General features: G+C 40.9%; 2 protein-coding genes across 2 annotated transcripts in view; both read right to left on the bottom strand.

Moving 5' to 3' along the window:
• The window catches only part of oc90 (otoconin 90), a gene marked incomplete at its 3' end in the record, with an annotated part of 8,936 nt that extends 1,279 nt beyond the window's left edge, over nt 1-7,657 (bottom strand). Inside the window, exons 1-5 of the mRNA XM_084006871.1 lie at nt 7,554-7,657; nt 6,703-6,948; nt 3,698-3,796; nt 1,459-1,630; nt 380-486 (exon numbers count right to left, since the gene is read on the bottom strand). Coding sequence (XP_083862997.1) covers nt 380-486; nt 1,459-1,630; nt 3,698-3,796; nt 6,703-6,919 — 595 coding nt within the window. The 5' untranslated portion in view covers nt 6,920-6,948; nt 7,554-7,657. The remainder of the gene's footprint in view (nt 1-379; nt 487-1,458; nt 1,631-3,697; nt 3,797-6,702; nt 6,949-7,553) is intronic.
• A 21,758-nt stretch (nt 7,658-29,415) lies between these two features.
• Nucleotides 29,416-55,361, bottom strand: hhla1 (HHLA1 neighbor of OC90). The gene is made up of 19 exons (XM_084006872.1): nt 55,216-55,361; nt 53,979-54,087; nt 53,575-53,634; nt 52,317-52,397; nt 50,436-50,519; nt 46,370-46,453; nt 46,198-46,281; nt 46,037-46,097; nt 45,088-45,164; nt 43,263-43,295; nt 43,076-43,165; nt 41,761-42,395; nt 41,659-41,675; nt 41,117-41,612; nt 40,864-41,032; nt 40,185-40,703; nt 35,174-35,330; nt 33,700-33,782; nt 29,416-29,919 (listed from the first exon to the last, which is right to left on the bottom strand). The coding sequence occupies exons 2-19, from the start codon at nt 54,067-54,069 to the stop codon at nt 29,876-29,878; spliced, it is 2,865 nt and encodes a 954-aa protein (XP_083862998.1). The 5' UTR covers nt 54,070-54,087; nt 55,216-55,361; the 3' UTR covers nt 29,416-29,875.
• Between the last annotated feature and the right edge of the window lie 16,728 nt (nt 55,362-72,089).

Raw genomic sequence — 72,089 nt, forward strand, 5'->3', positions numbered from 1 at the left:
ATGTTTATAAAAGAACACAGAAATACCTCACATTTATGTATCTTACAGGTATTTCCACCTCATCCACATCAGAATGTTGGTTTCTCATGAAAAGGCCAAATCATGAATGATTCAGAGCTAAATCACCAGTATTTCCTTATTGATAAATCCGATTACAAAGTACAATTTCCTTTTTGTACATTTACATTCTTTTTCTCTTTTTTTCTTCTTAAATCTCAGAAACGATCAGTTTTTTTTCTCTTAAATCTACAACTTTTTTTCCCCAGAAAACAGTAACATGGGACCCAGATCAGGTTCGATGTCAGACTCGGGTAAAGGTACTGTCGTTGCTCTGTGATCATTCATGTCCCCGGGTTCCCAGCAGAGCGGCCGTACTCACATCGCGGTTTCCCGTTCTCACAGGAGATCTGAGCGTTGAGCTTCCTCTCGGACCTGCAGCCCATGGTGCTGATCTGCTTCAGGCAGCAGTGATGGAAGAAGCAACACCTGACCAAGATATTCAACACCACCTTGTTAGCTTCATACAGCTTGGACACATCAGTTTAAACGGTAATCCGTGGAGGTTTTGTCCATTGACAGTTTCCTCGTTTTGGTTTGTTCCTGTGCTCTACTTGCACATGTGTTTGTCAGACCTCAAAGATGTCCACCTTACAAAGACTCAATACACTTCTCGATACACTACATAATAAAAAGCACAACCTTTCAAGGCCAAATTTGCTCTTTGTCAAATACAGAAGAAATTTAAAAAAGGAGCATTCAGCAGTGTTACGAGTACTTGAATATGTGGAAATCACAGCTGGTTAAAGACTAGATAAGGTAAGTTGTGTTGACAATATATCCAGCAGTTAGATATTGGTGCATGCAGCCACATTTCGACTTGCAGCTAAAATATTTATTCATGATTAAAGTGGTGATGATTATTTTTTGTAATATTCACATCACAGCGTAAGCTTTCAATGTTAACATTAAAGTTTAATTATCCATATTTGGAAGAAACAAATAAAGTATTTGTGGTAAACACAGACTCTTTGGTAAACCAGTGGAAACTCCATCTACTGTAGGTAGTATACTGATGGACCTCATACAACCACACAAAAACGTTTTAACTAGCCGTTCAAGTTCACTATTGCACAGTATGACTTAAGGGAATAACCAACAATGCATAACGTTGTGACGTTAAAATGGCAATTATAAAGTTTTTTTTTTTTTTTTAAATGACCAGAAACCGAGGCCCCCACTTGGTTGGAAAAGCATGATAGTCCACTGTTGGTAATGTAGGAATGTACGTGTGTGTGTTTTCTCTATGGAGTTTCAGACCTGAAGCTTAAACATACAGCACAAAGCTTCACCCATCATATCTATAGATCTGTTCCTCCACAATCTAAACTGCAGCGTTTCCTATCCTCCCTTGTGTTGCTGACACACATGCATCATCTATAACGTCTTCCTGCTGCTGACCTGTCAAGCTGGTCCTGAGGTTGACCCCCGCCCTCCTGTCCGCAGTAGCAGCCGTACATCTCGTACTCATGCGGGCATCGTCCTGTCAGGCAGTGGAGCATCTCCCCCAGAGCCGGCTCCTCCCGCCTGGCTTTCCCATCGCTGCCATACAGGGTGAAGGAGTGACTGCATTCTTCAGTAACCGTAGGAGGAAACACAGGTTAGTACTGTTGGGACCTAACCGTTAGGACTACACAATGCGGCCTACAAAGCCTACACAATGCGGCCAGACAAAGAGACAAAGGAGATTAAAAACTACAACCACCATTTTAGTGTCACCTCCACCTGGTCGCGAGATCTGACGTCACACAACTGGGGCCCTATTGGCTGACAACTGCATGGGACTCCAGGGGGTCCCCCGTACCAGCCGTGAGCTATAAATCCCGGCGCCACCAGATCCCTCTCTCTCTCCAAAGTAACTTGCATTACGCCAAGAGGTGAAGATTACGTCTGCAGCGTTTTCCTTTGTCCTAGGCCGCAGTCTTTCCCCCAAACTCGCTGGACGAGCAACAGACTGTTTTCCCTCTCTTTTTCTCTACTCGTTTTATTTTTCTTTTGTTTATCATTTTGGATCCCGAGGAGACCACCGCGACAGCGCGACTCTCCCGTTCCCCGCGGTAAGAAGAAAAACTTTCTTCGTCCCAGCTGCCAGCAGAACGGATAACTCGACCCGTCTTTGTCTGAAATCAGCTGACTAAATCGCCGAGCCCCGCGATTGTTCATCATTTCCCTGCAGAAGGAAGAATAACTAACGGTTTTCTTCAACCAATTGGATCCGGCGCTGAACGAGCGCCCACGAACTACCGTCCGTTGCCGGCGTCAAGGAACGCCATCACCGCACGGGACGAAACCCTCACATCGACGCATCTCACATCGACAAAAGTAAGAGGCTATTTGTCTGGGCAGAAGCAGAGATTCGATAGTGTAGGACATGCTTGTAATTCTTGTTAGTGTGTTTTAAGTTCTGATCGCGGACCGCCGAGTCCGTTTGTTCATGTGCTGCTGTATGTGAATGCTGATCGTGTACCCACGCAGCTGGGTTGATTTCTGTAACAGTGTTTTCGACTAACCTCCGCCATATTCGCGAGCTCAGAAAGCCTCTACTATCAGTTAAAAGACCGGTCTCGCGGAATAAACGCCAGTTCATTCACGCGCGCCCGTGTGATAGCGGCACACTTTCTGTGCCTCAGAATATCGCTCGCACATTCTCTCTCTCTTTTTTTGTGTCCCGCTAACACACACACACACACACACATACACGCCGCACACACGTGTCCTAAGCCAGCTGTTCCCGGCGGACGCTAGGGACATAGCTACATCTGGTGGCTACATACGGCTATCTCTCTCTCTCTCTCTCTCTCTCTCTCGCTACTCCATCGGACGTCAGTGGCTCCGCCCCTGAACGCTGCGAGGAATAGCTCCACCTCTCTCTCTCTCTCTCTCTACCCCATCGACATCAGTGGCTCCGCCCCTGAACGCTGCGAGGAATAGCTCCATCTGGTGGCCGCACATAGCCATCTCTCCCTCTCTCTCTCTCTCTACACGCACGCACGCACACACACGCACACGCACACGCACATGCACACACACGCACGCACACACATACGCACACACACACTCCACGTGTGTCTCTCCCTTTGTTTAGCTTAGTCTTGTGTGTTAGGTAGTTAGGTAATAAGGCTTTGTTAATTGCAGTGTTATTGATTGTGATCATTATTACTGATTTTAATAAATCTTATTATATTATAACTAGCGGTCTCTTGTGCTTGTTGTGTATATGTCACTGGATAACAGCAGGTTGTGAAGGCTAGTGCTTGAATTTCACGCCCTTCTTAATTGTTAGATTGTTTTTGTGCTTCCATGCCAATGATCACGATGATTGGCATGTGAGTATAAAACCTTGAGACTGAATACAGTTTTAGGTTATCTTTTCCCTGATCCCAGGTTGGTGCCCCGTTTATTCATGATTATATCATGATAATATATTAAATATAATTATTAATACCGATAATCATATTGATATTGATAGTTAACTGTTGATAACCAAATCTGCTCCTGCTACAACCCCAACAGTACAATTGTACTACTGAACGTATCCCAAAGAGATGCTGACAGTGTAAAAATGTGGTTTAGAGAGAGAAGAGAAACTTTTACTCCAACAGTGATATGCAGTTAAAGAAATTGAGTCATTCTGATTTACCTTTGCTGTCTGGCTGCAGCTGTATGTCAGTCAACCCAACAGACTCCAGCAGGGACCAGGCGAAGAACGGGACCGTCCTCTTCTGAGCCACATCCCAGTCTGCAACACACAGCTATACATTTAGGACAGTTAGAGCCACAGCAGTTTGAGAAAACTTGAGTTTATATTGAGTAAAAAGAGATATTTTGACAGATGTACACAGCAAAGACACTTTTATGTGACTTCCTTGTCCAAAGTCTCAATGCCCACAAGGTTACAGCTCCCATGAGTCATCTCTGCTTTTCACAAGTGATGCAGTTCTGATGGTTTTTTCAGACTGTGACCTCCCGGTTTGCAGCCGACTGTGAAGAAGCTGAGATCAGAGTCGGCACCCTGAGGTCCCACGCAGGTCACAGTTGGGTGCTGAAACCTGAATGGGCACTTCAGAAAATGGAGAATGGAGTCCCTTCAGTTTGAGGGCAAGCTTCTGCCTGAAGTAGGATTCATATTGTTCGATGTTAAAGTGAAGCATGAAATAGGTCCATTCCTGCTAAGTCCCACTTTAAAATACCAAAGTGTTTGAGCCCCGTTTGAATTAACGTTCGGAGAAACAGGAGTACCAGCACGGGAGCAAAGCTATGTTTCTATTAGTGTAAAATTACATTTAGTTGTTGGGTTTTCTTAGGTGAGAATGAGTCGTCATGTATATAGGGAGCAGGTTTTCTTCATGGAGTCTGCAATGTTGCATCGCTATGTTTCTACCTCTGAGCCACAGCCGCCAATATTATGCTTGGTGACTTCCTGATATGTTTGACCCTTTTGGACCCATATGGATTATGCTTGTTCGACAGTGGGTTGTGTCGACCTAAACTTACCCATACTCAGCAGTATAGTATAATACAGGGCCAGTATATGTTCATAGAAGGTGCGTCGACGGAATAATGGATGAAGCATCCGCTACATCAACTCTTTAAATATGAGACATCAGGTTGGCACTTTTAATGGAACAGGGTAACATTTATAGTGAACTTTGTATTGATATTATTAATTAAGCTGTCCTTGCTTTGCGTTGTGGGAGTTATTTTTCTTAAATAGGTGGTTTTAAATATTAGGATTGCTTCTTTTGTTTCGTTTTACGTTGAGTGTCTTGTTGAACATGTCTCTGCATGTATTTATTATGAGTTAATTGAATATCTCAAGGTTTAAGTCTCTTGGTCCAAATGGACATTTTGGACTATTTTGTAGATCAATGAAACTTGCACATAGTTTTAGCCCTCATTATGATTGTTTATCGTGTTCCCTCGTTAATTGGACAGTTTGGGAATTTGCCGTCTTTCAGGAGAATGATGCCATATGCTGTGTGTCAAAGTATGTTTACTAACCTGGACCCACCTCCAACCACTGGGAGCACACAAGGAAACTGATTTGATTGGCTTGACGCAGGGCAGGAAGTGATTGTAGCCTCCAACAAACCAGGGGCCCGTTTCAGAAAGCAGGTTTAGTGAAAACCTTGAGTTCGTTAACCCTGAGATGAGGGAAACTCTGGTTTTTCGGTTTCACAAAGCAAGTTCAGCATAAATCTGAGCCACTTACGCTGGCAACACACTCCGTGAACCTAACCTGCTCACTGGCAGGTTTGCTTCAACAAACCCTAAATTGCTCCGCCTTTTTCCGTAATCTGAACCAACTCTGAAAAAATGTTTCCTCGTCAACCTAATCGATATTAAAGTGATTCTAGCAGCTTTACGTCGGGAGAGAATTTTGATTACCGATCACTTATCTAAACAATTTTCTCCGACATTTTCAACATTTCATATCGCGCACATAATCCGCGACCAGATTCTTTGCAGAGCTCTTTAGATTTTTTTGTGAACGGGAGATTTACGAAATGTTTAAGGACATTTCTGTGTTGCTCCGCTGTCTCAGGATGAGCTCGTTTTCTACATAAACACTCAGTAATATCTAATGATGCTCTCCCCGTTGCCATGGTGAATCGTAGTATCGGAGCTCCATTGATGATGGCTTTGTAGAGTCGGCAGGCACGCACGTAACTCAGAGTTTACATACTCAGAGTTGATTGAACTAATTCAAAACTGCTGTTCTGGAACCTTAAACTCAGAGTTGCCCATCTCAGAGTTGGTCAACCTAGAGTTCAAGTTTTGACTCAGAGTTTGTTAAACTTGCTTCATGAAACGGGCCCCAGGAAGACTCTAAAAGCTCTGGTTTTGGCCACAGTTTGGACGCTGTGTGAACCCTTTTGGCATCGGTTAGAGGAGGTGAAGCTGTGACTGGTGATGGTCTGTAAATGCTGTAGGTCTGTTTTTTAAACCACAATGTTGCGTGTAGATGATGATGTGACATGTTGTTTAAAGGCTCCTTTAGAGCTGGACTGAGTGACAAAAGGAATGTAATCACTTCACGTTCCTTGCACTTGTTATATGTCATCTCTTCTCTCTCGCTTGGTCATTATTGTCTTTCTGCTGAATGATGGAGAAAAAGGAAAAAGGTCAGAACCAGTCACTGTGTTTACCAGGCAACTCGCTGAATTTATGGCTCTCAAAAAGTACTTTTTAGACCTGAACTCCGTGCTGGAGGGAGAACAAAACCTCCTCACTCATTGGTCATGAGGGAAAAACTAGTGCCAAGCCACTTTTAACCTCCAAAAACAAAAAGCCTCAAGCCAAGAAAGACCTCAACCTGGTGGCGCATTAGCTCCATTCTGCTCTAATTATCCACTTTACTTCTCTATAATGGGAACATGTGAATTTATTGTTAATGACCATCATGGGCTGATGTGTCATTAAAGGTCAAGGATTACTTATTTTAACTATGTATGCTGTTTAAATATAATTAACTTTATTGAACCCATGAGAGAAACCTTATTGTATTATTTTCTCCAGATTTCCTTGAACCTGGTGCTGTCAGTGACCAAAGAGGCCAGACGGAGCAGCTTCTTGATGGGGAGTCAGAAGAATGAAAAACTGCATTCTGCTTGTATTATATATACATACAGATATTTTAACTACCATCTGTGTCTTTCTCCTGCGAGCTGTCCACCAGCTCTTCTTCCACACTTGGTGCTTCCTCTGCCGTTTCAGACTTTTCCTGCCGCTTCTCTTCAGATTCAGCCTCGGCCGACGCGTGCAACGTCACTGTTGTGGTTCGGGTGGAGGCGTTTATCTCTGATCGTGGTTTGACGGAGGTGACTCGGCTTCCGCGTGTCGTCTGCGAGGTGCTTCTCATTGAAGTTGTGGATTGTGGAGTGGTCAGTCCTGTGGATGGAAATGCACATTCATTTGTTTTTTCCTGTTTCCAGTGTTGGGTTTGTTCTGGGCTACAGTAGAAACATAGCATATGTTAAAAAATAAAGATAAAATAAAAATCATAGTATAGTGTGTCAAAAATTAACGAAATAGTCAGTTGACAAGATTCATAAATGGTTGGAAAAAGCAAAGTCCGACTGGTGAGTCCAACATAGTCATAAAAAGTGTATGGTCTATGTTGTGTCCTCGAGTTGAATCCTCCAGTAACATTCATAGTACATAGTCAAGTATGTGTATAATTCTGTTTCGAGTTAAAAAGCATCTCATCATATGTCACACTTGCAGGCACTAAGTCTTAAAGTGCTAAAAAGTAGGAGGAGTTCTACCAAGAAAAGGTGTTTGTTTTTAATTAGCATTCAAGCTACCCAACTGGTTGTATGAACCCATGCAAATGTGCAGATTTAAGTGATTCTGACACTTTCTCCAACAGATGCAAATTTCCAAGATGGTGCTAACGTTTAATTAATTCCACTCACCCAATGTGTTAATGACATGCTAATTCATTTCCAAACTGTTGTCTTAGTGAATTACTGTGGTGCCTGGAGCTGCCTCACCTTGGCTCAGGGGACTGAGAGGACCAGTAGCAGTAGTGTGCAGCGTCACGTCTTTCTCCCATGAATCAGCAGTAATGAGTGAGACGGCAACGGTTGTCAATTGGTTGCTTTCTGCAAGTGGGTCCCTTGTTGAGGATCCTTTTGTGACCTTGGTAATCGTAGTTGGGCCTATGGAAGGGGCTGTGATGACAAACAGAATACAGAATGAGGGAAGTAGTCCTACAAAAACAGTCATTTCAGAGATCTTATAATATTATAATGATAATACTTATAATATTACTCACTGAAGTTTTAACTGCATTTTAGTGACTTTATGTAAATGTACAGGTTGAATAAAGTCATAGTTACTCTGAGCAAAGACACATGTGGACCTAAAACATATGTCATAAATGTCATAGTTTATGATCTTTAAGACATCTTTTTCGACAGACTCAACTTTCTTCGACATACTATTAATTTTTCATGACTTTTGTCCACAAACTACAGTTACATTTCCGAAAAGACTATACTATGACTTTTGTCCACAGACTACACTATAATTAGGGCCACGGGGCAATCGCACCGAGCACTGGCCTCTACAGCTATGAAATAGCTGAGGGGACCAGTACTCGGGGCACTACTGTTTAACAGTACATAGTACCTAGTAGTTCTCAGTACTTGAGTCTCAGTAGTACTCGGTAGTACTGAGTACTTGAGTGACAGCTGAGCTCGGTGACATGTATCAAACTTAAACTCATCAAATACACAATCCAACAACTCCAAAACGCTTTTGTGGACAAGTTGTGACCTGCACATTCACCACGCTATGTGATAATAATGTAACGTTACGAGACGCAGCCATTTTAGAGGTAAATTCATGCAAAACTGCTGATGCGCGTTCCTTTCAGGGACAGTTTTTCAGCAAGCAGTCTCTGTATTTGCCTCTAAAACAACTCCGTCTCCTTTGAAATCTCGAAGAATCTCATCATAATGTATATACACTCCGGCAGTAGCCCCCGTGGCCCTTTCAAAATTTCCTGCGGGGGAATTTTCTAGTTAACAACATACAATACTCTGACTTTCTTGACAAACAATCAAACACAATGCTTTTTTCATGACTTGTTTCAATAGAGTATATCCTACTATAATTTTACTCAACACACAATACTCTTTTTTTGAGGGACTAGTATGACTTATTGGAGTTATTTTGCACACTATAATGTCCCTCTACAGTTTAGTCTGACATTTGACTTTTTTCAGCATACATAACTATGACTTTCTTCTAACTTTTTTCAACAAACCATACTGTGACTTTTTGGACATACTATAGCATTACATTTTTATGTGACTGAGGTTTTAGAGTGTATAACTGCTCCAGTATCCATCCATCCATCCATTTTCTACCGCTTATCCTGTATTTTAGGGACACGGGGGGCTGGAGCCGATCCCAGCTGTCATTGGGCGAGGGCAGGGTACACCCTGGACAGGACGCCCGCTCCAGTATTAAGGGATAATATTTGATGTCATCTAGACAAAAATAAACTTGAAGACACATCATTCAGTTTTTATGCATAATTTATCTATATTCTATAACTCCCAGAAAACAGCCAATCTGCTGTAAATTGCAGTCCTTTCAAAGCAAGGCTGGATACTTTTTTGTTTGCCACTGCATTATATTAAATTAAATGGTTTGTCTAACATTGCACTGTAACTTTCATTCTTGTATATATTTCTTCTTCAGCTTGTTTTTTTTTGTATACTCTTATTGAACCGAAATGTAATTTCATGATCTGTTTCTTTGGCACTTTGACTTGATGCTTTTGATGATTTATATGAAGCTATTTGATTTGCTCTGTTGCTGAAATGTGATGTATCAATGAAGCTGCTTTTTGTTGTATTTGTCATACTGTAGTCAAAAAATGAAATAATGTTGTAAAGAATTATTAAAAAGTCAAAAATCCCAAGTATCTTATGCCAAGCAAAGTCTGAGTATGGTGAGTCCAAAACAGTAATAAAAACCATAGCCAAATTTTTCCGGAAAACGTCATAGTGTAGTATGTTTAAAATTCACGAAAAAGACAGTTGAAATAAATTCAAAAATTGTTGTACAAAATGACTAAAAAGTCATAATAGTCCCTTGTACCGTATATCAAGCAGTGAGTCCAAAACAGTCATAAAAAGACAGTCAAATTATTAAAAAAAAGAAGTCATGGTACAGTATGTCGAAAATGCACGAAAGTCAGTCGAAATAAATTCATAAATTGTTGTAAAAAAGTCATAAAAATCCCTCGTATATTATGTCAAGCAAAGTCCTACTGTAGTGAGTCCAAAACAATCGAAAAAAATCATTAAGAAAGTCATAGTATAGTATGTTTTAAAAAGTCATAGTGTAGTATGTCAATAAAAGTCAAGATAGTATGTCAAAAAAACCTCAGGGGAGGAAAAGAAGGAGAGAACAATGTCAGCGGCTTCATAGATGGTGAAGGGGCGAGTACCTGTAAAGGTGAGCCAGTTGGTATAACACCCATCCTATTTTGCATAATGCCATAAATAAATTTGACGAAAATGTCATAGCTGCACTATGTTTGAAAAAAGTAAATCTCATAGTGCCAAAAATGTCATACAAACTAATTTAAATTCCATAAATGTCATAGTAGAATGTCATGAAGAAAATGTCATCGTTTAATATATGAACAAAAAAAGGTTGTAAGAAAAAGTCATGTTAAAGTATATCATAAAAATTCATATTATAGCATGTTGAAAAATATAGTATACATCAACATATATGCTGAAAAGGTAAAATAGTCAGTGATGCTGTTGACTACTATCTTAGTTAATGAAAAGTCATTTAAACTGCCTATAAAGTCATGGTTCGGTATGTCCTTTAAAAACGTCATGAAGAAAATGTCATATACTATATGAGCGAAAAAAAAGCATGTTAAAAAGTCACTTAAACAGTCATAGTATGGAATGTCAATACGATTAAATAAAAAAATGATAGTGCCATATGTCATAAAATATTTGACTTTAAAAGTCATGGTATGGTAAAGTCTGCTATTGAAATCAAACCGCTGACTTTTTATGGAAACAGTAACATTTCTGCAGTGAGCTGACCTTCAGTTGCTCTCAGAAAACGTGTGTCCTCCTTTTGCTCTCGACCCTCTGAAGCCGAAGGTGTTGCTGGTGTTAATGTAAAGGTTACACCTCCTCCACCTGTAAAGGGCATAACAAAAAGACCTTCAGAAGTTAGAAATGAATACATTCAACGTAATTATACAAACACATATTTTCTTCCTTACTGGAATAAAACATGGTAATTTATGTGTGCAGTGAGAGTCCTGCCCTCAGGCCTCAGACTCCTGTCAAAGCCTCAGTGTGTAATTACTTTCAGAAGAAAACAAGCACTTTAAATACTTCCATGTTTTTTCACTTGACAGCTAGGATGTGACACTTTAATCAAATAAGTCAGCTGTGTGTATGTGTGTGTGTGGCCATGTTTTATCTGTCTTCTGGGGACATAAATGTGATTAAACACTCAAAGGACTTACCTTCGTTTTGGGGACAAAATGAAGGCGAGTAAATCATAATGTAAACCATTCGTGGGTTTAAGGTTAGGGTAAGGTTGGGTTAGGGTAGGATTATTATAATAATAATACTAATAATACTAATAATACTAATAATAATAATAATAATAATTATTATTATTATTATTATTATTATAGCAGTTGTAGTTAGGGCTCGTCTCCAGGAAATTAATGGAAAAAATCATGAAAACATAGCTGTGTTTCAAGGTTGAATTATTGTCATTGTGTTATAGGGTTGCACAATGAAATGCAGTCTGTTACATAATATTTATGAAATTACTTTTTTTACGGGTTAGAATCCAGCCAGTATTGTGCTATGCATTGCTGGTTTTGATTTTATTTTATTTGTTGAAAAATATATAATATTGCCATATTTATTTTACTGTACACGATCCAATGGTTAATTAACCTGAGGTGTTTCATATGTTCGCTCTAATCTTGACAAGATTCAGGTCTACAGCTCCAAAGATGGATTTTTCATCCCTTTTGGATGTTTTATCATGTCACTAAAGAAAAGAAAAGCAAATCTACACATGGTTTTGTCCACGTCACATGTAACAAACTGACCTGTTTGAGAGGCTGATGTTTTCTTTGAGGATGGCGTCGAGCTTCCTCTAACCTCGTGGGACTCCTCTGCAGGTACAGTCTGAGTTACTGCTGCTTTGACAGTTGTAGTTGTTGACGTAGTTGTGAGCAGATCCTTGACTGAGGAAGACCAACCATAAAAAGATTCTGAACTGTCAAGACGATGAGCAAATTACCTTTAAAATGCTTGTTTTCTGAATTGAGTTCAGATTGATCAGAGTTGGCTATGCTAACATTGTAGCTGCTCCATCAACGCTTAAAATAATGTCATCGGCATAAATATGACCTTTTCATAAATATGTTGTTTGTACTATAGACAGTCTCTGTTTTCCACACATTTGGTTTGGTGTGTGTACTAATTTGAGATTCTATCGTAGACCTCTGGGAGACCACAGACCGCTACGATACGCTTTGTCTCCATTTCTGATTCTATGAAGACAGGAGGAGAATCTAAATGCTGATAGGTTTTAACTTTACAGCGTCACGGAAACATTTTGCACTTGTTGAAATATGTAATCTCGGGCAAATAAAAAATGTGCGTCATTCGCATCACGCAATTTCTATGCAATGGCACCACAATTTTGGTGTGAACCAACATTCACACCCAACATTGGATGACAAGCAACAGCAAAGTAGAAGCAAGAGTGTGAGTGTGACAGCACACTGTTGTACTGATGGGATTCATCAAGTAAACATGGGAGGGAGTGTTGGATTACATTAACAGCTGCGAGGCTTCTTCCACACATAGGATAAGATCTACTTCTAATAGATAACGCTAAAAGACTGTTACAAATACATTTTTTATCACTCAAGTCTGACTCAAGTGTACAGCTTCATCTAAAGGAGGTAAGCTTAGTTTGCTTAAACTCACCATGCTCATCTGAAGCGTCTTGCTCCCCTTCGTCATCACCATCATCGTCATCATCACCATCACCATCATCATCTTCTTCAGATGACCTGATTGTCTCAAATGGACTGATTTGGGGTTTTGCTGATGTCGATGAAGTTATTATGACGACTGAGCCTGTAGAGATTTAGAGAATGTAGAGAATTAGATATAATTAAAAATGAATCACAATAATTGAAAATATTTTCAACAATGTTTACCATTAAAACATATCTGCAGATACATTTTAGATGTGAATTGCAACTTTTTGGGGAATTGTATACACACACACACATTCAAAACATGAATACAATTAAAAATGTGTATAATTAAAAGAAAAAGCCAATATTACAAAAGAAAGACCACCCTCATTTTTTAACCACCTTCCTCAGATGACTCCTCCAGATCTATTGGTGTCATCCCTCTGGGAGTCGTGGTCCTCAGAAAAGTTGTAGTCATATTTGAGGTAGTGATGTCAGCATGTGAAGGCGCTGGTGTTGAAAATATCTCCATGTGTTCCTGCCCGAAGCTCAGCGGAGTGAGTTTAGCCGGCTTTGATTCTGCTTTGCTGAGAGTTTCTCTGCTGTGGACGAACAGAAGTGAATCTGCAACAGAGAAATGTATATAATCTGTTGTCTGTGTTGGTTGTTTTGTGTGTGATGAAATTAATTTTGGAATTGTAAATGTGCAGCGTAACTTCCTGCTGAATATACTTGATACTTTTATTTTTATTATTGATTTCTTCCTCTTTGAGCAGAGATCTTCAGCAATCGTTTTCTTTCAAAAATGTAAATATGTCCAAAAATACACCTTAACATGATACAACCAATATTAAGCAAATGTAAATCTTACTGTTTGTTTATTATGTTGTGAAACTATAGGCTGCACTACACAGTATTATTGACCCAGTTCAATAAGGAACACAATTTATACAATATTTAATAGGGGTCCCTCATACTGAATGTCTTATTTCCAAGAAACTTGTGAGCATATCTCTGGGAAACACAACATTTAAAGCGGTGCTTTTGTGAGATTCTTTGTAGAGAAGGTTTTACAGATCAAACGAAACAAAATGCATCACTTCCTGTGTGGCAGCTCAGATCAATCATAGAGGCAGCATTTAGAAAACATGTTGATGAATTGGAAATTGGGTGAATCACTGCTTAGTTAGGAGTCATGTGAATTTATCACGTCATGGAAATAAGAAAAAAACATCCCCAACTGTTCTTTTATATAAAAAAAAACCTAGGATAGGATTCCTGTTATCCGTAGTGACCAACACAGACCGTATTATTTGCTCACCACGGCTGGATGTGGGAGGATTCTGGGTCGTCTGATCCTTATTTATCTTTTCCTGCTCGTGTGCTTCTTCTGCCACAGCCGCGTTCAAATCTGTAAAAGCGGCGACACATTACAACGGTGACGGGAAACGTCTGAGCCAAGTGAGTCACCGAGCAGCAGGAGACAGACTGCGGGGAAATTATTCCTGGTGTTTTGGAAGCTGTAGGACGACCAGGTTGGGCCAAATGTAATTATGAGCAGCAAACACAAGTTTGCCAGAAAACTCGTCCAGGGAGGATCACAGGAAGTAGTACAGACGGAAACCAGAGTAAAATGGTTTTACCTTTCGAGATAAAACTGCTGTGCGTCGTTTCTTCCTCTTCTACCTCCTCTGCACCTTCACCTTCCTCAAACTCCTCTGAAATGACAAGCAACGCAAACATCACAATTAACGCACATGGATGGACTAACCGATTAGTAAAAATGACTATTAAATGACACTGAAAAAATACGGCTGTGACTTTGGCACAGCTGTGTTTAGCTAAATGCTAACGTTTGTTCACAATCAGACTTTGCAAAGTAGAGATCAGCAATACCAGCTGGTCTATTAAAAAATGAATTCCCATACAATGAAATTGCATCTATAATTAAGTTTAAGAAATTAAGGAATGTATTTACTCAGTTTTTTTTTTTTTTTTTTTTTACATTTCTGAAATATGTTTTAAATCAACGTCTCTGGGAGGACAAGGTCCAGCTGGATGGATGGTTTTAAACATGGGACTTTCACCAAGGAGCCCATTGTTTGTTTCCTGTGTGAAACCAAAAGTAAAATGCATTATTTTAAGATCTAAATCTGAACTAGTTTTGTTGCCTTAACCTAAATGTAATTGAGATATACATGCGTATAGAAATGTTGATATGAAAAATATCTGGGTTCAGAAATGTCAAGATTCCAGGTATCTGTGGTTTGGGGAAACATACGACGGCAACATTTTGTTTAGCAATAGAGTTGATCAACACCTTCTAAGCTAAAGTAGTGGACACAAAGAAGATTGAAGTCAGAGGATCACCATTAGAACTCCTCCTGAGGGAGGTATGATTATCTTTGCCATGAAAAATAATCTCATAAGACCACAACATTTGAACCTCATGGTGGCACCAGAGGAAAAGTCAGAGGATTTATTATCTGGCAACTATGACAAAATTTGGTGCCAATCCATCAAGTAGATTTTGTAATCTTTCTAAGGATACATGATAACTTTGACCTGCTGGTGGCGCTAGAGAAACAGGAAATCACAAAGTTATTCGGGCTTTAGAAAATTAATGTTTGTACTAAATTACAGGGAAATCTATTTAATAGTTTGTGAAATATTTCACTAAAAGCCCAAACTGTCAACCTCATGGTGGTGCTAGAGGAAAGATCAGGGGATCACCAAAGTCAGTCTGATTCTTCCTCTGGGGAACATGAATGCCTGAATCTCACTCCCAAAATTAACAATTTCAAATCAAATTTGATTTTTTAAATGTTTTTGTCAGTTAAATGAATACATTTTGATAATTGTTCAACAATGGCAGTCATTTATTTCTGCTTAAATGACCAACATGCCGCAGAAAGATTAATAGTATGTCTTCTTTACCATCACACATGACACCTGCGTGGCATGGGCCACATACAGAGGAGAGAGGTGTGTGTGTGTGTGTGTGTGTGTGTGTGTGTGTGTGTGTGTGTGTGTGTGTGTGTGGAAGACCCTTCTATCTTTAACTCGTCAACTCGTCCCCATGTGACCCGTGGGCCAATTAGAGAGCCTACCTGCAGGCGTCTGCCGGGAGAGCAGGCCCGGCGGCGGGGTGCCGTGTTCGCCGTCCAACCCCGCGGTGTCACTCCGGTTATCCACCCTGCTGGTCATTAGCGGGTCCATCTCTGCTGATACAATACACAATACCAGCTCAGGCCGAGTCAAAACCAAGACACACTTATCATCCGACTGCCCGAGTTACAGCTTTCAGCAGACGCATGCGGTGATGGAAGATTGAAAATAGTCTAAAATAGCAGAATTTGTTATAAATGCATCAATCCATCTTGTTTATTTTCTCTCTTTCCAAACCATGACTGGGAACACATGTTAATCAGCTTTGATGGAGTCTTTGTATGAAGAAATAAATCTAATTATCAATTAAATGTCACTCTAAAGAGGATGCTAACAATAAAATCCCCGATATAAAATTAAATGTTTTTTTAATTTCTCGATGTGCTCTCAATATATTAGCAGAGTGGGGAATAAAATTGTCAATTTTTTCTTCAATCTGTTATTTTTTCCTGGACTGTTTCACCTCTCCAACCTTCCCAGAAACGTATATTGTAACAATTAAAAAACTCATCCTTTAAAACAGATTAAATGCTTAATTGTTCTGTCCTGCACCACACCAATATAATTATATTGTGCTTTAGTTTCATTTTTCTTAACTTTGAACTTGATTTTTTTTATTTTATTTGTTGTGTAATTTCCAGGAAAGTGCTCTTATAAATAAAATAATAAACCTTCGCTGTATTAACACCTATTATTTTTGCATTACAAATTTACTCAACTTCCATTTCCTTTGTTCTTCCCAGATTATTCTGTGAAGTGTGCTGGAGCCTCGGTACCTACTAGTAACATTTTACTCCACTAAATAACAATGCCCAACTCCCTGAGTTGTCCAAAGTCCAACATTTAAGTTTTTTTTCGCTCAAACAACTTCCTGATATGTGTTGTTATAGTAAAAATAAAACGAAATCTGGTAATATGGAAAATTTACCTCTCCAGCTTTCACCATTAAAAATTGTTTGATAAAAAATAGCTTAAACTCATGAACACATATTTTTTTTGTGTGTGTGCGATGTGCTGAGAAGGAACAGAGAGTTTTAACCTGCCGACAGGAAGGAGGAGTTGGAGAGCAGGTGGCTCACAGAGTCGTTTACTGCTGAGAGAAGGAGGACAAAGGAAAGGAAGATAAATTAATTTCCTGTATCTAGTCTAGTCACTTTGCAGATTCAGATTTGCATGACAACATATCAACAAATAAATTATTTATAATTATAGGTTAAGGTAGGACGTTACTGATCCACTGGTGCCACCCAGCAGTTTATGAATCAATTCAATGAAAAAAAATAATATACCATTATTTTGAAATGGGCCATTTTCATAAGGAGTACAGTTCTTCTACTACTTTTATACTTCAGTATTGAATGCAAGACTTTTACTTGTCTAGTACAAGTACAAGTACAGATACTTGTGTAGTATTGATTCAACTTCTTTACTCGAGTACAAGTGAGAAAGTACAGGCTCTGAAATGTACTCAAAGCAGAAAGTAAAAAGTATCTCTATGAAGGACATTTCTACCTCACGTCACATTAATGAGAAAAGAAAGAAGCGATAATTCCCCTCAAATGTTTTCCTGTTGGCGTATTAGGCACTGCAGCGCCCAGTGAACCTCATGCGAAGTGCATTGTGGGTAGAGAACAGACGTAGTATAAATAGCGAGCTAGTCCAGGGAGGGAGTGGAGGGAGCCGGGTCAAACAAACAGGATTTTTCACGGTTTTGTCACTTCAGTTGTTTAGTGAAGTGAAGCCACACTCTTTTCCTAAATCTAAGGGCTTTTGTTGTCTAGAAACCCTTTGCCCCCTTCAATCCTTGATTGGTTCACCAAGCGAACTTTTTAGCATCCATCAAGTTCTAGGATTATTTGGCCTATAGAACATATGAGACACGTCACATCATGACATCATCAAGAAAAGCCTATTTAAAGTTCATCTCATGTTCAAACTGTATTCTGTTTATTCAAATGGAAAAACTCCACATGAACTGTGCGACGGTCTTCCAACTGGCTTAACACAACTCTTCCTTTGAAGTTGGCATAAATGAATAAAATGAATAAAGTCCTCTACCTCCACTCTTCCTGGTTCTGAGAGACGGATCAAAGGAACCCGTACAATCCTGTGCGTGGGCAGGAAGCTGCAGGATTAAGCGCCAAGAAGTCATCGTTTTAATTGGCCGAGAGCCACGGCGGTGTGACTCACCCATCTGCCTTCCTACCCAATCAATTGCCCCCTTTTGATCTGACATGGCCGACCCGGTCGGACTGACGCACGGTCGGACTGACGCATTGTCTGGAGAAAGCTGATGTGGACATTTTGGCGGTGGTGCCCTCTATAAGCTCCCTGACTCGGCGTCATTGGATCAGCTGAAGTGTGCTGCTGTCACTGGCGCTCACCTGCTCCTCTGAAGGCTTCGCCGGTCTCCCCGGTGCTGCTGAGCACATCTGAAACACAGAATCAAACTAATGAGAGACCCACGCTGCTGTTGGGTCTATGCTATGTGTTCATCCTTCATATGCTTCCACGAGATCAAAAAACACAAGGCTCACCTTCACTTTTGATGTACATGTAGAGCTGAGGGATTTATTGATGATTCAGGTCATGATTTTATTTTAGCATAAGATTAGAAAGTGTCTTGTTTATTTGTAATATTCGGACATAAAACAGCCTACATCAAATATGTATGTTTAACCATCATATTCTCCTTCTAATAATCTCTAATGTCACATTTGATTGTGTTTAAATGCATATTAAACAAATCGTTTCTGGAAGCAGGAGTCAAAATGATGAATTTGAAAAGTGCTTATGCTGCACATTACTGTTGAATGTCCACAGAAAGTGGTGTGTTAGCTTCTACTCTGCAGGTCTATCAGACTGCTGCCCTCGTTTCTCCTGTGATGGAGTTACCTGATTGATTTGTAGCAGAGCAGGACGACTCGGCGAGGCCCCTCAGTGTTGAGTTGTATGTGCTCAGAGTCATGCAGTCGATGGCAGCCTGGTCACATTCACAGAACATCTGCTGACACCGGTCACCAGCGTCTCCGAGATAAAGGAAAGATTGTGAATTAATGGAAAAAATGAAAAGGAAAGAGGAAGATGAGAAGACTGACTCACTCTCATGTCTGTTCAGCAGCTGTTAGCTTAGCACAACGTCACAGCTAGCCTGGCTCTGTCTGAATGAAACACAATCCTCCCAGCACCACTGAAGCTCTCTAGTTAACATGTTAGATCCAAGTGGCGACCTCCAGAGCTCAAAGGTTATGCCAATGAAGCACCAAAAGGAAGTTGATCCCCATCGACCCCCATGTTGAAATAAATGCTCATCTTTATAGCAGAAATAAACATATTTACATATTTATATATATTGGTCTCTATAGCTAATCTCCCTGTTCATGACAACTGTATGCTGGGTAAATTCTTATATAACTGATCTGCTTTAAATGATGCTGGCTACCGTGTGTTGGTGAAATGTTGGTATTATTTGATTTCTATAACGTTAATGTATTCATTAGCAGGTATTGTGTCTGAGTTCACCAAACCAGGCTTGTTAAGGTAGCTTGTTGTACTAACAGACACTCTAAAGACTTGGCTGTTCATTTATTCTGGTAATTTCACCAGCTCAAAATAAGCTAGTTGTAGCTGGTAACTTAGCATCTACTAAAAGTACCCGGCCCCACCGGGCCTTGCTCCTCTCTAACTCCACTCCCTTGTTCCAATATGGTAATTTCTGGCTAAAAAATCCAAGATGGCGACGACCAAAATGCTAAACCTGATGCTTGAAAATGGCAGTTCACCAAACAATGGGTGACACCACAGCAGTTTGTTCTTTTTTGTTTGAACCATATAAAAACCAAAATGTAAAACCCACAATGTGTGGTTTTATGTAAAGGACTATTTCTTCGCCGGATGCAGTTACTTCCTGTAGTCTTGGTGCCAACGTGAGGTTGCCAGACTTAATGAACAAGAGTTAAAAAAAAAAATAATAATCTAACTCTTGGCAAGAAAGCAATTTAGCTAATTTCACAAAATCTCCTTTAGATAGTTAGTCTTACCACAGCTGGTGTTTGCAGCAGAACAGGTGAAGTTGTTGGGAAGGGGAGGCAGCTCCTGCCTGCAGGGGGCAGCGTTCTGATAACACAGCCTGTGAGTCTCACAGCAGCTACAACAAAGAATAAATTAAATCAATATGTTTGAAATAACACAATTGTTACATTTAAGAATTCTTGTCTGCTGAGTGTGTAGTTTTTATTGTCAGTGACCTGTTAAGTAGAGATCTGGGTACTTCTTCCATTACTTCCACCATCTCAGCGTGGCTGTGCCTGCTGCCACGGACTACTACTTGATACATGCTTCTGTTAATACTACCACTACTGTTAACGCTACTACTACCATACTACCAACACCAAATGCAGTTGGAACCCAAGGGCCTGGGCTGCACGTTATTTCTGCCTAAAAGCCTATTAAGGCAGTTTTTTCTCGCCACTGTCGCTGTAACGCTTGCCCCTGGGTGATGTTGGGACTTTGAAAATGTGTTGACTCTTGAAATTTTGAGCGTATTCTAGTCCTGCTCAATATTAAGTGTCCTGAGATGACTTCTGTTGTTTGACACTATAAAATTGAATTGAATTGAATTTATCACGACCTTGGGTGTTTGAAAGGCACCAACAAATAAAATGTATTATTATTATTATTATTATTATTACTGTGGGTTAAATCATTTTCTTTCAGATTCATGACTCTTTTCTCTCCACTGTGATTTCAATTAAACTAGTTTTCACTGACAGTAAACTGTCTCGGTCACCATCTTCGTTTTTTTCAGAGAAACGTCATAACGTAACATAATATTATGCAACATGATGATGTTTATAAATCATTTATCATCTTGTAAATCCAACTACATAGACTCAGTTGTTGTTCCTGCTGGGAGTCACTCAGCTGACCTTCAGACACACAGTCGCTTCACACACCTGCATTTACTTTGACTTTGTCCAACACTATCGCTCCTTCACACACAATGTGTTTTAAGGTCTGCAAAGCGTTACATTTAAAATTAGATTCGGGGCTACACTTAAGACATTCAGGGTTTAAGTCCCGGTTAAATGACCTGGCGATGCCACTGGTTGTAACAACTCAACCAAAATATTGGTTTTCCTTCCTTTTTCTCCTAAAGTGATCTGGTATTCACAAGAAATACAGATAAGATGGAATCCTGAAAATAATCCTTTATGTAGCAGGAACATCATTTTATTTATCTGGTGACCACATCTTCATCTTCTGGGGTCGTCCACTGAGGACTGCTGGTCCACCAGGACACACTAGACTCTCCTCATTAAATGAATAAAACATCTCATGGGGGATGGGAGGGTTTGTTTATCCGTACCAATGAGTCTCCAATGTTTTGAATCCTCCCTCTCCAGCCAGTAGTCAAAAATCTTTCCGCCCATCTGAGTTTTAAAACTCTTCCGGCCCACTTTGCACATTCCCGCCTCCGGCCCCTGAATTCAATTAAGCCACCATGCTGTATTTCAAACAGCTGCTGTGATCAGAGTCTTACTCACATGTCCAGAGGATCCACAGGGTTCCCGGCGGCCACATATCTGCAGGAGCAGCCGTAATCTTCCAGGTCGCGTGGACAAAGCCCCGTCGCACAGCGGAGCTTCAGGACAAAACTCAGCAGCGAGGGGAAATTATCGACGACCGAGTGGAGCCAGGTGAAGCGCAGGCCGAGGCAATCTGCATGGAGAGAAGGGAAACGAGTAGAGACAAACACACAGAGGCTGTAACAGCAACACTACTGCCTGCATCATGTAGGTGGAGAGCGGAGTGATTCAATCATAGATAATCCTGTCGGCAGGCAACCAGAGAAGCATGCAGGGCATGAATGATGGCCTGATGAATGGCAAAATGATTCAGGCCACAGCTCTCCGCATGCCAGGTGAATCCACAGTGCTGATTAGGACTACAGGCGTCCCTGAAAAGCACAGCTTGTGAATCAGTCAACCTTGATGTCACCAACATCAGAAAATACCACAAAAAGTCAGGCGGCGTTAAAGCTGCTGCTTGTTGGGAAACGAGGATTCAGTCTGAACAATTACCGTCTGACCTGAGTGAGACGCTGCTGTCGAGACACTGACACAACCAAAAAAACACACTGAACACAGTTAAAAACATTTTTATCATTCTTTGGATTTGCAAAATACATGCTCCTAAAGCTAAAACATACATTGTTGCAACTCACATGGCTATGTCATGGAGTACGTTTACGTGTACAGAAGTAATCTGGTTTTGAGTGTTATCCTGCTTTTGATCATATTTGAATATGGCATTTGTGTGGAACATCATAGGTATAGGTGATTATAACAGTGTCTTTATTTGTCACCATCTTAGCCATTGTGTTCTGTACCAACAATCAATTTCTCTACTGATTTAAGAAATTGATACAGATCTGCACTGTTCTTGTTACTAATTCGACTCCTCCTGGGATTACTCCTGGGAGTCTGGCTGTGCTTTTTAGTCCAGCAGAGTCCGCTGAGGTCCGGACCGACGCAGACTGCTAGCTGGTCTGATAATGGAAGCATCGTATTGTGGCTCCACCTGCTGCTGTGATGCTGCTCATCATCACTGACTGCTTTCTGGTCTACAGCGACATGTTGGAGCACATGTTGGAGATCGAACCATCCATGTGTTTTTTTATTATTGTTTTATAGTCTGCTATTATTGTTTTTATGTTTTTATTGTTGTTTTATAGTCTGTTATTATTGTACTGGATTTGTTGTAAAGTGTATTGAGACCATGTACCATGGTGATTTTGCACTTTAAATAATAAATTGATTGATTGATTGATCTAAACATGGCTGTGCCGACCACTGTTAATATTACTACTACTGTTAATACTACTATGACTAATACTAATACAAACACCAAATGCAGATGAAACTCAAGAGCTTGATCTGCTTCATTTGTCTGCTGTAACTCTTGGGTGAAGTTAGGACTTAAAAATGCAATGACTTCATGAGCTTGTTCTAGTCCTGCTCGATGTGTAAAGTGTAACTTTACACATCTTTTGTTGGGATATGGCATTATAAATGAACCTGAATTGGAGTGATGATAGTTAGTCGTACATTATTCCAGAGTGTTCACTGAGCGTTTCTCAAAAAAACAAATGATACTAAGACAAACCTGAGACTTTCTTGACATGCGAAATTATCTTTTAAATGAACAAACATCATGTTTAATTCATGGTACAATTCAAACGGGATCCAATAATTATTTGTCTCTCATGGTTAAATACCGTTTATATTCATACACTTCTATTTTCAACACTTAAGGAAGCTTTATGTGCCTATTTATGGGGGTTCATTTGGTTCATATAGACATGGGCTTACGTCTTCCTTTCTCTAAGCTTATATATCAAACATGATGTACCATAATCTAAATCGGCATGAAATCATTCATGTTTTCATCACTGTCTGAGTTGTTATCTCTCCATGCATGCTATATAAATAGAGTTTGTTTCACTGGTGAAAATATTTTAAAAGAAATGTCAAGAAATGTCTTCCGTAGTTACACCAAACCTCTAATCCCAAACAATAAACCTTCTTTAACTTATCTTCTAGTCAGATAATAGAAATACTGAAAAATGTAATACTCAACTGGCAATAAACTAGAGTATTGATTTTAACATTGAAGAAAGTCAAATAAATATGTAAATATGAGTTGTAGTATATTTTGTTTAGTCAAGTGTTTGCAACATTGAACTCTTCAAACAGAAGCAATTTACTTTCACAGCTTGTGTTTTAAATTGTGGGCGGGGGGGGGGGGGGGGGGGAATTGAGCAATTTACAGGGCAACTATCTGAGATGCATCACCATGTTTTCGAGGGTCATTAGATGATGATTCCATCTGTTTTTAAAGAAAGTGTCTCTGCTCTGTGAAACAGAACTTCTACATACATTCATATTCGTTTTTGTATAACAAATATCCTTGAGATTAGAGTTCTATTAGGATATTTGTTAATAAACTAACTGATGGTTAACCCAGATATACTGTATTTAGCTGCATATGACAGTGAACACACTGAACCCCCATCAGCACGCTGACCTTTCTTTCTCATTTGAAATGCCTCGTGACGGATCGTTTGAACTCAATGAACCAACGAATCGCCGACTTCGATTAGCAGATCCATTAATTAATATGAAGCAGAGCTGTGCGTCTCGTGTGCCACGTTGCTCATTACACAATGTTTCATCCTCACCAGCCATGCCATCTGGGTTTTGGTCGCCGGCCTCTGGGTCCAGACAAAAGATGGAGCTGGCCGAAAGTGCTGAAGACAAAAGATGAGTCATTATTATAATGAGGATTTGATTAACATTTAACACATCAGTAAACCATCATGTTACATCGTGCCACATTAGTGTAATTACTAAAACACATGAAACCATCACAGAAAAGTCTGTTGGACCAGCGTTTGAGAAGGCCTCTTCCACTTTTCTCTGTTAATCTCACAATAAACTCATCCTGGTAGATTTCCAATATAGGGATGATGGATAATGAAAAAGCTGTCTATCTTGCTATCATGGAAGACGTGAAAATTAGAGCCTGATTAAAGCAATATTTTAACTTAAATACATTTTTTTTTAAAGATTTATACTTTATACTTATATTTTTATATTTTACTTATATTTTAATTTTAACAGGGAGACTGCTGTGATATATGATCATCTTATAAACGGTTATTTGAATGTGATTTAAACCCAGGATGGTATGTATGTTTATGGGAACGTGGAAGGGAACACTCACCGTTTGGAACAGCAGATAGCATGAAAATCCATATCAGAAACATGACTTGTACCTGCATTCAGAGAGAGAAGAACAAATCTCAGAAGTCCCATTAAGTCAGAGAGAGACTAATAAATTGTGCTGTGAGCATCATTATTGCAAAGCAAGGCTATAACTTGGAACATCTTCTTGGCTTAAACAAATCAATGAGCACCCACACTGTGAGAACACACACACACACACACACACACACACACACACACACACACACACACACACACACACACACAGTAGTTTATTCAATCCAAAATACACAGTCCAGCTGCCAAATACGCAGAAGCACACCGAATGTTGATTAATCAAAAATAGTCCAGACTAAATGCCCAATTTCCTATGGGTTGTTTGATAAAAACACAGTGTTCAACTGTTTTAAGAGTTTACTGACCCTTTTTAAAATATATAGTTGTGAAGTATTTTTAAACATTCCCTTTGCCATATATTCCCCACCAATTCCCTAACATTGGTTGGATCCTGTTGGAATTGTGCTATGAATTACACTCATGTTTGTAAATGTAATTGATTACTTATGAATAAGCAAGAAGGTCACATTCTTAAAAAGGCTGCTGAAATAAAAGACTAAAAATACTTAATTACAAAGACGACCCAAGAGTCGCATAAGCAAAGTATCTCTGAAGTCTGATGTGGATAAATTACAAACACAAAAAAATATGTGGCAGGTGATTGGATGAACCATCTGTCAATCAAACTTTCACCGGAGTTAGTCAGGAGAAGAGCAGAAACATCTTACCCTCCTTAAAGTGAAGAAATGCATCTACGCTAACCTGTTCAGGAGCCGACATTGCCTCTCCGAGTCATCTCACACACACCTAAGCCATGACCCTAGTACTCAGTAGCTCACTGATTGGTTCGTGCTGTGGCTTAACAGACATGAACGCATTACCTAAAGCTTGATAAGATGTTTTTTGTATGTGTGACACTATAAATCCAGAAGAGATGGAAACAAAAAAAAAACAGTACAGAAGGTTATCATTGTAAAATCTTAGCTCACACTCGCTTACGGCGCCTCCCCAGGTGATGTAGCACCGTTATACCCATTCAAAGAAATTAACATACACGCTCATCACAGGGGACCAGAAACGTCACCATTACATTTATTTTTTCATGGCATAACAGAGACCTGAATTTACCCCGACACCTACCTACCGAGCTCTATGAATTACCCTCGTCATTACCGCGCCAGACGAGACAGACGACCTTCTCCGCTGGCTGGTTCAGTGTCTTAAACGGCTCCAAACAGCTCGGCACACCTGTGGCTCCGCTCTGCTCGGCAAGGTGACGAAGTGTATCATTACTGTTATTCAGTCCGCGAGCACTTTTCATCAAGACCAGAGTTATCAGTACTTCTGGCTTCAATGCAGCGCAAAAGAGGTCAGATGTCTGCAGTTACATATTTTTATGTATTTAATTATCAATGTCATCTCAAAGCTCAAGTGGTCAACTCTGCATCTAAAATACGTCAAAGGGAGCCATTTCTACAAGGTTTATATCAAAGGAGCAACAAGCCCACATTGAAGGAACCTTTCATGCATTTAATTATACTGTGTACCTGTCGACAAGAAGGTGTGCGTCACTGTCTGGCTTAGAGTGGATGGGAGAAATGGAAGGAGCCACCCACTGCTGTGTGGTGGGCTGAATGGGGGCAGTATTCAGGAGAGATGTGGGGAAACCAGCCGGGGTAAGGTGTGTACAAAAAGAAGCTCTCATTTCTTGTTCTGTCTGCTTGTGAAATCTATTTTGATTACTGCATGGGCATTTGAGATAACACACACTTTCTCTGTGGCTTAACAAACTCATTACTCCACCCCTCAATGATTGTGTTTTAATCTAAAAATAAAATATGCTCAGAAAAAGGACAATTAATCTCCAATAAATACTATACTATATGTCAAGACCACAATTTTATAAGGGTCTCATTCATTCTCGCCAAATCACATTTCACGCCTCAGTTTGGTACGTTGAAAGGCAAGAAGACATAAAGTAACACCGCAGCAACAAGATGAACACTGGACTATAATCCCTGACTTTATCCACAAGTAAATTGAATCAGAGTAGAAGGGACATTCCTATTCAAATCAACGTATCAAAATGGTCAGAGTAGTGACTATTCTAGTGGGCTGCTTCCATATAAACTAAACCGAGTGGCAGACTCACTGAGATGAGGTTTTACAGCGACAACTAGCCGTGGAGTCGAACCGCTACAAAGTAAATGGTAAATGGCCTCATTTATATAGCGCTTTTGTCCAAAGCGCTTTACAACAATGACTGACATTCACCCATTCATTCACACATTCACACACCGACGGCGGAGTCAACCACGCAGGGTGACAGCCAGCTCGTCAGGAGCAATTAGGGACTGGTGTCTTGCTCAGGGACACCAGGCACTCAGCTAGGAGGAGCCGGGGATCGAACCGGCAACCTTGCGGTTGCCAGCCAACCCGCTCTACCTCCTGAGCTAAACCCCCGTACAAAGTGAGCCAGACTAAATGAGTAGAATATAACAACTCCATCCACACACCCCGTCACGGTGTAGGAAAGCACATTGCAATCGCCAGATGAGTGATGACTTTTTTATATCTATATTCAGTGCAGCATTAAAGCATCGTGGAATTAGCAAGCTTGCATGGTTGCTTGCTAATCCCACCTGCTATAGCCTAATGCTACATCGGTAGCATGGTGAACAGCAGCAGCGCTGGATCTGAAAGGCCCCTGGCTCACTCTGCGCCACATCTAGCAAGGACAAGATACCTTGCTAGCTCCGGATGTGTATACTCTCTTTTCCTTTAATTTACAGCCATTTTCTTCAAGATCACAGAAAAGAGTTCAAAGTCTCTTCTACTGTTCTTTTTCTATGATGGGCTCCAATTCCGGAATGTGTCCAACAAGTTCTACAATATTTTAAATGTCAAATCAACTTGCCATTAGCATTTGAGCAGCAAACGTTTCTAGACAACACGACTGCTTGCAAACTGACCACTAACACAATAGTTAGCTGGAAAAAGGCTATCTGGCCCTGACTGGGCCTTAATACATACAGCAACTACAATTCTTTCTGCAGTAAATTGTTTTTGGGCCACGATTGGAGACTCTACAACAAGCTACAGCAACGGACACAACGTGGACGCAATATGTGTTGGCAGAAAGATACCCAGTTTCACAACCAGCATACACATAAAATGATCATCTCATTGAGGTTGTGTTCGTTTCCACCTCATGAATGTCCAATATTCACTTTTTTTTAGCTCTGCCTTGGTCTCCAACAGTTCAATCAGTCGAAACTCCATGTTCAGCAGCTGGTGGCTAACTGTGTCTGTTTGCTGCTGGGCAGGAAGTGAATAGTTGGTTTTATGAAAACAGCTGCCTGCTGCTGGAAACACATGCTGAACCAGACAGGAAATGTGCTGCAAAACCAAAACTAGAAGCCAAAAGAGGCCGAAAAATCTCCAACTGCTTTCACTTAAATCATACAGTGGATCATGCAAACGTACAAAGCAATTTCACCACACACTCAACGTGAATTAACAAGCCTCCAAACAAAACAAACTGACAAGTAGTGGAGAAAATCTTACCTTAATATTGTGTTGGCGGCAGCAGAAGTTATGATCTCTTCATTGAATAAAGACAAGTGTTAAACCCTGTCTCATTTTAAGGACCCACACAGCTCTGATGGACATTAGCAGCCAATAGAGAGATGCTGGAAGTCTTATTAGTGCTTTTGTAGCCTTGTTTCCCAAAAGAATCACCTCTGAGCTCCACTAACTGTTCATCAGTCCTACTGAGGAGGCGAGCCCCCTCCAGTTCAGGTCTCATTGGCTATCTGGTGTCACCGGAGCAGGAGCTTATAATGATTCGGTTCCTGTGCAGTTATTAGAAGCTTTAATGTTGGTGGGGTCCTGACAGAGGGGACCCACAGAGTGGTCTTTGTCCCACGTAGGGCTGGATTTGTGACCAAGAGGTCGACCTGGTCTTATCTGATCCTCTCAGGGGTTCAGATCAATGAAAACCTGCAGCGATGGGGGTCAGTGAAGCAGAGGAGCTGTGGGTTTAATAACGGGGGGAAGAGGGACTGATAGTGGGGCATTGTGTGGGACAGGTGCATCTGTGGGGGACGATGGTACACATGTCCATGTCAAATGGCATGTTACATGCAAGAAGTGGATAAAATCACAGTGTTGCAGGATCCTCAGTTTGGTAGAAATGTTAATATTTTAAGCTGTCGCAGGTGTTGATTTGACTGTTTCTCTTTGGCAACCTATAGTTAGCGAGCACGCAAGGATACACATGCATGAAGATGGGTGTAACCTGATTTTATAGTTATAGTTTTCTATACATGATATAAGATAATCTAAGTTTTTGTTTTTATGAGCTTTCATCTGCATTTCACAGCCTTCATTTTTTATTCAGAGAGGTGATTGTTCAGATCTCCTGAGGCGTATTCTCATAAGTTCTAAAACAACACAACAAAATGATGACGCATGAAATGAAAAAAAACCCTGACAGACGTTAAGAAAAAAGCAAAGAATCAACTCTGACACAAGAAAAATTGCGTTCCCATACAATTGAACTGCATTCTACATTATGTTCCGATGGACACTTTTAACAGTAACAGTTGAAACTTGATTCTGAATTTAAACAAAACCGCAACAAATCTACTTCAGAAATACATAGAAAATTTTGAAAGCTACACTGTTAAAATGTTTCTATTCAGTTGCAAATTGAAAACAAGTGGTGGTAATGTGTCCTGCTTCCTCAACCTCAACCTCAACTCTAGATGTATTCAGAGAAAACGGTCATGTCTGATTGAAAAGGAGCATGAGAGAGATGGAGCAGCCGGGAAAATTAACCTGACTTTTATTAAACTGACACAAAAAAAATCCAAATAGTTTATTTAGAAAAAGACACGATTTCCACATTTAAAAAAAGAAGTCCAGTCCGTCTTCCGACCTTAAAAATCTTCAGTGATTTGAAAAACTTGCTTTTAAATGTTATTTTCATAAATAGTCCAGGACGTTTCAGTTTTAGGATTCCAGATTTCGTAGTCCTCCTGGCCCTAAAAACTACAATCACATCACTGCGTAGATTATAGGGATAAATGTCAAATTATGACAAATGTGTAAAAAGTTGGAGGAAAACTTTCAGGGTGAACAATTTCCAAACATCCGGATTTAGAAATCACCAGAATATGTTTCCAAATATTCTCCAGATGTTCCAGAAGCGTACTCAGCTGTAGTTTGAGGTTCCAAACACTTCCTGTGATGATGAACAGCTCTTTGTTTCTCTCTGCTTCCACTCTGGTCACAGTTTATTGCACATCTTTGTCAGGCATCTCTGTTTCAGATCTGTGGAGGGGGAAGTGCGGAGAGGAGGCTTACAAGCAGGTAACTGGAGACAGATTCTCCTGCCACCTGCCATCTTTCTAATACTTAAAAATAAAATAAAAGGGTTTATAGTTTCTGATACGATCAGGTATAATTCAAGATTTAGGGTTATGTTATCTACAGTTTGAATATCAGTAGAATTCTTTAATTTGTCAACGTAAATGATTTAGGTGTTTAAGTTATATGAAACTGAAACTTAACGGAGAGATGAACTAACCTTACCATGACGTTAAACTGACTACAAACATGGATGAGAATTTAAACATACAAAGCCTTTGTTCCTTTGGACAGTGGACACGATAGAAGACAGAAGAGACAATGACCTCCAGTGTGCAGAGCTCCATTGTAAAAAGCCACCAACTCCACTTTGTCCTTTATTTTCTCATGCCAGGACACCCAGCGGTGCATGATTTATTTCTACCAGAATCATGTGGTGCATGTTTTGATTTCACCGAAGACAAAAAAAAGCAAAACTTTTAACAAAATATCTAAAAAGTTGTATGTTTCCAGCAAGAAAATAAATCAAATAAAAAAACATGTCTAAAAATGTGGAGATAATAGCTTCACCTTTGTTTGGATTTTTCTAATAGCTGGTTAACAAATGATTGATGGAATGACACACATTTTAAATGATTGGTAAAACGATGAGTTGTGCTGAAATGATCATCTCCAGAACTCCTTCTACTGAACGCATCACTCCTGCCCTGCAGCAACTCCATTGGCTCCCTACCAACTCCTGCATTGACTTTAAGATCCTTCTCCTCACTTTCAAGATCCTCCACAGCCTGGCACCAGTGTACCTCTCTCAGCTCATTCACATGATCACCATCACACACTCTCCGATCTTGTTCTGCCATCCAGCTCTCAGCTCCATCTGCCAACTTATCCACCATGGGGTCAAGAGCTTTCAGCCGATCAGCCCCCTGCCTGTGGAACTCTCTCCCACCAGACATTCTCACTTCCGACATCTTTAAATCCCACCTGAAAATGCACTTATTCCGAGGGTCATACTCCATCACACACTGACTATTGCCTTATTTAATGCATTGACAATTGCACTAAGTAGCCACATTTCTTTATTCTTACTGTTTGATGTAATTACTATTTGATGTACTGTTGTTTTTATGAAAGTCGTGTATGGTGTCCTTGAGTGCTTTGAAAGGTGCTTTTAAATAATATAATGCATTATTATTATTATTATTACAAATATTCTCAGGTTGGAGAGTCTGTATTTTGTGTATCTTGATGCAACACTTCAGACTAAATCAAAAAAGGATTTGTCCCTCACCATTGATTGTACATACACTGACCAAAATAAAAGTTTGCGCTGCGCTGCTGTGTACGGGGTCTCTGACTGCTTTCAAGACGTTTTAGCTTAATTTAAATCACTGCTACTTCCTCTCTATTTCAAATCAAAGCTTTGTAAAACAGAGTCTAAAAATACACACTGAGGACTTATTGAGGCCGGAGGGAGGAATGATGCGACACCGTGCAAGTCCTTTCTCTGGCCTGGCGGTGGGATCAGCTCTGGATGATCGGTGTGTCAGAAGCTGGGCTCTCCCCGTGACCTCACAGGCCCATTAGCTCAGAGGATTCATGGTTGCAGCTTGTAGGTGTCCTGCAGAGTTGCTGCTCTAATGAGCTCTGATGGGGACTCCCAGTAACATGGCTGACACGTCCCTATCAGTACAGGTGAAGGATGTGTGCTCCCAAATTATTTCGGATTCACACACACTCACAACTCTGTTTGTCAACTGTGTTTTAAAACATGTCTTCCACTTTAAAGACATCACTACAACCTGGGTGTAATCCTCGATGACCAACTGTCCTGCACCCCCAACATCACTGCTGTGGCCCGATCCTGCAGATTTGCCCTCTACAATATCCGCAGGATTCGGACCTTCCTCACAAAGGATGCAACGCAACTCCTGGTCCAAGCACTGGTCATCTCCCGCCTTGACTACTGCAACTCTCTCCTGGCTGGACTCCCGGCCTCTGCGATTAAACCATTGCAGCGTATCCAGAACGCTGCAGCACGCCTTATCTTCAATCTACCCAAATTCTCCCATGTGACCCCCCTCCTCCGTGACCTCCACTGGCTCCCTGTTGCAGCACGCATCCAATTCAAGATGATGGCACTGGCCTTCAGGGCCATCAATGGAACGGCACCCATCTACCTTCAAACACTGGTCAAACCACAAATGTACATATTGTCAGTTGCTTTGGACAAAAGTGTCTGCTAAATGTCCTAAATGTAAAAGTAAATGTACTCCAACAGTCCAAATATGATCACTTCAGTTTCTGGCCAAAATCCATGAAAGAGAAGACCATAGTGTCACACTCGGCTTCAAAACCGTAGTCCACAAACCAATGGGTGGCGTCACAATGACTATGTCCACTTCTTGTATACAGTGTATAGTGAGTAGATGACAACAACCTGCTCCACCTAATAGTAAGTTCAGAAGCTGGTGCTGAATCTACTTAATACATATCAATTACATTTGGTGAAAAGTCAGGACACGTAGAAAGAAGAAGGTGATTTTGGAGTGAATGTCATTTAAAATGGTAAATGGTCCTCATTTACCATTTTACATGACATTCACTCCAAAATCATGTCTGCTTGACTCCATTTATTAAGCTCATCTTGGCTCGACACTGAACTTCAAAGCTATGAGGACTTTTTTTTTCTGTTTTTCCTGTATTACAATCCAATAGTTGTCATTTTGAGAAATTATTTCTTAAAGTGTCACCAGAGTTATAGGCAACAGGTTAACACTCTAGGACAGGCAGGCCTGTTCAACTGGCGGCCTGTGGGCCAACTCTGGCCCACCAATCAAGCTTGACAGGCCTGCTGATCAGTTTTGTTTACAAATATATACAAATTAAAACATGAAGGAAAAAAGATCGGATATTTTGCCAAAATAAATCCCTTATTATCTCACGCAGTGACAAACAAATGCATAACTGATAGTGTGAAAAGAGGTATTTCTACATCTGTGATCAATGCACGGTCACAGATCGGACAGCATGACACGGACAGATGGCGGAGGCGGAGCAGCAGAAAGTCAAAGTGAGAAATGAGAGAAGTGAGAAAGACAAACTATATTGTAATTCATTCCCATGTAGATTAGAGTAATCTCAGCCAGCAACTTTACGTGCTCACTCAAAAACTTTACCTTTCTTGATGCAAACTCAGTTTTCATAGCAGCCTCAATCTAACTGATCAATAGTTGTGCAGGTGGCTGTCTCGTTCAGGAGGTTATTTTTAGGTTATATTGCAGAATATTTGTTTTAAATTACAATATTTTTTCATCATCCTTCATATTTGGTCTCCCATTTTGAAACATAACCAGACTCCCAGGTAAATATGTATAATATCTGGCATGAATGTCAGAAATGGTATCCAATGAACACAAATTAGCAAAAAGAAAAAATGTGTTTAAATACCACAATATAAAGTATATATTACTGTCTTGTTATATTAGTTACAGAAGCAGAACCTTAACTTTGTTATAATTAAGCTCCAATTTCTGTCACTGTTTCCTGTTAAAGTCATGTTGCTTGGCACGCAGAAATGTATAGATAGACGTGTGCCTACAGTAATAAATGTATATTTTCTGACTTGGAGCTCATTAACGTGTGAAGTCTTAATAAAGCTACTGGTGTAAGCGGAGTCTGGCAGATGAGTGCTTTCAGAGCTGATAAGTTCGTCAGCTCGAGCTGCCAGCGAGGATAACTTACTTCTGGAGAAGGAGACTCTCCTGACACGCCGACACACCTCAGACGTGTGTTTTTCATACCAGACGTGGCTGTCGTCACAGTATCTGGGAGAAACAAGAAGATTACAGCTTAGCTTCACATCAAAACAACCCTCAACATTCTTTGAGATGCAATAGAGATATATACAATCAATGGCAGGGGACAAATACTTTTTTTGATTCAGTCTGAAATGTGTCATGAATTACACATTTCTCAATTCAAGAATATCTAATTTTGTTGTAAAACTGTTGCAATACAAGACTGTGGAAAAACTCTGAATTTGAAAGACCTAAATAGCATACGTGTCTCTCTCTGAGGTTACGACACCGTGTGTTCGGTACTAGGAACTTACTCACGCTAACAGGCTCCTTCTTTCTCCTCACGCCTGATAAAAGAGTTGCTGGATAAAACCCATCAGGTAACATAATGTTACATTTGTGATGGAACATAGCTACGTTAGCGACCTAGCTAGCAACACAAGCTAGCGGTGACGTGTATGGCGCGACTTGAGTGTTGTAGTTCATGGGCATTTTCTCACAAAACGAATTGATACTACGACAAAGTGAGACTTTCTTGAGTTGGAAAATGATCTTTGAAATTGAAAAACATCAAATGTGTAATTCATGGTACAAATGAATTGTCTCTTGCTCTTGACTATGATAGGTCTACATTTTTTTTTTACTAAAATAAGCTCTCATGGGGAACACGTAGCTGCTGTATTTTACCACAGCTGATTAGCTAATTAGCGAAGAGTTACATTAAAAGGTCAACATGTCCAAATCGATCAATAAAAATGATTATTATGTTATAAGGAGGCTAAATTTAATGGAAACTGTAGTTATAAATGTAAAATATCTCGGTTAAAAACACATAATTGTTGTTTAACAACCTTTAAATTAATATATTTCAACATTAATATGACAGAATACAAATGTGTTTCAGTCTGAAGTAGATCCTCGTCATGTTAGTTAGACTAAACCAGCATTTTTATTCACATCTAACCATCTTTTTTCTCTCAATGGAAGATATGCTTCCTAAGTGAGCAGATTGACATTTTAATCAGCAGGTTGCAACCTACTACGTAATGTGTGGTTAAATATGTATTGTCTGTTCTTTGTGAACACTTTTTAGTTCGCCTGAATAAAATGACGAAGGTCAGTTTTTTTGGGGGGGGAGGAAAAGGATATTTATATCATTCCAAGTGAGGTATCGTAGAAAGAAAATTGATACAATATCCCTCGAGTTCAGTGAAGGTTTTGCTTCATTTGTTGATTTATTTATTGATTAAAATCGATATCCACCCTCAATTCCAGTGCAGACGTTTCTTTTTACGAAATTTTCTAAAACAGGTGAACCTTCTCTCCATCTCTCAGTAGGCTATTCTCCCTCTTCAACATCCATATCATTAGAACCCTAATGTGCAGCAGTGTCATGTAGGTGTTGATGGTGTGAAAACCTTTTCGTGCGCGTCTTGTGGCCGAATGGTCTGCAGAGGCACTGAGAGAAGAACTTGCAGAGCTCGAGGACGCAGGGCTGCAGCTTGTGAGCGCCGACGGTAGTCATGGTGCCGGACAGCGAGTCGTCGGTCATCTCGGGCCTTCGCCAAGGACAACCTCTCAACAGACAGAGCGAGAGGTCACGTCAGTCACGAGCAAGCTCTGAACAGCTCCCTCCAAACTCATCCAGGCTCATAACGTGCTGCTTAATTACTTTGTCTGCTCTGCCAAACAAAAGCAAATTAAGAAGTTAATCACAGAAATAAAGCATGATCATGCAGGCATGCAAAATAATAAAACAAAGACATTATCATTAACCTCTGAAAGTGGTGATTTGGAGATTTTATGTGCAGAATAAATCAATCTCACACTCATCCTTCAAATTCTCTCATTGTATTCATTTTTGAATAATGCAGTTTCAGTACTTAAATTCCCATTACAGGAATCACTGGTGCTGATGCATTTTTTTTATCATAATTAATGCATTGCAGGTACAAAGACTCCTAATTATCATAAAAATACATATTCAAATGTGAATTTAAATTAGATTCTTCTCCACATTCTGCAGTTATTTGTTCATTTTGCAATCCGGAGCACCGTCCAGAGCAGCAACGTCTTATGAATCAAGCTCAGACAAAAAGATTGCTGATGCTTGTAAACTAAGAACGATCACAGTATTTCTTGCCTTTTCCACAGTCCATTAGTGTCGCCTCAGCTCCTTTACAAATAGCACAAGTACAATTGATTTTGTAACATTTAACAAGTCGAAATTTTGTCCCTGACAAGAAAGCACTCAAGACTCATGTTAGTGAGTGGTTGGTCTTAAACACTTCCCCATTGTGTGGGCTGTGCTGCATCATCGCTACACAACATAAAAGAAGAAGGAGAAAATTCCACACCAGCCATGTTGTGTTGCTTCAAAAGTACATTCCCCTGGAAACTTAATTGAGAGTTTAGTTGTATAGGAACATCTTTATGTCGGAAATAGGTTTGGATTTACACAAATAATGTCAAAAGTCTAATCTGGGCATTTATTTTGGGGGTCTATTTCCACTGTATTTTCCATTTAGAAGTGGAAAGTAACCCATTTGGCACATTTTTTGAGTTTCCGCCTGGTGGTGTCCTTACTAAAACCTTGGTGGAGGCTTTGCCCTTTGCTAAATTCTATCAAATTTGGTTCATTTGTAGTCAAGGAGTTGTTGAAGGTGATCAATGGCATCTTTGTACCTGGAATCATTGTTAGCATGGTGTTATCCTCAGTGGTGTTATGCTCCGTCAAATAGGGGACAACAATAGGCAAGGATAGAAATTTTTCCTTTGATTTATTCCAATTTACTCTGGCATATTCGCAGACACAATGTTTTTTGAAACTGGGAATACATTCTCTGTGGTCTTAAGCCTCCTAGACACCAAGAACATGCATTATTATTGTGGAGCAAATCTTCATTTACTTTGGGTATGTCTTTTAAGTCGTTTTTTTACCCCTGAAAATATGTCTAGGGCTTAAATAGCCTACACAGTTAATAAGTATATTATTGTTTCTATTACTTTTATTATGATCATTATTATTATTAATAATAATAATAATAATAATAATAATAATAATAATAACATTTAATAATAATGTAATTTGTGAGTAATGTAAATAATGTAATTTTCATCAAGCTTTTCATGTGTTGTATCTTTTTCACGTGACATTGAATACCTGCAGCCATTTCCATTCTTATAACACAATAGCAGCAAAGCCTTGCCATGAGATAATCTGCAGTGTGCACACAGTTGACATGGATCAGCCATTTATGGCATGTGAGCCAAAGCATTTTATCACTTATGTGTGTGTGTGTGACACACATGGTCGTCTTCTATGAAACGTCCACACTGAGTGCAGAGATGTGCAGCTGGGCCACAAACTCATCATTTTACTGCACACTAATGACTCGGTGACAAATTGCACAGGACGCTCCCGCCTTCTGTTTGTTGCTAGGCAGAAGTCAGTGGGGGAGCAGCTGCTGCTCCACGGTGAGATGTTACTGCCATCCAGTGGTTCTACTGGGAAATATTAACTGTGGGGTGTCTTCAGTGTTTACCACTGACTGATTAATGTGAATATTCTTAGGAAATAATGAGGAATAATGAGGAAATTAAATACATGATTTAGATGACAATATGTGAATAAAATAAAGACTGTGTTGCAGATTAATTGATTTGGTTTTATTAGTATTAACCAATTTAAGTTGTAAAAAGTAGGGCCGTCTGTGGTGCAAGGTGACAGATTAAAGATGCGTAGTTCACCTTCTGTATTATTTTGATTTATTGGTTTTGTTTGACAGGGACCATGCATAGAATAGCTTCTATATTAAGTATTTTAATAAGATTAGATTTTGATATTTTCAATCAAACCCCCAGAAGACCCAGGTTTTGATTCTGCCACAGATAACTATACTATCCTCTGTCAAATAAAGGTGAAAATCACAAAAAAGAACATCTTTTGAAAAAAAAAAGGAGACAAACTCAAAGCGATACGTAACACAAGCACACAGACTGAAGGACCAGGTCTTCCCAAAACACAAGACTGTATCGTCAATTGTTTATTTCTTATTAGGGAAACTTTTTGTTCTGCATTGAGTTGGCTTTTGACGTATCATAAATTAGTTTCAAAGTGGTGGAACATTAAAAAAGCTAACGGCTTCCACCCAGGAGGCTGCTATTCATGTCCTGTTGGAATCCAGTACTTTTGTTGCTTTTTGTTTGGTTTCAAATTCATATTTATTAGAAGCCACACCATAATGGGTTTTTTTTTTAATAAACCTAATATGTGGTTTTGTTTCCTGTACATAACTGTACATTTTTTGGCTGTTGTTTTCATATATGAATATGATTCTTAGCATGTTGGAAAAAAATCATGTGGTCATTTCTCTGGTAAGTATTTGCATAAAATACATGTGTCTCTTCATGTTTTATTAAGAAATCACTGTCACAATTATTCTACTGGTGTTTTTAAGTTCATTAGGCTGATTTTGCTCTTCAGTGTAACATACACTTTATTGCCAAATTGCCATATTGCTCACCTGCCTTGACTCGCATATGAATTCAAGAGACATCCCGTTCTTAATCCATAGGGTTTAATATGACGTTGGTCCACCCTTTGCAGCTATAACAGCTTCAACTCTTCTGGAAGGCTTTCCACAAGGTTTAGGAGTGTGTTTTTGGGACTTTTTGACCATTCTTCCAGAAGTGTATTTGTGAGGTCACACTGATGTTGGACAGGAAGGCCTGGCATCTTTGCATTGCACTTGCTGATGTATGGCTTGGATGCAGCTGATCGCCATGGAAACCCATTCCATGAAGGTCTACAATGTTCTTGAGCTAATCTAATATGAAAGGCCACATGAAGTTTGGAGGTCTGTAGTGATTGACTCTGCAGAAGGTTGGTGACCTCTGTGCACTATGTGCCTCAGCATCCACTGACCCCGCTCCGTCATTTTACGTGGTCGACCACTTCTTGGCTGAGTTGCTGTCGTTCCCAATCACTTCCACTTTGTTCTAATCCCACTGACAGTTGACTGTGGAATATTTAGGAGTGAGGACATTTCACGACTGGACTTGTTGCACAGGTGGCATCCTATCACAGTACCACGCTGGAATTCACTGAGCTCCTGAGAGCGACCTGTTCTTTTTTACAGATGTTTGTAGAAACAGTCTAGTGCTTGCTTTTATACACCCGTGGAAGTGATTGGAACACCTGATTTCATTTATTTGGATGGGTGAGTGAATGCTTTTGGCAATAAAGTGTATTTAAAGAATTTGTTTCATCTCTGACTGTGAACCAAACAGCTTGTTTTTGTGCCTCATTTCATTTTTTTTAACCAACAGGAGTGCCTTTTTCCTCCTAACAAGCTCACTGATCATGTAGCAGATGGATGAACACCAAATATTTTGGCCTTAATTTGCTTTTTACCATTGCGGCTTAAAACCATCGAAGCCTTCACATAAAAGGTGAGTTGCACCTGTGTTACCATAGTGCCTATCTTAGCCTCCTGCATGGCTTCCTCTCTCCTTCCCAGGCTCTAACACACACACACACACACACACACACACACACAGAGCACACCTTTCCCAAGGCTTAAATTGAATCAGTAACAGCCGATGTGTCCAGCAATGACAGTGAATGTATCCGATGTGATTACAGTTGTTTCCTGAGAGCAGGTCAGCAGTCGGAGTCAAACTGTTCCTGCACTGCAGAGCATAGCACCTTACAGGCTCCTATTATTTGTCAGGAAGACTTAAACCTGTGTTGTATGTCTCTTAAATAGCATTTTTATAGCTTCAGAGTTTCGACTATTTTGCTTTATATTGAAAGTGACCATGTCCTTACAGAATAGGTTGTTAAGCTGTTTATGTTTCACTGATGTCAGCTAATGTAAAGTTATGTTTGGGTGATTGAGTATAAAAGGTGTCTGACTTTAACAGAACCCTTCATATCTCTAGTGCTAGCTAAATCCAAGGTCCAATCGTTTATTTTTTGACCGTCTGCTCCCATAGGATTTGTGTCGGTAGATCTTGTTAACCTGCCATCCCCCGCTCTCAATCAGAGGGGACAGAGGGGTTGTTTGGTTGAATATGTTAGTCGGGACTGCCTGACAAATTGATCCTTTTTCTGACTAAGCCTCGACCATGGCTCTGAAATGTCAGAAGCCTAACTGTGCTGTGTATTGATAGAGCCATGATGCTGTCCTTGGTGCTGAAGTAGCAGATGGATGTTTTTCTCTGAGCCATTTTGTCAGTTTCAAATTTCAACATTCTCTAAGTAATATAGCTTGGGACCGTTAACAAATATGCTACCTCTCATACTGCCAGTTGACTCTTTATTATATGCAATACCACAGCACAGACAATGCATTTCACCAACTACTCTTTAATCCTAACGAAATAAGATGGGCCTAATTCATACTGAGAATCGAGAAATCTTACCTGGTTTTTCTGTTTCCACAGACTTGTTGGGTGTTGTAGTTGTTCTGCTAAGCGGCAATGTAGTCCTTCTAGCCACCGTTGGTCCTGCTGTGGGACGGACAGCTGAAAGTCTCGTGGGATGTACAGAGGAAGTTGTGGGTTGGGTTGATGTACTCTGCTGGTGTGTAGTTATGATTAGCTGGGTCAGACTAATGGCTGGTGAGAATGTTGTGGGTTTGGTTGATGCTGTAGCCAGTTGCGTTGTGCTTCGGGGTGAGTGTGCTCTTACTGTGGTTGATGGAGCTCTTATGGTTGATGGAGTTCCTACTGCGATTGATGGAGTTCTTATGGTTGATGGAGCTCTAATGGTTGACGGAGGTCCTACTGTGGTTGATGGAGCTCTAATGGTTGACGGACCTCCTACTGTGGTTGATAGAGCTCTAATGGTTGACAGACCTCCTACTGTGGTTGATGGAGCTCTTATGGTTGATGGAGCTCCTACTGTGGTTGATGGAGCTCTTATGGTTGATGGAGGTCCTACTGTGGTTAATGGAGCTCTTATGGTTGATGGAGCTCCTACTGTGATTGATGGAGCTCTTACGGTTGATGGAGTTCTCCCTGTGGTTGATGGAACTCTTCCTTTGATTGATGTGGTTGATGGAGCTTTTTCTATGGTAAATGTAGTGGGCAGAGGACTAACGGTGGTTGACGGAGTTCTTCCAGTGGTTGATGGAGCTCTTCCTGTGGATGATATGGTTGACAGAGTTGCTATAGCGGGTAATGTGATTGATGTAGCTCCTCCTCTTGTTGATGGAGCTTTTACTGTGCTTGATGGAGCTCTTATGGTTGATGTGGTTGATGAAGCTCTTCTGGTTGATGGAGCTCCAATTTCATGTGTTGTAGTTGACTGAGCTCTAACTGAGGTTGATGGAGCTCCTACTGTGGTGGGTTGCCCGCTTACTGTGTTTAAGAGAGCTCCTATTGGGGTTGATGATGTTGATGGAACTCTTATGATTGTTGGAACTCCTGTTGCAATTGATGTGGTTGATGTAGCTCTTATGGTTGTTGATGGAGATCCTTTTGTAGTTGATGGGGTTGATGGAGCTCCTACTGACGTTGATGTGGTTGATGGAGCTCTTGCTGTGGTTGATGGAGCTCCTACGGTGGTAGATGTATCTTTTACTGTGGTTGAAGGAGCTCCTACGGTGGTAGATGGAGCTTTTACTGTGGTTAATGGAGCTCCTACGGTGGTTGATGGAGCTCCTTCTGTGGTTGATGAAGTTCCTACTGTGATTGATGGAGCTTGAACTGTGGTTGATGGAGCTCCTATGGTGGTTGGTGGCGCTCCTACAGTGGTTGATGGAGCTTCTACTGTGGTTGATGGAGCTCCTACTGTGGTTGATGGAGCTCCTACAGTGGTTGATGGAGCTTCTGTGGTTGATGGAGCCCCTATGGTGGTTGATGGAGCGCCTAATGTGGTTGATGGAGCTCCTACGGGGGTTGATGGAGCTCCTGCAGTGGTTGATAGAGCTTCTACCGAGGTTAATGGAGCTCCTGTGGTTGATGGAGCTCCTATGATGGTTAATGAAGCCCTTACGGTGGTTGATGAAGCCCCTACTGGGGTTGATGAAGCTTCTACGGGGGTTGATGGAACTCCTATGGTGGTTAATGAAGGCCCTACAATGGTTGATGGAGCTCCTACTGTGGTTGATGGAGCTCTTACTGTGGTTGATGGAGCTCCTATGGTGGTTGATGGAGCTCTTACTGTGGTTAATGGAACTCCCATAGGGGTTGATGGAGCTCTAACTGTGGTTGATGGAGCTCTTACTGTGGTTGATGGAGCTCCTACTGTGGTTGATGGAGCTCTTACTGTGGTTAATGGAACTCCCATAGGGGTTGATGGAGCTCTTACTGTGGTTGATTGAGCTCCTACTGTGGTTGATGGAGCTCCTATGGTGGTTGATGGAGCTCCTACTGACACTGTAGGTGCAGTTGTGATGACCTGCAGGGTGACGGTCGGTTGCATTGATGTGATTGTTCCTTTTATTGAAGTCGATGTCTGTGCTGTCTTCACTGCTTGTGTTGCATTCTGTGTCGGCCCTCTTTGTGTCGTCTCCCGTCTGTCCAACTGACTTTGTGGCCTGACGGTTGCAGGTTGTCGTGCTGTTGCCAGCGTTTGGCCAGGGGTCAACTTTGCTGTAGCAGCTGCTTCATCCATAGTTGTAGGTGAAACTAATGAATCCAGGGATGAGGAGAAAAAAAAATCACAATGTGTGCTTTAATGCCTGCAATAAACTTACTGATTTAAAATGAAAATTTTTTTTAACCATCTAGCAGTCAATCAATCAAATTGAATGATAATGAGTTTGTTTGTTTGTTTGTTTGTTTGTGTAGCATCTTGTAGCAGTTTATGGAACAGTTAATTGAAATATAAATATTCTTCTTAAAAGTAGGGTAGTGTATGTAATGAACACACAATCAAATGGATTACATTTGTAGTAGAGGTTCCACCACATACTTATTTCTGCATTTTAATGGCAGAAATGTTCATACTTTTATTTTGTTGGTATTATTTTATTTAATTAAAGTGTTTTAAGTAGGTCTGTAATTTCCCAATAATTCCTCAATAACTGTTTATAATTGTTTTCTTGAAAGAATGATGCAATGGGATACTAATTTAGAGAAAATATAGAAAAAGATGGAATACATTCAAAAAATAGAGACTGTATAGAGACTCAGGTAACATTGTCTATACCAGATATAATATCCAACATTTCTATAACATGATGTAGTCCCAATAATCCACAAGTTTTCTCCTGCTTACAGCTTTTGAAAGTTATTCTGGATAATATTAGAAGTTAATTCCCAGCCTGCAGTCTGAACAAGAACACAGGCCTCCTGTAGAGACTCACCATGTGCGGTAGAATGGACTCTGCTGGTTAACATGGAGCTCATCCCAGACGGAGAGATGTGACTCAGATTAGTGGGCAGTTGGTGCCATTCTGGGGTTTAAAATAGATCATTGGAAACAACATTTGAATGGCTCTTGAAGAGAACAGATGCTTGAATGAGCTTTTTAAAAGGCGCTGAGTTACTCACCGACGGGGAGTCTGAAGGAGGAGGTGTTACCTACTTGAAAAGGAAGAAGAAAGGTTCAATAAAAGGGAGGAAGGAGAGAGTGAACACTTTGGGAAAAGAAGGCTCCAATCGAATTCTCCAAAGAGGTTTGGGTTGCATCACCTATTTATCAGACTCATCACCAAGTCCACACTAAATGATTTAGTGTGCGGTTTGATTTCAAATGTTTATTGACAGAAGGGGATTTGAAGAAAAAGGTACTTAAACCGGGCTGCACGGTGGTGTAGTGGGTAGCATTGTCGCCTCACAGCAAGAGGGTCCAGGGTTCAATTCCCAGTTTGGGTTCGCGTGTCTTCTGTGTGGAGTTTGCATGTTCTCCCCGTGTAAGCGTGGGTTCTCTCCGGGTTCTCCGGCTTCCTCCAACAGTCCAAAGGCTTGCAGGATGGGGATAGGTTCATTGATGACTCTAAATTGCCCGTAGGTGTGAATGTAGTCTGGCTGTGTGCTTTCTGGTCCAGCAGAGTCCGTTGAGGTCCTGACCGATGCAGATTGCTAACTGGCCTGATGCTGGAAACATATTGTAGCTCCACCTGCCCACTGTGTAACTGCTCAACTGCTTTTTGGTCTACTGCGACGTGGTTGGGATGGATCCATTTCGGCGTGGCTGTGCCTGCTGTCATGGACTACCACTGTTGATACTATCTCTTCTGTTAATACTACCACTACTGTTAATGCTACTACTACCAACACCAAATGCAGTTGGAACCCAAGGGCCTGGGCTGCACCAGATTTCTGCCTAGAAGCCTAATAAGGCAGTTTTTTCTCGCCACTGTCGCTGTAAATCTTGCCCCTGGGTGATGTTGGGACTTTGAAACTGTATTGATTCTGGAAATTTTGAGCGTATTCTAGTCCTGCTCAATGTGTTAAGTGTCCTGAGATGACTTCTGTTGTGATATGACACTATAAATAATATTGAATTGAATTGAATTGAATGGTCTGTCTCTACATGTCAGCCCTGTGATAGACTGGCGTCCTGTCCAGGGTGGACCCCGCCTTCACCCAATGTCAGCTGGGATCGGCTCCAGCCCCCCCACGACTCTGAATACAGGATAAGCGGTAGACGATGGTACTTAAACCCCAACTATTATGGTGGCAACAAACCACACCAAAATACAAAATGAATTGAATCTTAGTAAGAATCTTCAGTGAACCTTAGAGACCTAGAGAAAACCTCAGAAAAGTGCTGCCAATTACCAGGGAATCAAGGCAGGAGATGCAAGTTATTAGACATGTCAGAGTGGATTCGCCATCACACCTTCTCCGAGAGACTGTTTCTGCCTTTAGAATTCACCAAACTACCCAGGATTTACCTACAATTTACCAGCAACCACATCAAACTCATTTTTCTGTGACGCTGGCTCCTTAAACTCCCTCAGACTTGAACCCAGAAACTGCAGCACTTTTGTATCACTCAAGTCCTCTCTCTCCTCACGACAACTGACAAGTAGATGTCTCATCTTTGCTTGATGTTAACTTTCAGAATTTAAGCAAAACAGCATATTTGCACCCCAAAGAGCATTGACTGCTTTCTAACTAGCTGTGATGCCAAACAACTATGAGAGGAGAAAGTAAAATAGCTCAGGGACACATGTTTCCTGTGTAGTGTTTCAAATGAGTACTTTCTGGTTGAGGTTTGCATGAAGGTGGCATCCTGGATTTAAATCTGACAGGAGATGTCTATGTTTGTACATCCAGCTTCTCTCCTGAGTCAATGCTGCCACCTGCTGGTTTGCGTTGCATGTTATCAGTGAATGAGTCGGTGAATCATTGGGTGCTGTATACAAACCTCTGTGCGGTCCCTCGACGATGGTCTGGTTGAAGAGTGGCGTGACGGAGTTGACCTCCCACAGCTCCGGCACCTCTCTGCCTGGACAAAACACACACATCCCGGTCAGACTACGGCCCAGTCCCAATGAAATGCCCCGAGGGCTCAGGGCTGTCAAATTCATCCAGTGCCTCACAGGGATATTGAGCCCTTCACGCACACTTTCCATAAGTCCACATTTCTGCAGACCTTGCCTCAGGGAATTACCCTAAAATCATAGCTTTGTTACCAGAAGAACATGTTTTTAAACATACTTTAATGTATGCTGTTTTTTTCTCATTTAAACGTATTCATTTTTTTTTCAATTGATGGCTGTCTGGCAGCAAACAGGGTTACTAATGGTTGTGAGGGAGGGGGGACATCTGTTCTATATTCTGTGTCAAGTTGTGTGTTTTGTTTCTAATATAATTGAAAAATTAAAATAAAAAGACCTTGATCAAAAAAGGTTAGCCAATGGCTTAAAAAAGTAAAATAAGAGGATGGCACATGGATTTTCAGCCTTACATATTAAATGAACATATGAACATTAACATTAAGGATTTAAGTCAAATAAAACCTATATAAATAAAATAACCATATGCTTATACTCCATAAGCATAGGTTATTTTAAATTGTATGATTTTTATCAATCACTTATATTAAATTTGGTTTATTGAAACCTTTTTGATAGATTATTTGACATTACCTCACTGCAGGTAAGGAGAAAGCCTGGAAGCTCAAATCAAGTGGAAAAATACATAAAATAAATAGATGACAATTAAAAAATAATTGTCATCAAAGAAATGTGATATGTCACCGCAAAGTGCTGTCACTTTTGCACAATGAAATGATCTGAATTTTAAGGTAAAAACAGGGTTGGTGCTGCATATGGATCTGTTTGAACCAGAACCCAGGATCCGGTGAGCTCCACTTACCCATCTTACCTGCCATCACACAGATATAAATACAGTTCGAGTTGTTCTTCTGGCTCACTGAGACACACAAACAAAAACACACACTGTAGGTATTTATCACATTATGACGACCGGCCTGGAAACAACAGAAAACATTTTTTTATTTGCATCTACGCACCTGATAATATGGAGGCAGATTTAAAGAGCTCATGAAGGTAACTTGTCGAGTTTCCCATCACATCCAACAGGATGGCTGTAAAGTCTGATCAATACAATTAAAAAAAATCAAGTGAAAACCCTTGGACAAAACTAATACTAAAAATTCAAATCATATCATTAAAATACCTCACCTGTGAGATCATTGGTCTCATTTGTGACACAGTAGCAGAATCTCCTCCTGAACTTGTTGCTTTCAACACTTTTAATGCTGGAAACTGCAAAACACAAAACAGGAGGAGAACACACAGGATCAGACATCTCACAGATTACAGCTTTTAGGAAATACAGTGCAGACACAAATAAACATCTTCTGTGCATTATGACCTAATGTCAAATATTGAAGGAATAGATGCAAATGTTTAAGAGTTTAGAGGCAGTCACGATTAAAGGGAAAATCAAATTATGCTGGCGATTGTGTTCTTATTTAAATCTTTTGACTTTTTTATTTTTTACTCTTTTTAATTCAGGATTATACGACTGTGAATTAATAACCATCAATAGCCATCATCACCCTAAAGAACTTAACAAGGGGTTGTCATTTGTTGTGATATATTAATTAGAAAAATAAATGCGTACATTCATGGGAAGTTAGAAACTTTTTTTCTCTGAATATTGCCCCCCTCTCTCTGCTCTTTTTTTCTTTTTTTCCTACAGTGGCCGTAATGCGTCATCGTAGGAATATACGGAGCCCCAGTTTGTGGGAAAATAAATCAATGTTTGGAAAAAGACAAATGTTATATCGAAATTACAACTTCCATTATAGGAAGATATAATTTGTTGCCTTCATTGGTTGGGTCAGTGCCGCTGAAAGCAAGAATATCAGGACAAGCTAATCAGAGGCGGGTCATGCGTTTGCGATAGAGCGCTGCAGGGATGACGTGTTTTCAGAAGCCCACAGGAAGTTAGCATCTCAATGGTTCCCGCCATAAAAAGTCAATGGAATTTTTTCCCCAATATTGCTGAAAATAAGCTCTGTGGCAAACAAATGTTTGATAATAATAATCCTCACAAATGAACACCACTCAGCGGCGGCACCAGAAAATTATTATTGGGGGGGCAATGAGGGGGTCTGATTGTTTATAGGAGGTGCTAGTGAATTCTGACACCAACAAATAATACTATAATAGATATAGATGTACTGTTCCCGTGGCCGTGCTAATACACTACATATTGTCGAATGCATGTTACTAAACGTTTATCATAAAACAAACACAAGCATATTTAACTACTTTTAATGAAATGAAGTGCCAAACAACAAGCACAAAAAACAATACAAATCCACCACAGAGAACATCTGTGGATTTACAAGAGTGTAACTGAGAATTGTAGCACAGTGTATAGTTGTATACAGTATACTCTTACAACTGTCTCTGAACTCACTAAATATGTTTTCTCTCTCCTTCTGTTCTCCTCTCCTTCACTCTCCACTCCTGTCTTCCTCCTCTTCCTCTCCTCTAAACTCCTCCTCCTCACTCTCCACTCCTGTCTTCCTCTCCTCTTAACTCCTCCTCCTCACTTTCCACTCCTGTCTTCCTCTCCTCTTCCTCCCTTCTTCTCCTCCTCACTCACTCACTCCCCACTCCTGTCTTCCTCTCCTCTAAACTCCTCCTCCTCACTCTCCACTCCTGTCTTCCTCTCCTCTAAACTCCTCCTCATTCACTCTCAACTCCTGTCTTCCTCTCCTCTAAACTCCTCCTCATTCACTCTCCACTCCTGTCTTCCTCTCCTCGAAACTCCTCCTCATTCACTCTCAACTCCTGTCTTCCTCTCCTCTTCCTCCCATCTTCTCCTCCTCACTCACTCTCCACTCCTGTCTTCCTCTCCTCTAAACTCCTCCTCCTCACTTTCCACTCCTGTCTTCCTCTCCTCTTCCTCCCTTCTTCTCCTCCTCACTCACTCACTCCCCACTCCTGTCTTCCTCTCCTCTAAACTCCTCCTCCTCACTCTCCACTCCTGTCTTCCTCTCCTCTAAACTCCTCCTCACTCACTCACCACTCCTGTCTTCCTCTCCTCTAAACTCCTCTTCATTCACTCTCCACTCCTGTCTTCCTCTCCTCTAAACTCCTCCTCATTCACTCTCAACTCCTGTCTTCCTCTCCTCTAAACTCCTCCTCCTCACTCTCCACTCCTGTCTTCCTCTCCTCTTCCTCCCTTCTTCTCCTCCTCACTCACTCACTCCCCACTCCTGTCTTCCTCTCCTCTAAACTCCTCCTCCTCACTCTCCACTCCTGTCTTCCTCTCCTCTAAACTCCTCCTCACTCACTCTCCACTCCTGTCTTCCTCTCCTCTAAACTCCTCTTCATTCACTCTCCACTCCTGTCTTCCTCTCCTCGAAACTCCCCCTCACTCACTCTCAACTCCTGTCTTCCTCTCCTCTTCCTCCCTTCTTCTCCTCCTCACTCACTCTCCACTCCTGTCTTCCTCTCCTCGAAACTCCCCCTCACTCACTCTCAACTCCTGTCTTCCTCTCCTCTTCCTCCCTTCTTCTCCTCCTCACTCACTCTCCACTCCTGTCTTCCTCTCCTCTAAACTCCTCCTCACTCACTCTCCACTCAAGTCTTCTTCTCAGGGGCGCCGCTAGGGATTTTGGGCCCCATGAAAAGAATCTTTACAGGGGCCCCCAACACAGCGGCGACATTTTTTTATGCTATTTTACATACAATCTGTGGCGCTGTGTGACACCGCTGGTGCGCTACCTGCAGCTGATCCAGTGGACCATTTTACGTAAATAGAGGGGGGGAAGGGGGGTCCCTGCAGGCGTTGATGTTTCCAAAACAAATAAAGTTATTGTTACCAGGACATGGGAAATAAAATATTTGTGATTATATGTTAGTTAATAACTTAGTGTCATTATTTTTTCTGTATTATAATTTCATCATCATTAGGGGCCTCTCTGGGCCCCCCTCAATCATGGGCCCCTAGAATCCATCTCCTTTACCCCCCCTTTTCGGCGCCCCTGCTTCTTCTCCTCTAAACTCCTCCTCACTCACTCTCCACTCCTGTCTTCCTCTCCTCTTCCTCCCTTCTTCTCCTCCTCACTCACTCCCCACTCCTGTCTTCCTCTCCTCTTCCTCCCTTCTTGTCCTCTAAACTCTGCTTCACTCACTCTCCAATGCTGTCTTTCTCTCTTCTCCTCTCCCCTTCTCCTCCTTTCTCTGTTCTCCTCACCTACTACCGGCCCTTCGTCATCCTCACTTTCATCCTCATCCTCCAAGTCCGTCATCACTCTGTCCTGCGTCCGTAAATCACCACCACCATCGTCCACTCTTATTCGATCACAAATCGGTCCATTTCGCTCCGTTGACACAATCGCTAACTAGCCGCTATGCATCAAATACCGCTAACGTGAACGTCAAATTCAGCCTGCCGTCTGCGTGCAAACCAGCCAATCAAATCGCACGACACAGGAAAAAAAAAACCAATCACCAACGGAAACAATATTTCTTCAGATAATTGATTGTTAATGTCTCAGTGTCTTAATTTGTTCTATATTTGTTACAGTTTTTAATCCATAAATATTTCGAGGGGAGGGGGGCAAAAGGGGGGGCGCAGCCTTTGACAGGAGGGTCTTGAGACCCTGCTTCCCCCCCCCTCGCGCCGTCACTGGTGTGGAGCATCTTTGCCCATGTTAACCCTGGTCCGCTCTCTTCTCCATCTCCGTTGGGTTTGAGTAGTATTTCTCTGGAAATATTTTCTGTTCGTTTTCTCCTTCCTTTGGGCCTCCGTAGCATTACACAATAAACAAACCCATTGATCTATTTTTTTTGCTACCCAGTGATTCCCCCTTATTTCTCTCTCTATATATTTATTCACTCCTATTTGTTTTGAATGGTAGCCTTGTGTTTGTTTCACAGCTGATTCAAGTTTAAATCATTTACTCTGAGTTGAGAACTGCAGTGTTTCAAAATGTGAACAAGCCCAAATAAATGTCATGTTAGTCCACAATCATACTGTTTACATACCATACACCTCATTTCAAACGTGTGTGGTCCTATTCTAGAGGATAATACACATTCAAACCACTAGGTGGCACTGCTGACAAAGTTATAGTTATGGAGTCTTGTTCGCTTATCTCAGACCAACAATATATCGAGCTCCAAATCAAATGGGATAACTGTTTATACACTCGTACTCGTAGGCTAGTTTCTGGGAGTGAGCAGCTTGAGAGGAGGAAGACGTTTGTAAAGACATATTTACTGTTGTAGACCAGCAGGGTGAGTTTGTGGAGAGCCAGGGAGCTGTAGGACGTCACACTGAGGAGGGAGAAGAGCTGCCGGGAGCCTGGAGGACAACGAGAGACACAGAAGGACATGTGACCTTCAGAGGTTACGTTATGGGTCTGCAGAAAAGTGATACTCGACTAAGGTAACACAATGTGGAGTGAGCCCACTGATGTAAACTAGGTGTCTGTGGTGACATTACTGCAAAAAAGAATAATAATGAAAATGCTGCATTTAGTTACTGCAAATGCAAAGCCTTCAATTCCTACTGTTGCAGCTTCACATTTAAAGCATTAAACTGGTGAAACACAAGTTGAAATTAGAAAATGAGGGTGTCATGATTCTCCAAATCCACGATTCTATTTCAATCTTTTTCAAAAACACATAATTAAGTAAACAATGTTGTGTCCTCTCATTCATATTATTTACTTGCAACATTTAAAAAATATTTGGTTGAACGAGTTTTATTCGGTTGTCTTGAGGGATAACGGAAGAACTTCTTATCTTGAAGTCATCATCTTTGACATTGACATGGCAATTTATGTATTTGGTTGTCTGGCCGCACTTTATGGGCTGTGATAGTCCATTTATGTAACATTTAATCTTTGGTTATTTATGCAGATGTGAAGCTTTGTATGCTTATGATATGGTTTTACTTGCATGATTTGGGCTGTTTTTTTTATTGAATTTGGCAGGTTTTAAGCTGTGACTGGGCAGGAAACTGGCTGTCTGATGTGGCAACATTCCACCGCATGGTCCCTCCCCCTCACTCCCGGCTACTGGGAGACTACCTCACTGAGGGGAGTGGGCGCCAGCAATGCTGCTAGCTACCAGCTCGCTATTCTCCTCATGTTCTGTAGCCAGTGTAATGTTAGCATGAAAACATGGTAAAATTAGCAAGCTAACGTTATCTAGCTAACTAGCCAGCTGCTAAATTAGTTAAATTAGCACTTCATCTACACACTGTCACAGGCAGGAAAGCAAATTGCTTGTGGGTTGAGGCGAGGAAGGCAGTCTGATTAAATTATCCAGGCATTACCATTCTTTCATTTCATAGCGTAGATTAGTCCCAAACGGTCGAATCTCTCAGAATTGACTTTGCAAGATTAGGGCTAATTCAATCATATTTCAGACACGCCCCTGTTTATCAGGCTTTAATACTAAAAGTGTCACTGAAGGCTGGTATTAAGCAGGATTTGAAGCCTATTAGATGCTTACGTTGAACAAACTTAACATTGCAGCTAAGATTAACTATTCCTGAAAAAGTAAGCAGACTACCTCAAAAAATGCTGGGAGGTAAAGACACATTTCATAAAATACAAAAAACTTGCCCTTCAAATTATGAAATGAACACTTCCCAAATGTCACCACAAAAGGCAGGCAAACCATGTTTTTTAAAAAGGTCACCTCATCCAAATCTCCAAAAAACACATATTCACGTTCACCTCTGGAGTCTTTGTTTCATACCCGGAGGCTCTAGCCTCAATACAACAGAGGAGAGGAGGATTTCCTCTTTTCTCTCTTTAGAGAACCACATCATTTCGTTTTACCTCATTACACCTCTATTTTTACCACAGCAAACCTTTTGATACCATGTTCTGTAGGTCATAAAGTGATCAGGAATGTTTTTGCAGAAACATTGTACATAAAAGCAAATGTATCTCTGTGGATATAAGTGAGTGAGAAGGTGTTGTGATTTGAGTGAACTGGCCCTTTAAAGCAGACACTGTACACAGCTAAGCAGTCTTGCCTGCAGTTTGACCTCTGCAGGGGGGAAAGCTGTGCTTCAATCAGGACATACATGCAAGATTTACAGCTCAGAATTGATCTCTACATGAGTGATATTATGACAACGTACCTGACTGACTTGTATTTATTAAAGTATTGACCAGGGGAGTGAGGTCGATGGCAGCTGGATCGATGTGCTCTCCTGGGATTTCTGGGGAAAAAAGCAGACAAAAAAGTCAATGGGACATTATTCTGGTTTTAATCTCTGTTATGGAATTAGCAGCATCAGCAAAATGTGGCTACATAATTGCGAGATGAGAAAAAATAAGGAACAATTACACTGAGGAATTAGTCTCTGGGGTGGTAGTTATTAAAATAACTGGAGGTCAGTGAAGGGGCTGGTCTCATATATCGAGCCAATACTGGCTTTTTATTTCACACCATTCAGGTATTTTATCATTTACTTGTCAAGGACGTTCTGTTTACAGTCGCATTTGTTTGTCAGCTGATAGATTCAGAATTAAAGTGGATAATCAGGAATAAATTGAGAGGGTTTGTTAAAATTTGTTTCATATTAACTATTGTGATTTCTTGAAATATGAAATAGTAAAATCTGTCACTTATTACACAATTGTTATTTTAATGTGAATCCCAATCATGACGATAAAATGGTGTGTTAGGTTCATTGTAGGAAAAAATAAATACATAATAATAATTACAGAGCCAGGGGAGGGTGGGTAATATTCTTGGGAAAAAAACTCAATGTAAATATAGGAGATATTCTCTGAGATCAAAGTGGCAAATTTGCAAGATTATAAAATCATACTGAAAATTGCTCCCCTCCCCTAACGCCATCATTTTTATGTTTATTTTACCAACAATGGCCCAACTACACCGTGGTAGGTTGAAGATGACAAAACCTTTCTTTGAATTGAACATATCTTGAAGACTGTGCTTTCTAGTTTCTTCAAAAAAAAAATGATGTTGTTTAATGTTTTCCATTATGTTGACTTGACGATAACACCAATTTAAATTAATTATAAACACGATCTAGTGATTTTATACGCATGAAAACTGTGTTGGTAATACTGTTGTTAAAAACAAAATCATTTAGCATCACTTCATCAGCAGAGCTGCATGCAACTCCAAAGCTCTCACACGAAACAGCACATTAACACAGTTTTACATCAACAACAACTGCAGTTGAGGAAAATAATTACTGGGCTGCATCTGTGTGATTTTCAATCATACATCAACAAAATACCTTGTCGCGTTCTTTTTCAGCGTGAACTGCTGTGTGAACTGACATCATAATTTCCATTAATTTAGCAGCTGGAATAATTCAGAAACATGCTGACAAACAAGCAGAATGATGGAATGAGAACGACCTGTGGAGTCCAGGACGATGTCTCTTTGGTGTCTCACTTCCTGCCGTCTGTCTCTTAATGCTGTGGGGATATCAAACCAGGCATGAACATTTTTGGAGGGAGAGAGTCTGTGCAACAAATTATTTTTCTATTTAACTATTATTTATACAATATTATCATGTGTATTTAATACACAAAATCAACATTTCATTTTAAAATATTACAGATATTGTCAATACTGATAAATCACAACACCTCTAATTATCATATCAAGTACAATCTAATATAAATACATTAAGAAATTAAAATTAAGATAAAAGAACAGAATACAAAACTACTAACTACAAGAAATAAATGCATTGAACCTCTTGCATTGATAAAATAAAACTCACAATTCTCAGCCCAAAAGTGTTATGCAGACCTACCTTGGCTGATGAGGATGAGGAGGAAAGTGGCGGCGACACAGATGAGGAAACAGAGGCGTGGATGCTGGCTGGCTCTCTGTAAGTCTGCCATGACGCCGCTGAAGCACCGCTGTGACCACAAAAACACACAAACTGGATCAAATTTTTTACTGTTTTAGATCAGCCATTTGTCCCTGTAACGTCAGTCAAATGGTGTCAACAAAGGTTTGGAGATTTGTGAATGTGAACAGCATTTCAAGGCTCGGCACAATGATGTCATCAGGCTGTGACCATACTGCTCAAACCGGTGCTCCCTGGTGGCCTCGCAATCACTAGAGGCCAACCCTGGAGGTGAAATTGTTAATAACAAATACAAAACTAAATACAATTTTTGTATGTAAAAATACCAAAAGTCCACAAGATGTCAGGATGAGAGACTTGTGAGTCAGTTTCCCTCCAAATAAAAAAAAAGTTATGCCCTTAAATGATTAAGGGGAGATTTTTACTGTGAACAGATTTAATCAGTAAACATCGCTAGTTGATTACTCACATTAAGACAATTATTTTGTGTGTTTTCATTTTTTCTTAAACGTTGTTTAAATAGGTAAATTACTCATTATCTTATTAAATATAGGCTGATTTGTTTAATTTTCCAGATCAGGAATCCAGGCTCAAAATTCTTGTTGAATTTGCAAATCTTTTTTCAAAAGGCTTTTTTTTAGCCTTAGGAAAAGCTACATCTCAGATGATCTTTAGCAGATAAAGATGTCTCAGGTATAGTCACATGACTGCAGAAATAGCAGGATGTGGAGATGCATACCTGCTAATCTTAAGACCTGAAATTGCTCAGTGCATGAAAAACAACGTAACAACTTAAATTGTGCAACTACGCTGTTGTATGCCTGGTTGTAGTGACATGCCGTTGCATTTTAATGGGTCATGAATCATAAAATATCTCCCTACAAGTCAAATGAATAATAATTAACTCAAGCAATCCATACTGAGAATACCAATGCATATTAAACAGTGATGATATTAATCAGAAAAAAAATTATGCAACACTGATGAAAAATGACTAAAGTTTGTTGGGATAAAACAATGTGTATCAAGTACAAAAACTCAAGTTTATAGAACTCGAAGTGCCTGTAATTTAACTAATGAGTTTGAGATGGAGAGCAGAACGGAGGTGAAGAGGCTAAACTATTCAAACTGCCAAACTATTTTATGATCTCCAGAAAGAAATCCAAACAGAACTCACCAGATCCTTGAACCCTCCAGTAAAGTGTGCAGCGCTGCTAATCCCCCAGCAGCATCAGACCTCGCCCCGCGTATCACACACCTACGGTCAGATAAGGATCCAGCGATGCCTGTTTCCTCCCCTCTGAACAGCAGAGGTTGGCAGCAGGTTGGCAGCTTACTGAGGAGCTCAGTAAAAAAAAAAAAAAAAAAAAAAACTAAACACGGTGTCTGGCTGCAGGCTGGCCACTGATCCCTAACCCACTCCAACAGCTCCACTGCAAAAAATATCACACTCATTCTGTCATTCTCTCCTTTGTGGGAATATTTTTTTTAAAACTGCATTGTTATACAAAAACAATCAATGACATCCACCTAAACACAGACAATGGTAAAATTTCAGTCTTGGTATTACTGGATCTCAGTGGTGCATTTGACACAGTCGATCACAACATACTCCTAGACCGTCTGGAAAACTGGGTGGAACTTTCTGGCACAGTATTAAAAATGGTTTGAATACTACTTGAAGGACAGGGACTACTTTGTGTGTATGGATAATTACACATCTGAGGGGGCAAAAATGACATGTGGAGTTCCCAAAGGCTCCATTCTGGGCCCTCTTCTGTTATATCTACATGGTTCCACTGGCTCAGAGCATGAAAAACAACAAAATATGCTACCATAACTACGCAAACGATACACAAGTTTACATCACTATATCACCAGGGGACTATAGTTTAATTCCAGTACTGATTAGATGCATTGAGCAAAACAATAATTGGATGGAGCAGAATTTTCTCCAATTAAACAAAGACAAAACTGAAATAATTGTTTTTGGAGCCAAGGAAGAAAGTTCAAAAGTTAGTACCCAGCTTCAAGCGGTAATGGTAAAAGCCACAAACGAAGCGAAATGTAGGTGTAGTGATGTACTCAGACCTGAACTTCAACAGCCACATTAAAGCAGTTACAAAGTCAGCCTACTATCACCTAAAGAATATATCAAGGATTAAAGGACTTATGACTCAGCAGGATTTGGAAAAAACTGTCCATGCTTTTATCTTCAGCAGGCTCGACTACTGTAACGGTGTCTTTACAGGTCTCCCTAAAAAGTCCATCAGACAACTGCAGTTAATTCAGAACGCTGCTGCTCGAGTCCTCACTAACACCAAAAAAGTGGATCACATTACTCCAGTTCTCAGATCTTCACCGGCTTACTGTCTGTTAAAGAATCAATTTCAAAATACTACTGCTGGTTTACAAAGCACTGAATGGTTTAGGGCCAAAATACATTTCTGATCTTCTGCTTAGCTACGAACCATCCAGACCTCTCAGATGGTCTGGGACAGGACTGCTCTGTGTCCCCCAAGTCAGAACCAAACATGGAGAGGCAGCCTTCAGTTTTTATGCACCACATATCTGGAACAAACTTCCAGAAAGCTGCAGCTCTGCTGCAAATATCAGCTCTTTTAAATCAAGACTGAAGACTTTTCTGTTTGCCGCTGCCTTTCAGTAAACAATACTATCTATGAACTGCTTATAGGCCTACTGCACTGTAATTTCTATTCCTTGATATTCTTGTTTGATATGATTTGATTTTTTTATTTTGTTGGCTTATTTTAATGCTTTTTCTCCAATGCTTTTAATGTTCTATGTAAAGCACTTTGAATCGCCCTGTTGTTGAAAGGTGCTATACAAATAAAATTGCCTTGCCGGGTCATCTTCTTCCTGAATGTTTAAAAATAAAGCAGTTGCTGATTTGTGCGTCCTTAATAACTATAATTCAATGTGCAGTTAGGACTTGATTGACAGGGCTCGAGTCATTACTGATTTACTTGGGTTCTATAAATGCAGTGACAAAACATGATGAGACAACATGGTTCCTGTCTCTTAGGAGGAACCTGGATCAGCACAACCGATTTTGTTAAGATTTGTTAAGGCGTCTGTGAGTGTAGCAGGATGAGCATTTTGTCTTGTTTTCCCTCTCGTTCTTTTTATTTACATTGGTTACTATGGTTTCCGTTCCTCATTTCCGCTACGCATTGGGGTGCGCTGGTACAAAAGCGGTAGTCCGCCCACCGGTTCTTACTCTGCGCTTCCATTGTCACCTGCGTCACTTCCGGGTCGGAGGTTGTGTGCCCGACAGGTATGGCCACACGCTGCTTCACCTCGCTGCTTGTCTTGTTTTGATAATTATGCTGAAGGCATAGTGTTGTGTTGTAGGGCGATTGTGTGCTGCTCCGTGCTCCCTCTTCCTGTGTGTGTGCGCCGCTGTGATCGTTCATCGGTAGTAATGCTGGCGGATGCCGGGCGTCCTTTTTCCTTCCCTCCTCTCGTGAGTGTGTGAGTGCCTTTTGTTACTAAAAAGGTATGTAGCCTATATTTTAACATGTAACCTCATCAATCTTTTACATACTTAGCTAATGCTTATTATAACCACCTCATTGGGCTGCTGCTGTTTAATTACTGTTTACCGTCCGTATCTGCTGCTGCTGCGTGCCGCTACAGCGTTTATCCTGCGGCCGTCAGAGGTCTCGCAGCCACTTCCTATCGTAGCCTACAGGACGATTGTTCGGCCGCACGCCGCGGGCCGGGCACGATCACGTTTTATATACCGGGGATTGCTCCCCCTCATGTTGCGTGAATGAGTGTATGAACGTGTCATTGTATTGTTTTTGAGTATGTGTTTGGGTTCTTTCTGGATTTTGTTTATGTAATTCTACGTCATTCATTCCGTTAATTGAGTTGTGTTGTAAATTAAGTAATTGAGTTTTGTGTTTATTATTCTCCTTTGGTTATTTTGTGTAGTTATTTGATACATTATTTAAGTCTGTGATCCGTCCATTACTTATGGTTTTGTTAGGTTTTCTTTCTTTTTGTGTGTGTGTGCAACCCCACTAATTTGTTATCTCCTCCCTTTTCAGTTGCTGTAGGCCGGTGGTGGCGGTGCTGGTGATCTGGTGGTGGCATCCTCCCGTCTTGTCGTGCTGTGTCCTTGGGAGTGGGTTTTCTTCACTGAGAGTGTGTCTGCCACGTGTGCCGGGTGACTTCAGTTTGTTTCTTTATTTTGGTGGATCCCTCCCCTGCACTAGTCTTCGTCCATCCACTTCGGTCTCAGCCCTGTTTAGGTTTGCCCATTTATTTTGTGTGAATGAGCTAATAGAGATTGTTTTAAAGAAAATATGAAAATAAAGTGTATTTTAAAACTTTGAACCACGTCTCTTGCCGGCTAAGTAACGACGAACCTGTGTGCCTTTGTACCTGAACAAATTCCCTGGGTGAAATTCCCAGGGTGGCGTTGTCGAGCTTTTTTAGAAAATTAGTTACATATCCTTTTCACCTCCTCCTTGCCACATAAGGTTTGGATGTCCAAGAACGGAGTATCAAGAAGGATGGTAATGGATGTTTAATCATAGCAGCATGGCGCATTCTCCATTCACATGCAGGTCTCAGAACAAGTTCCCCTTAACAACTACTATGGAATTACTCATAGCACCACCTAGTGGTATAATATAGGATCTACATCGTAAGTGAACACAACATCCCCCCTTTACTTAAAGATTGATTCTTCTTCAGACAGAACAGCAATAAAACAGGTCTCAAACACGGCAGAATTGTAATTGTAAAATATGAAATTGGTCTAGTAACCTAAGTCAAATATTTCCAGACTAGACTGCTTACATGTTCTAAAAATAACAATGCACATAAGAATTAACAAAATATGTAACAACAGGTTAACTACTCTCATAACCAGTCTTGGTTCTTTATGTCTCATAGTCCTTGAGCCAGTCTGGTGGCTTATGTGCTCTGGCCGGACGATCTCCTGCTCCTTGGTCCTTCCTTGGCTCAGCTGGTTCTTCTGGAGCGGTTTTTGGCTGAGCTGGAGGTTCTGGAAGCTTGACAGATACTGAAGCGAGATGGGAAGCATGCCAGGTTTTTCCATCATCCAAGATGTAGGTGCTAGGACCCACTTGTTTCTTGATCTTAATTGGTGTAGAGAATTTCTGATGTCCCTTTGGAACATGCACCGGTTTCCGTACTCGCACCCTATCCCCTTCTTTGAATGAAGGAGGACGAGCTCCCCGTCTGGCATCACAGTACTGCTTCATGTGTGACTGGCGAAGGGAAACTCTGTAACGCACCTCATCATCATGAGCTGTCACAGCCGGAGGAGCAAGAACATTCAGCGCTGTCCTCATGTTGCGTCCATGCATGAGTTCAAATGGTGATGCGTTAGTCATGGCATGAGGTGTGGCACAATATGCCTGAAGAAAATCAGTCGTTGCAGGTTTCCACTGTTTATTCGGGAGGATTGCACTTTGGACACAGGCTTTGTAGACTCTGTTGAATCTCTCTATGGCACCGTTGGAGGATGGATGGTACACAGATGAATGGATATGTGTGATTCCCCGGCCTTTGAGGAATGCAGAGAAGGCAGCAGATGTAAATTGCGGCCCATTATCCGTGACTATGGATTCTGGGTTACCATAGCGGCTGAAGAGACTTCTGAGAAATCCCAGCACGGTCTTAGTTGTAACAGTAGATGCAAAAGCGACTTCTGGCCACTTTGAGTAATAATCAGTGAGGGTGATTGCGTACTTGCAGTCCCATATTGCGGTTTCAAATGGTCCAACTATGTCCATTCCGAGCTTACTCCATGGGCCCTCAGGTAACGGCACAGGCTGCAATGGTGCCTCAGTGACTCTTGCTGACTTGTCTAACTTCTGACACAGTGAGCAGGCGGAGATCTCAGAGCGAACCAGTGTGTCCATACATGGGAACCAGTAAAGCTCCCGCAGTCACTGTTTTGTCCGCACAATGCCTTGATGGCCTTCATGTGCCAGGGCAATAAGCATGCTGCGCAAGGAGACAGGCACAACTAGGCATGACCCTCTAAACACCAGGCTGTCCTTCACACTCAGTTCATGCTTAATCTTGACATATGGCTGTAGTACTGGATTCACAGTCTTTGCAGGAGGCCACTTTTGGTTGATTTGCTGACGCAGAGAAGCAAGTTCAGAGCAGGAAGAGGAAGCATCTTCAAACTCACCAGCAGTCACCGAGACAGGGGCCATTGATAACAAGGCTACCAGCTCCGGTTCCACGTCTGCATTTAGAGGGGAGGCAGCAGGCAGAGGCAAACGTGAGAGGCAACCGACTGTATGATTCAATGTTCCAGCGCGGTATACAACATCGTATGTGAAGCAGAGGAGACGAGCAGACCAACGTGCGACACGCATCCCTGCTCGATCAGCTCCTTTTGTAGAGAGGAGTGTTGTCAGGGCCTGATGGTCGGTGCGAAGTGTGAACCTCCGGCCCCACAGGTATTTCCTCCATTTCTCTACAGCCCAGACACAAGCGAGAGCTTCTTTCTCAACCGTAGAGTATTTTCTCTCGGCTGGTGTCAGGGTCCTTGATGCAAACGCCACTGTGCGTTCTGTGTGGTCTGGATGCAGCTGTGTAAACACGGCACCCAGCCCATAATCTGATGCATCTGTTGAAATTATAGTTGGAAAGTCTGGGTTGAATAGAGCAAGCGCAGGGCTGTCAATGAGCAGCTGTTTCACTACAAGAAAGCACTGCTGAGCTTCATCACTCCATTCAAATGTGGCATCTTGTCTCAAGCCAGCACGAAGCGGTTCTACAACTGTGTTATAGTTTGGTATGAATTTGCCATACCACGACAGCATACCTAGGAAAGAGCGAAGGCTTGCAGCATCTTTGGGAGGAGGGGCCTGTGTAATCGCTTGTAAATGCTCTGTGTCAGGTTTGATGCCATCAGCGGTCACCAGGTGTCCCAAGAACTTCAGGCTGGATTGGCGAAAGTGGCATTTCTTTTCATTAAGCTGTAAGCCTGCCTTTTTAAGACGTTGCAGTACAGTTTCAAGAGCAGTGTCATGCAGTTGTGCTGTGTGCCCATAGAAAATAATGTCATCAAGGTAGTTCTGAACATTTGGCACTCCTCTCAGCACTGTGGCCATCAGCTTTTGAAATGCAGCTGGTGCTGATGCAAGGCCGTAGGGAACTCTGCAAAACCAGAACAGCCCTTCATGCGTGATGAACGCTGTTAAATCCCGACTCTCAGGATGAAGGGTTAGTTGGTGATATGCGCTTTCCAAGTCTATGGTTGGAAATACCGTAGCTCCTGTCAGTGTGGAGAGCAGTTCTCCATGTGAGGAAGAGGGTGGCTGTCTATGATGACTGCCTTGTTTGGCTCGCGAAGGTCTACACACATTCGAATTCCTCCTGTCTTTTTCTGTGTGACCACTATCGGCGAGACCCAAGGGGAAGAGTCAATGCGCTCTATCACTCCAGCTGAGAGGAGACGGTTCAGCTCTTCTGACACAGCAGATCTCACTGAGAAAGGTAGGCGTCTCAGCTTTTGACGCACAGGAACAGCAGTTGGTGAAATCTTCACTTGATGCATGAAGCCTATAGCACATCCAACAGTTGGTGCGGCTGGACATGTGCTTAGATGCTCCACTGAAGCTGTAGGTGGCAAAGGAAAGGTTGATGTATATGGTGGGTAAACAGTATTACCCTCAATGCGCAGGTGGAGAGCAGATATGAGATCCCTGCCCATCAGTGCAGTTCCTGAGTCCACGACATAGAAGTTGGCTGGACCTTTAATGCCATCCTTATGAACAGTTGCATGCATGCAGCCCAGCACATTGATAGGTGTTCATGAATATGTCACTAGACGAACAGGAGACTGTTGAAGAGGAGTTTTCTTGAAATGTTCCTCATAGATGCATTTGGGTAAGACAGAAACTGAAGCTCCAGTGTCCACAGTTAATTTCACTGTCTTCACGGTCTGGGCAGCTTGAATGTCCACTGTGCACTCTATCTTATCAGGAGTGTCTGTTCCTTCCACTAGCAAAAGTGTGTATTCAGGCACTTCAACCTCTTTCAGTGAATGAGTCTGCGTAGACTGGCAGACACGTGCAAAATGTCCTTTTACTTTCGCCGCTTGGCATTCACGTGCATTGGCAAGGTGCTTGTCTGAACCACAGCGAAAGCAGGTACGTCCAGAGGAGAATGAGGTAGGTTTTGGAGATGGTTTTGCCGTGTAACCTTGGCGTGATGTTGTATTGGTGCCCTGGTGTGGTGATCGTTTTCTATGCTCTGCACTTTTTGTCTGGACCACTTGTATAGGTAAGTGCTTGTCACCTGCCATAGCTTTAGCTTGCTCGGTTGCTGATTCGACTTGAGTGGCTATAGTAATGGCTTCAGGTAAGCTTTTCTTTCAATAACAGCCTCTCTCTAATACGAGAATTAGCCACATGCTCCACAAGCTGATCTCGAATCATATCATCTCCATTTGCTCCGAATTCGCATGTTGCAGCCAGTTCTCTTAATGCAGCAATATAGTGCAGTATTGTTTCCTGGACTCCTTGGATTCGTTTTCTGAAAGCATGGCGCTCTGCAACCACATTTATTGCAGGGTTGAAATGCTTCTCTAGTGCAGCAATAGCAGTTGCTAAGTCATTTCCCGATTCAGGTATGGTATGGAAAATTCTTTGCCCTTCCGAGCCCAAGATATATAGTAATAATGTTATTTTCCTTGGCTCTGGCCATGCATTTCCAGTTGCATTAATCACAAGGAGGTAATTCTCAAACATCCTCACCCATGTCTTGAAGGGAATTGCCGGTTCTCCCGGGCATGGCAGAAAAAAATCCGGAAACGGTGTATTCAACGCCATCTTCAGTTAATATTGCTCGCTGGGTTGTCTCGTCGCCAATTTGTAAGGTTTGGATGTCCAAGAACGGAGTATCAAGAAGGATGGTAATGGATGTTTAATAATAGCAGCATGGCACATTCTCCATTCACATGCAGGTCTCAGAACAAGTTCCCCTTAACAACTACTATGGAATTACTCATAGCACCACCTAGTGGTATAATATAGGATCTACATCGTAAGTGAACACAACAGCGTCCATCGACCTTGGTTAAGTTTCCAATCAAAGTTTTAACCTCTGACAGAATGAAGAACCTGCAGCCAGCAGCTACCAGAAGCAGCTTGTTAGCTGAGCACTGTTTGGAGCAAACATGGGCGTGGCATTTTCCATTTGTCCTGTTTCTTACCTGAAGAAGGAGTTCATCTTGACTCCACAGCAGTTAATTTTGAATGCCGAGCTGGTGCACGTTTGTGAGGCTGCCATGCTCTATGTGCTGCTCCTATCTATTTGCTGCCTTGTTTCAGGAAGCTGCTGCTGCAATCAGCCTGAGTGACACCTGACCATAGCAGGAAGCCCCACCCACCATCTCCTAGCAACCAGCAAGCAGTGTTGAGTGGTGTCCTCACCCCAGGTTCTCTCTTTAATTTTACCAATACATTGAAAGTGGATTCATCTGCAGGAGCAGTGTTTCATGTATTTAACACTGAAAAAAGTTATCTTACTAAAAATACATGTTTTTGTATCAGTTAGCAAAGGTACTGACTGATTTCAATGTTTACTTCAAAGCTTTTAAATGCTGTACGGTTAATATTCTAGACCAGAGATCTTCAACAGGGGGTCCCCTTGGGGTTCTGCAGAGTTACAGCAGGGGGTCCCAAAAATGATTTGATCCCAAACTTTTTTTCTTCCAAAATTTTAAATATGTCCAAAAATAGACATTAACATTAATACAACATCTAATAAGCAAATTGAAATGTTAATTGTTGTGTTAATGTGAAATTGTGATGTAGAAATGCTAATATAGTATTACAATATGTTCTATAAATATATGAATCTGTCACCAATTATTATTTTAATGGCTTAGCATTGTATACATACATCATGACAAAGTACCTTTATCCATGGCACTATAGGCTGCACTACACATTATTATTGGCCTGGTTTAATAAGCAACACATCTTATATGATAGGGGGTCCACTATCAGCCAAGGGGTCCTTGGCCTGAAAAACATTGAAGACCTCTGTTCTTAACCCATCAAGATTTTTCTGGGCATGTAAACCCCAAGTTCTTAAAAAAGTTAATGTTTTGAATTGTACAACTTACATTATTTTAAAATGGCGTGTTACGGCCGTCACCAAAGTCCAGTCTCTCCTTGGGCTGGGTAGTATTTTGTCTGTCCAGCAGGGGGATGACATCAGGACTCGGGTGCTTCCCCTCCCCCCCACCTGACTTCGTGACTGGCCACTGGAGGATCCTGATTGGGGGCAGCAGTGGATGCCACTCTCCAATCAGAAGACGTCGTTCGGAGAAGACTATAAAGGGGCCGAGTTGTGTGTTAGTCGGGGCAGCTGGGATTTCAATTGAACAGCTTGCCACCGTGTCTCTATCGTGGTGTGTGTATTATGGAGGCACTAGAGTGCGTGTAGGGACTGGGCCAAATTAGCTATCATTTCTGTACGGACCTGTCATTTACCTTGTGTTGTTGTTAGCCCCATAGGTTCCAGGAGTGCTGAGTTGATTGGGATACTTTTCATTTGGGAATTAACAGAATGTGGGTTGAGTAGTCCGCTGTTTGCGGGTCCTCTTTTGGTTTATTTCGTTCTGTAAGTAACCAGCACTCTTAGGTTCTTTTTTATTTTGGAGTTGTCTCCACCTGTCTATTTGGTTGTTGTACCCTTTTCTTTCCGTTGTTTATTAAATACCTTTTAAATCACCCAAAACACCTGGTGTATGTTACGTCTCTTCCCCTTCTGCGAGCTGGGTCGTAACATAAGTGGGGGCTCGTCCGGGATCTTTCTCTCTTTAAGAGATTCCCATAGCCGAAAAAAAAAAAAAAGTTATTGCGTTATGTTATTAAGCGTGGAAATTTGACGGTTGAAACAACCTAATTGACAGGCGGATTGCTTGCAGCTGAAGATTGCTGATTGGACATGGCGCTGTTTAACATGGAGTACTTTTTGGCCAATCCTTCTCTCAGGTTAATTGACAGTTGCCGTAAAAACGAGCTGATTGAAATAGCGGATCACTTCAGTATCACGTATGTTAAACCAGTACTTAGGAAGGATCTTAAAGCTTTAATCATCGGTAAATTGGTGGAACTGGAAATGATTGTGTTGTCAGGGCAGCCGCAGCACGCTGTGCTTGCGGATGGCACCCTGAGTGACGTGGCGGCTAGCCAAAGGCTTGAGGGGGATTCTCCCGGTGCTAAAGCAGCTGTGGGAGCGGAGGGCGAAATGGAGGGGCGGATGAAAACTCTGTTCATGCTGCCTCGGTTTGATCCCCTTTCTCCGGCCAGTAGCGGGCCAAGAGATGAGGCGCGTCTAAGGGTACGCCTTGCTCGTCTCCAAATGGAAGCCCAGGAAAAAGCCCAAAAAAGACAAGCAATGTTACAGCTGGAAATTAAAAAGCTGGAAATCGAAGCTGACAAAGCCGTAAGACTGCGTCAGCTGGAGCTCGAGTCCCAGCGGGAGGGTCATCAGGCGCTGAGTGCCTCCGCTGATACTGTGGGTACGTCATTTCCTTCCACCACTTCACCCTGTGCATTTGACATTAGCAAGCACATCACCTTAGTACCACCATTCCGTGAAACTGAAGTAGATTCCTATTTTGGTGCATTTGAACGCCTTGCTTCAGCTCTCCGGTGGCCGCCTGAAGTCTGGCCTCTATTGCTACAGTGTAAAATTCATGGGAAAGCCCAAGAAGCTGTAGCGGAAGATCCCAGACGAGCCCCCACTTATGTTACGACCCAGCTCGCAGAAGGGGAAGAGACGTAACATACACCAGGTGTTTTGGGTGATTTAAAAGGTATTTAATAAACAATGGAAAGAAAAGGGTACAACAACCAAATAGACAGGTGGAGACAACTCCAAAATAAAAAAGAACCTAAGAGTGCTGGTTACTTACAGAACGAAATAAACCAAAAGAGGACCCGCAAACGGCGGACTCCTCAACCCACATTCTGTTAATTCCCAAATGAAAAGTATCCCAATCAACTCAGCACTCCTGGAACCTGACGGAAAATGACGTATGAAGTTATATTACGCCATAAATGTATTGTTTATTTGAACTTTTATTAAGCTTGATGTCAGCTGATGATCCATGTGGACACGTAGCTGTTGAATTAAAGCCTTTTATTTATGTTCGGAGATTATTTTAGTCAGAATACAGCATCAGACGGACATTTCTTGCAGTGTAGCTAAATGGCCGTAATAAGCCGCTGGAGTGACATACGAGCCGTGGGGAAGATCAGTGAATGAGAGGAGTGAATACGAGTCTTTAATGACGGGGGATTGGTGGGCACTTTGGTCGCCTTGGCATTCACATTCAGACACATTGAGGCGAACACACAGCAGTAATTGGCAGAGGAGGAAACAGGGCTGCCGAGGGCCTGGGAACAGCTGCCCCTGGGAGAAGAAACACACACTTCCAGCTAATAATTACAACAAGAAGGAAATTAAATGAAGGAGTAAAGAAATAATTGGCACACATTTATTAAACATATAGAATTGGCACACATTCTCATACTAAACTGGCCATAAACAGGACGTCACACTGCTGGAGTTCCTGAATCAAAAAGCATAGAAAGATGTAAAAAAGCAGTTAATGAAATCCATGTCAATGACAGACTCAATGAGAAAAGGCTACAACTCCAAGCACACATTTATTTGGCGATTTTTTTTTTCTAAACATGAATTTGCATGTTGCTGCGGAAAGTTAAGTTGCAGTTTGCTTGGATATGACTGTCTGTAAGGGAGCAGCAGCTGTAGTAGTTAACTCATTTAATTGCACAAATTACATTTTTATATGTGCCTCACACTTTTTAGGGGACCAAAAGTAATGGGACAATTGACTCAAAAGCTATTTCATGGACAAGTGTGGGCTACTCCCTCATTATGTCATCAAGTTATCATCAAGTAAGCAGGTGAAAGGTCTGGAGTTGATTCCAGGTGTGACATTTGCATTTGGAATCTGCTGCTTTTACTGCTCAATATGAGATCCAAGGAGCTGTCACTGTCAGTGAAGCAAGCCATCATTAGACTGGAAAATCAAAACAGACCCATCAGAGAAATAGCAAAAACATTAGGTGTGACCAAATCAACTGTCTGGAACATTCTCCAGGATGTAGGTGTCTGTGTTTCAAAGTCAACAATCAAAAGAAGACTTAACCAGAGTGACTACAGGGGGTTCACCACAAGATGTAAACCATTTGTGAGCTATACAAACAGTAAGACCATATGGAATTTTCCAAACAACACCTAAAAAAGCCTTTAAATCTTATGGACAGATGAGACCAAGATCAACTTGTACCACAGTGATGGGAAGAGACAAGTGTGGAGAAGGAAAGGAACTGCTCATGATCCAAAACATACCACCTCATCGGTGAAACATGGTGATGGTAGTGTCATGGCGTGAGCATGTATGGCTGCCAATGGAACAGGTTCCCTTGTATTTATTGATGATGTAACTGCTGACAAAAGCAACAGAATGAATTCTGAAGTGTTTCAAGAAATATTATCTGCTCATATTCAGTCAAATGCTTCAGAACTCATTGGAGGGCGCGTCACATTGAAGATTGAAAATGACCTAAAGTGATCTGCAAAAGCAAACAGAGTTTTTTAAAGCAAATAAGTGGAATGTTATGCAATGGCCAAGTCAATCACCTGACCTGTATCTGATTGAGCATGCATTTCACTTGCTGAAGACCAAACTGAAGAGAACATGCCCCAAGAACAAGCAGGAACTGAAGACTGTTGGGGTAGAGGCCTGGCAGAGCATCACCAGGGATGAAGCCCAGCGTCTGGTGGTGTCTATGCCTTGCAGACTTCAGGCTGTAATTGACTGCAAAGGATTTGCAACCAAGTATTAAACACTGAAAGTTTGATTTATGATTGTTTAGTTTGTCCCATTACTTTTGGTCCCTTAAAAGTGGGAATCATATATAGAAACTGTTGTAATTCCTACACTAGTCACCTGATTTGGATGCAAATACCCTCAAATTAAAGCTGAAAGTCTGCAGTTAAAGCACATCTTGTTTGTTTCATTTCAAATCCATTGCAGTGGTGTATAGAATTATATATATATATCCAGTAATAAAAGTTTGAATGTTTAAATGTTACGTGGTATAATGACTAGTACAACAAGCAAGAAAATCCACAAAGGGCAGGAGGGAGTGGAGGTGGATGGATCAAACAAACATGGGACTTTCACCCAGGAGACTGCTGTTCTTTTCCCACGTGAAACCAAAAGTAAATGATGACCTGGCTTTTTAAGTAATGCTGTTTTATGTAATGCTATTTCACTTAACCTTCTTTTACATACCACTGTTTTCTTTAACATTGTTTTCTGTAATGCTGCTTTCTGCAATGTTGTTTTATGAAGCATTGTTTTATGAAGCATTGTTTTATGTAACTTTGTTTTACGCAACATTCTATGCATTATTTTTCACAAACCATTGTTTTTTCTAACATTCACCAAGTAGTTTTGTTGGCTAAACCTATCCTATACTAAAGGCTAGTTAGCTATTGTCAGAGCCTGAAGCTAAATGTAAAGTTTGTCCTCTGGGTAAACCAACAAAATATCTGTGATAAGTGTACAGTTTGGCCTGATGCAGGAAATATAAATGCCATTCATCCCATATTCATACAATGCTCAGCCAATTTTCAATTCAATACTTTATTAATAACTGGTGCAATTGAAAAGACAAAAAATAAAAAATCAAGTAAGAATACATTTGCATATTATATCATCAAAACAAAATATTCAAAGTGGTCTAATACAGAATAGAAATGGGATTTTATTTTTCAAACTGGAATGAGAAAAATGATGCACAGCTCTGAAGGCCACTAGTGTAAAGTCGTCCAAACTTCCTTTAAATAAAAACTTTTTCTGACCCCAAAAAGCTGCTGTCTCTTAACTCACGAAGCTGTCTGTAATATTCAATCTGTACACCTGGAAAGATGTTTTATTTTCCATAGCGGGATGCCTGCATTTACATAAGAACAGCAGAGTTGATGATCTTAAACACTGCTATCTTTATATGTCAACATGAACATAAAATTAATCGAAGCTGTGCAGACAATTTTGTGCTATTGTTTGATGTTTGTTCAGCTATTACAGTATCTGGCTAGGTTTAGTTACGTTTAAATGCTGTCTTTAGTTTTTTGGCACATTTTTCAAGTGGCTTCCTAAAGTATAGAGTTGTTTCAGGAGTAAGAAAACTTACAACGTAAGATCTTAATTTATTATTTATTTAATATTTTTAGCAGTTTTAAGAAACACTTCCCCATGAGTGTTGTGGGTTAAATGTCACAATCTTAACAAATGGATGCAAATCAAATGGATTCTTTTTTATAGCAGATTACTAAAACCTTGGACTTAAAGGTTGGGTTGATGATGAAAAAGGGACAAACTGTTAATGCACACAGTGATGATGTTAATAACAAATGATTTCTGGTTTAACTAAAGACTGGTGTTCTGATGATGATGTTAAGTAATCTCATTTTGCCACTTTTTTTAGCAACATTCTTTTTTAAGACATGTAAAAGCTTCAAAATTCACCTGAGGGGAATCACTGATGCATTTGATGTTGTAGGAAAAAAATGTTAAAATCTCTTAAGCTTGTGTTAACACAAACCTTATTTTGGGCATTTAAAAACAAATTGACTTTGAGTCAAGGGAACCGGAAGTGCAAACATGCTAGCTACTTTCCTGGTTTTAAGGCTCATTCCTGCAGAACCCTATTAAGATGGGGAACATAGAACTCTGGGAACATAGATAAACGACACAAGCTAACTTTTTCATGTCTGACCATGTAGAGACTGCTGATGCGTTAGTGCAGTAAGCTAGCATTTTGTAACCAAATTAGGATTGACCATGAATGGATCTAGATTCTGAGCAGGACAGACATTTCCAGATGTTTAATGTCGTCCAAAGTGACAGAACACATTATTTGTCTACTGCCACGTTCTTTAAGAAATATAGTGAAATGCCAACATTTCTAGAAATGTACTCCTTTGTCATTTTACCCCCAGTCATGAAGGTTTGGAGTTCCATGTCTTGTGTGTGTGCAGACAACAGTTGGGTCAAGGATTTGTGTTTAGCTGAGCACACAGAAGGGAAACAACTTGCTTAGCATCGAAAGCCAGAAAATACATCTGTGAACACATTTTTCTCCCGGTCTGATATGTCTAAAGCTTGCAAAGTTTTGGTAGAATGTAAACATGTCAGATGGGTGATGTTTGTCTGCTTCAATGCAACCTTTCACATCGATATTACAGCAGCTTCGTGCTGCGTTTTGACAGCCACAGCAAGAAAAGCATAACCCAAATAAAAACAGGCCAAACAATTACATCAAAAAGAACTGTACTGTAAAAGGCCAAGGCACAAATAATTTGTAGCAATTAAGATTTCCATAAAATGACAGGTTATGCAGAATGTGTGGATCAGTGCATTGCTTGGTATGCAGTTAAAGTGAGTACAACCATACTTAACAGAATAATCAGAGCAAGCACTATTGCCTTCTTGACTACATGGGTGCCGTAAGATGCTCCTTTTCATTCAGAATCGATACACAAACAGACGAGCTCACTCACAGAGAGTTGAAGAACATGAGTGACACACATGGGAGTACACATGTAAGAGGGCACAGATGTGTTGATAATGCTTGTTTTAAATACATAAATGCTTCATATAAGGGCAAGGTTGTGGCTTTTGAAAGATGGTTAGGATTTTCCCCCGGAATCCATCAAGACAAATCTGAATTTTAACCTTATTTTTTTTAACGTGCAGGCTCACAAAACAACTGCTGTGGTTTTCAGCTTGTCGAGTGTTGATTCTATGTTCAGAAGAGAATCTCCTGCAACCCTGCTGACGGTAAAGAAACGTGTGAATTACGGCTACGACACCTGCAAGTTTGAACCAGCGTTTTGTTCAACTGTCCTTACACGTCATGAAGCACTTGTACCAGAAGTATAAGATAAACTCCCTGATTTTAATGTAGCGTCCAAAAGAAAAAGTGCTAAAACAGCAACATTTCATTGAAACTCACTGCAGCTGATAGCTGTGTTTCAAACAAGCATTGGGGATTAGGGGCTCTTTTGGGCACTATACCAAAATTAGGGAGTATACTCATAAAAACAGTGTGTTACAATAAGTATTTAAGAAAAAGTTTAGTGCCGTAACTGTGATAAGAACAAAACCAGAAGAACAAATCCTGGGAGTATTGTAGCAAGGTTAAAAATAACCTCTGCTGCAAAATAAGTAGGTAAAACATCACTTCCTCCATTTACTGTAGCACCCTTTATGGTTCAAACTAAATAATATTAAAATGCCATATTAAGCTTTAGCAGTGTTCGGATGATTCGAGGAGATTCAGAGTTTTGCTGGGAATTGAAAAGGGGAAAAAACAGCAACATGCTGATTGTCAAATTAACAGTTTAAAAGTTCACTCTAACAAACAAGACTGAATTTGTTGCTACCGACTGATGCCTGGGGACAGGAATTTAAAGGGTCAAACAGGAATGCATTTCTATAGTGTAAATCACGCGGACAACTGTGTACATATTGAGTACTTACATTGCTTGTAAAGGCCCAACTAAAGTCATCAATGCTGGTTGGGATTTGCGTCATTGAAGTAACATTTTCCATTGGAGACTTTTGGGTTACCTTTCAGTGTATCAGTCTGTGACACACAGCTGATTGAGAAAGATTAGAGGACGAAGCGATCATTACAGTAATTACTGGATGGTAATATTTTAAATTCTCCAGTGACCTCATCGGCTGATTAAAACCTCTACGGCAGATCTGTCAACCAAAGTATTGATTCAAGTGAGTGCACATGCTCACCGTTCAATGCACAGAATCGGATTACAACACAAGTTAAATGGCTACTTTGTTTTTGCAAAGGTTTTCTAAACTGGTCACCGATCTGAATTTGGTCGGAAAAGCAGTCAGATGTAAAGACTGAAGCAACATTCGGTTCACTTTTATCCATGCAGTAT

The sequence above is a fragment of the Eutrigla gurnardus genome (genome assembly GCF_963514095.1).
Source record: "Eutrigla gurnardus genome assembly, chromosome: 4".
NCBI lineage: Eukaryota > Metazoa > Chordata > Actinopteri > Perciformes > Triglidae > Eutrigla > Eutrigla gurnardus.

What these genes read in the sequence shown, in the direction of transcription:
- hhla1 (XM_084006872.1), bottom strand. Translation starts at nt 54,069, where the DNA reads ATGGCAGACTTACAGAGAGCCAGCCAGCATCCACGCCTCTGTTTCCTC. An exon ending in CGTCGAGGGACCGCACAGAG is followed by an intron (nt 43,296 to 45,087) that starts GTTTGTATACAG and finishes TTCCTTTTCAAG; the next exon opens with TAGGTAACACCTCCTCCTTC. An exon ending in CACAAGACGCGCACGAAAAG is followed by an intron (nt 33,783 to 35,173) that starts GTTTTCACACCA and finishes TGTTTCTCCCAG; the next exon opens with ATACTGTGACGACAGCCACG.